We start from the raw sequence: 72,089 nt of genomic DNA, 5'->3' as shown, positions 1-72,089 counted from the left end.
CTCAAATCTTCTTTCCACCAAATCCAAATCCTATGAGACAGAGTTGAGTGTTGGGGAGACTATCATTTGAAGCACAAGAGCAAGGAGTTCATTACCTACACACCATTTGTTACTTCTTGGAGAGTGGTGTCTCCTAGATTGGCTAGGTGTCACTTGGGAGCCTCCGACAAGATTGTGGAGTGAACCAAGGAGTTTGTAAGGGCAAGGAGATCGCCTACTTCGTGAAGATCTACCGCTAGTGAGGCAAGTCCTTCGTGGGCGATGGCCATGGTGGGATAGACAAGGTTGCTACTTCGTGGACCCTTTGTGGGTGATTGCTTCTTCGTGGACCCTTCGTGGGTGGAGCCCTCCGTGGACTCGCGCAACCGTTGCCCTTGGGTGGAGCCCTGTGTGGACTCGCGCAACCGTTACCCTTCGTGGGTTGAAGTCTCCATCAACGTGGATGTAGGATAGCACCACCTATCCGAACCACGGGAAAAACATCCGTGTCTCCAATAGCGTTTGAAATCTCCAAACCCTTTCCTTTATATTCTTGCAAGTTGCATGCTTTACTTTCCGCTGCCAATATACTCTTTGCATGCTTGCTTGAATTGTGTGATGATTGCTTGACTTGTCCTAAAATAGCTAAAATCTGCCAAGAACTAAAATTGGGAAAAGGTTAAGTTTTTATTTGGTCAAGTAGTCTAATCACCCCCCCTCTAGACATACTTTCGATCCCACAAGTGGTATCAGAGCTTTGGTCTCCATTTGCTTGATCTCCATAGCTTTTGGTGTTCATAGCCTTGGTTTCACAACCTAGGAGAGTATGGCGTCTAGCGAGGGAAATTATCACCGTAGAGGTCCTTACTTTGATGGTACTAATTTGGCCAGTTGGAAGCATAAAATGAAAATGCATATTCTTGGACATAACCCCGCCGTTTGGGCTATTGTGTGTGTTGGCTTGCAAGGTGACTTCTTTAAAGGGAGAGAACCAAACCGTGAAGCTACCGCGGAAGAGTTGAAGATGTTGCAATACAATGCTCAAGCTTGTGATATTCTCTTCAACGGATTGTGCCCCGAAGAATTCAACAAAATCAGCCGCCTTGAGAATGCAAAGGAAATTTGGGATACTTTGATTGATATGCACGAAGGTACCGACTCCGTCAAGGAATCCAAGTTGGATGTGCTTCAAAGCCAACTTGACAAGTTCAAGATGAAGGATGGTGAAGGTGTCGCTGAAATGTACTCTAGGCTTGCTCTCATCACAAATGAGATTGCCGGCTTACGAAGTGAAGAGATGACCGATAAATTCATCATCAAGAAGATCCTAAGAGCCTTGGATGGAAAATATGATACCGTGTGCACATTGATCCAAATGATGCCCAATTACAAAGATCTCAAGCCAACGGAAGTGATTGGAAGAATTGTTGCTCATGAGATGTCACTTAAGGATAAAGAGGAACTTCACAACAAATCAAGTGGTGCCTACAAAGCCTCATGTGAAGTCCCTACATCATCAAGTGAGAAACAAGACTTCAATGAAGAATTGAGCTTAATGGTGAAGAACTTCAACAAGTTCTACAAGAATAGAAGCAAAGATAGAAACTCCAACTCAAGGTCCTACAATGACAAAAGATCTTCTAGTCGAGAGCGAAACTGTTACAATTGTGGAAGACCCGGACACTATTCCAACGAGTGTACGGCTCCCTACAAGAGAAGAGAGGATTCTCCAAAAAGAAGAAGCAAAGGATCACCACCAAGAGAGAGAAGGAGTAGAGATGATCATTATGAACGAAGATACTCTCGGAGAAGCAAGGACTCGGAAAGGAAGGAAAAATCATCAAGGAGCTACACAACACGAAGACATCAAGCTCATGTTGGTGAATGGGTATCCGGCTCCGACTCCGAAAGCCACTCCGAGAGAAGTTATCACTCCGACTCCGAAGATACTCAAGATGAAGGTGTTGCCGGTCTAGCACTTGTGTCAACCAACTCCTACGACATATTTGACTCACCAAATGAAGGAATTGGAAGATGCTTCATGACCAAAGGTCCTAAGGTAACACACCCCGAGTATGTTGATTTCAATAGTGATGAAGATGACTTGTTAGGTGATGATTTGATTGGTGACAACTCTAGTGATGAATATTATGATGAAAGACCAATTAACCATGCTAATAAAGATAAAACGAATGACAATGATAAGGAGAAGATTGAGGCCCTAACTAAAGAACTAAAAACTCTTAAGTTAGCTCATGACACTATCTTCGAAGATCATCGAGAACTTTTAAGAGCTCATGAGAAGCTACGCTTTGAAAAGCTCAATCTTGAGCAAGAGCATGAGTTCTTAAAAGCAATCAATGATGATCTCCGCAAGAAAAGTTCTTCTTACATTGCCAAGCGTTTACTCTTATCCACTTACATGCCTCAAGTCAAGTCTAACAAGAAAGATTCTTCCTCTAGTAGTAACAATGATCATGCTAAACCCAATATTGTTGCTTCTAGTAGTTCTCTTGATTCCACTAATGATTCTCTTAGCCAAGTTACACTTGAGCAAGAAAATAGCTTATTGAAGGGAATTATAGAGAAAGGAGTGTACAAAATCCTTGCCGGGAGTAAGCAATTCGAGGAAATTGTGCGCAAGCAAGGAATGCACCGGAAGAATCAAGGTGTTGGTTTTGAACGAAAGTTCAATGCCAATGGAGTTGAGTGGGAAGAAGATCAATACCCCAAGACAAAGTTTGTTCCTCAACAAGAGAAGTGTACTTCTTTCAAGGGGACACAAGCTCAAGATGATCTTCCACCACAAGACTACGAGCAAAAAGGCAAGGACAAGCTTCAAGAGGAAATTGATGCATTTGAAGAAGCTCCAAAGACCTTAGTCGAGTGGATTCCCAAGACTACTTCAAGCTCTACTTCATCAAGTACAACTACAACTCCAAGGATTCCCATCAAGATGATGTGGATCCAAAAGAAGAAGAACTAGAGAGTTCTTGAGGGTGACTCCGCCAACATACTTCACTCTTATCATTTTGGCAAGAACAAGTGCAATCAACTTCCACATCTTGCACTAGTTCAAGGAGTCACAAACCCTCTTGTTGGTAAGACAAGGGACAAGGTAACCTAAAGTTTTCATGGACATCATCTTTTGTGTGCATCACTCTATGTCTATGGATATCCTTGTTTGTTCCTTGTGGGACTAACCCATGTAGGTATTGAAAGTGCAATTCACTCAAAAGGATAGCTCCAAGAGATCTACATCAACATTGAGCATCCACATCTTCAATATCTACATGAAGTCATCATCGACAAAACCCAAGGTTAGTTCATCCCTCTTAGGGGGGATATCACATCTAGGGGGAGCTTTACTCTAAGACTTGAGCTAAAGCAACTCTAAAGATGTGAACAAAACAATGCTTTATGTAAAAGTGGTAACCCCACTTGAGCTTAAACGATGAGTATGACCTACGATCAAGTGTTCTCACTTGACTCCTAAGTCAATATACTCATATATAGATGACCTAGTCATCGCAAATTGCTTGATAGTTGCTAGAATTGGTTGTGCATGCTTTGCCACATATTTCATTTGCCATCTTATTGTGTGAGCATGCTGATTGCATATTTTACTCATTCGAGGACATCCACTTGTTGCTTTGATTGTTTGGATTTATCTTCTTTTGCCAAGTGGATGGACAAGAATGCCTAAGAACCTCCTCTAGCTATCTATGCTTTTCTCGTCTCAAACTCTATTCATGCTGCATCACAAAATTTGATCAAGTCAGATTCGAACCACTCTGTGTGAGGAGCGCTCGGAGTCCCCGATTCGTCATAGACTTAAACTTCCAAAACCTCTTTATGAATCTCGGTCTGACCGATACTCCACTCTCGGTCCTACCGAGTTCATTAAGTTGATCTAGGTTTTCGATCTCGGTGCAACCGATTTGAACTTTTCGGTCACACCGAGTTGCAAAAACTGCACACAGTTTTGCATCTCGGTGCCACCGAGTCGTTCCACTCGGTCACACCGACAGGGTCGGGCTATATATAGTGACGGGCAGAATTTTGGAAATTTCTCCGAAACCTCCTCGCCCGCGCGATAGCCTGCTTTGCCCCCGAGGTCTCCGGATCGTCTCCTCGCCGCCAGCAGCCTCCAGTCGCTGGTCTTCGCCGCCGTCAACGGATTTCTTCCCCACCGTTGCCGCCGTAGCAAGTCCACACCGAACTAGGGTATGGACTTGATCTTTGTGCTATTCCTCAATTTGATTCCTAGCACATTGTGATCATGATGTTTCTTTCCACGTTTGATAAACTCCTATCCAGTCAAAATGCTCATAGATTAGGTTTGATTCAAAAATTCTAGGTTTAGGTTTCTGCCGAAACCATCTCAGACCCACCGAGTTGAAAAACTCGGTCCCACCGATCTGGCTTTTGCCATTGCACAAGTGAAACTCGGTCTGACCGAGAATAACTTATCAGTGCGACCGATTTTGGAATTCTGTGAAACCCTAGCAGTCTCGGTGCCACCGAACTGTGACTCGGTCTGACCGAGTTCACCAGTTCTGGTGCCAAAACTGCTTCGGTGTCACCGAGTTTGAAAATCGGTAGATCCGAGATGCTTTCTGTGGAAAACTAAAACTAAGTTTTTGAATCAATCTTTTGCAAAAATCTCTGTCTTTTTGTGATGCTCATCCACTCTATCTCTTCTATAATCTATTCACAGGGTCAGCAGTCAGTTTGCAACATGTCTGATCAAAGTGACAGCTTAAACCTCTTAGAGCAGCAAATTGTGATGAGTGAGGGCACTAGTCCCTCAAGTTCTTCTGATGATGGCAGCAGGAGCACACCCAGCAATATGCCTAAGGCTGCCACACGTCAAAGGAAGAAGAGAACGTCTGATTCTGAGGATGAAGACTATGTGGCAGAGGAAGAGGCCACTTCCAAAAGGGTTGAGCCAGCTCAAGGCTCAAAGCCAGGCCTGAAAATTAAGAGGCCAGCAGGGAGGCAGCCAATGTCAAAGGCTAGAGCCTCAACTGAAAAGCCTGCACCTGCTCCCATTGAGCCTGTTGCAGCTGAGGGCAAAAAGAGGAAGGAAAGAGTGAAGAAGACAGTAGCCAAAGTGCTTGGGAGAGCCTCCATCATGGTAGAGGAGGAGGAGGAAGAAGAGGCAGCTGCACCAGCGCCCAAGGCACCCAAACTCATGGGAGATGCCATAAGATCAGGAACAGCTGCATCCAAGCCCAAGGAAGCTCCTAAGGCTGCATCTAAGCCTAAGATAGCTCCAAAGAGAAACACAAGGAGTATACCTGCTGCAGAAAAGAACAAGGCCCCAATGCCTGAAGCTATCGAAGAAGAGGAAGAGAGTGTCCTTCGGAAGCTCAAGCCCAAGATCCCAGACCACAACGATGCTCATCCTGTGGCTGAGGACATGAAGCTCAGGAGAGACTCAGGGCTGAGAAAATGGAGAGAAGCAGACCCGTATGCTTCTAGGAGAAGGACTGTCGTGGACTATATATTTCACACCAAGGAGCAACAAGACTTTTATGAGACTGTTTTTCTTGACAAGAAGCCAATCGTCTGTGACATGAGATGGGTCGACTGGACCTACACAAGGAGAATGAGGAGTACTTCCCAGGAGTTCAGGACAGCTTTAGAGCGTGTGGAGTAGAGGACTTTGTTGGGCAGAAGCTCACAAAGTGGAACGAGGAACTCATCATGCAGTTCTACTCCACAGCTCACTTTTATCCGGATGGAAGGATTATGTGGATGTCTGAGGGTACAAGGTACCAATCTATAGTGGCTGAGTGGGCACAGATCATCAATGCCCCAGAAGAGCAAGATGAGGACTTGGACATCTATGCCAAGAAAAAGATGGACCATAACTCCATGTCCAACATGTACAAGGAAATTCCCAATGAAGCTCTTAACACATTCAAGTTTGGCTCAGTGCACTATCTGCTCTCAGGATTGCCTACTATCAATTGGATACTAAGGCACACTCTGTTGCCTAAGTCTGGAGATCACAAGATGATCAGAGGTCACGCGATCAACCTGCTTCATGTCTTTGACGTGCCTCAGAAATTCAAGGTCATGAGTCTCATTGTGGAAACCATTAAGAGGACAGCTGCAGATCAGAAGAGGAGCTGTGGATATGCCCCTCAGATTCAGGAGCTCATCAACTCCAAGATGGGCACGGGCATATATCTATTGGATAAGGAATACCTGCCCATCCGTCCAGATTTCAAGGACAATGAAGTTGTGATGATAGAGAATGAGCCCTCATCTGCCCATGCATTTGCAAAGAAGGAGAAGGCGAAGAAGGAAAAAGCTGCCAGGATGCCTACTCAAGAGGAGGCATCTGACTATTTCTTGAAGACCAAACAAGAGCAGCTCAGTTACTTGATTGCATCCTCGCTGAGAATTGAGCAAAGTCTAGCCAACCTCACAAAAAATCAGCAGAGCCTAGAGAGGATCATGGAACAGAAGTTCTATGACTTGGATGTCAAGGTAACAGAAGTTCAGTCTGTAGTGGAGTAGCTCCAGGAGGACATGAATGAGAGGAGAGGCAGGACCACAACTCATGCTTTTTCTAGAGTGCCACGAGGCCCGAGGTCGTCTGCACTGCCAGTCGCTGACACCAGAGCCACCACCTCAGCACCAGCTACAGCCTCAGCTCCAGCGTCTACCTCAGCTCCAACTCCTGCAACTACTTCAGCATCTACAGAAGCCTTCGTCCTTGGAGTGATTCGGACTCCACCACCACCTGAAGATCAAGCCTGAGCGTCGATCTAGTGCTATGCATTTTCTAGGAACTTTTTGGTAACTTGTTGCCAAAGGGGAGAAGATGTATAGATCATAGGCTTCGAGAGAGAGAGAGTGTTGCTTTTCTCTCTTGTTTTTATTTGGTGGTTTCTTCGAACTTTGTTTGCTTTTGAGTGCTTGATACTACGTCCTTATGTTTGTGAGACATCGATGATCATGTGTTTGATCATAAGCTACACTTAATGTTTGCTTAATGCTTGCTTAAATATTATCATTCTATCTATCATTTGTGATCATTCACTATTCTTGGTGATGAGTGCATGTATTTCAATCTTATCATTTTGAGCGCTCCACCAAGATGTATGTGACATGGAAGAGTAACCCATGACTCTAACTCATTGTGCATTTGCAGTCCAAAGCAAATCTTAAATATGCACAAATTTAGGGGGAGCTCTTACTTATCACATACTTCTCAAAGCGACGATATATTTCATGCTTATTATCATTTGTCGAAGCTTTGATCTATATGTTGTCATCAATTACCAAAAAGGGGGAGATCGAAAGTGCAACTATCCCTAGGTGGTTTTGGTAATTCATAACAACATATAGCTCATTGAGCTAATGCTATTCCAAGATGATTATTTCAGGAAAGCTCAATGATTGGCATGGCATGGATATGAAAGTGGAACCCTCAAAATGCTAAGGACAATGGATTGGCTCAAGCTCAAAAGCTCAAGACTCTTCATTTCATATTTTAGTGATCCAAGATCACATTGAGTCCATAGGAAAAGCCAATACTATTAAGGAGGGATGAGGTGTTTCTTAATGAGCCTCTTGCTTCATGTGCTTAATGATATGCTCCAAAACCCTCAACTACTTTCCCATATCCACATATGACCTAAACTCTAAGCCAAACTCGGTCCTACCGATTTTTCCTATCCGGCGCCACCGAGTTTCACTTGTCATTAGCCACTGCCAAACCCTAGCAATTCGGTCCTACCGATAAGGATCTCGGTCCCACCGAGATGGGGTTGCAAACTCTCTGTTTCCCTTTCGTAACTTGTCGGTCCCACCGAAAGAGCGAATCGGTCCCACTGAGATTGCAACGTAAACTCAGTGTTTCCCCTTTGTAACTTTTCGGTCTCACCGAGTTCCACTCGGTCCCACCGAAAGAGCAAATCGGTCCCACCGAGTTTGCCTGACCAACTCTCTGGTTAGCTAATTACCAAACTCGGTCCCACTGAGTTTGTGTAATCGGTCTCACCGAGATTACGTTATGCCCAAACCCTAACCGAATCGATCCTACCGAGTTGCATGTCAGTCCCACCGAAATTCCTAATGGTCACTAGGTTTACATTTTCGGTCCGACCGAGTTTATTGATTCGGTCCCACCGAGATTGGAAAACTGTGTAACAGTTGGATTTTGTGTGGAGGCTATATATACCCCTCCACCTCCTTCTCATTCGAAGAGAGAGCCAACAGAACACACACATCATTCCAACTCATTTGTTCTGAGAGAGAACCACCTACTCATGTGTTGAGATCAAGACATTCCATTCCTACCATATGAATCTTGATCTCTAGCCTTCCCAAGTTGCTTTCCACTCAAATCTTCTTTCCACCAAATCCAAATCCTATGAGAGAGAGTTGAGTGTTGGGGAGACTATCATTCGAAGCACAAGAGCAAGGAGTTCATTACCTACACACCATTTGTTACTTCTTGGAGAGTGGTGTCTCCTAGATTGGCTAGATGTCACTTGGGAGCCTCCGACAAGATTGTGGAGTGAACCAAGGAGTTTGTAAGGGCAAGGAGATCGCCTACTTCGTGAAGATATACCGCTAGTGAGGCAAGTCCTTCGTGGGCGATGGCCATGGTGGGATAGACAAGGTTGCTACTTCGTGGACCCTTTGTGGGTGGTTGCTTCTTCGTGGACCCTTCGTGGGTGGAGCCCTCCGTGGACTCGCGCAACCGTTGCCCTTGGGTGGAGCCCTGTGTGGACTCGTGCAACCGTTACCCTTCGTGGGTTGAAGTCTCCATCAACGTGGATGTAGGATAGCACCACCTATCCGAACCACGGGAAAAACATCCGTGTCTCCAATAGCGTTTGAAATCTCCAAACCATTTCCTTTATATTCTTGCAAGTTGCATGCTTTACTTTCCGCTACCAATATACTCTTTGCATGCTTGCTTGAGTTGTGTGATGATTGCTTGACTTGTCCTAAAATAGCTAAAATCTGCCAAGAACTAAAATTGGGAAAAGGTTAAGTTTTTATTTGGTCAAGTAGTCTAATCACCCCCCCCCCTCTAGACATACTTTCGATCCCACAGGATGTCTCCTCCGTCATGGAGGGACACATCAAAAAATTGAGGAAGGCCGGATACTTGTCTAACGACATTGCGCACCGTATTCCCAAAGAGGGGCAGCTCATCCCCACCCCTAGGCCCCATGAGAGGGTGGTGTTCCTCCCCCATTTCCTCCGCGGACTGGGCTTCCCTCTCCACCCATTTGTCCGGGGGCTCATGTTCTACTATGGCCTGGATTTCCACGATCTGGCCCCGAACTTTGTCCTCAACATCTCGGCGTTTATCGTCGTGTGCGAGTCTTTCCTCTGCATCCACCCCCATTTCGGCCTATGGCTCAAGACTTTCAATGTCAAGCCGAAGGTGGTGCGCGGCACCTAGGCAGAGTGCGGAGGCGCCATGGTGGGCAAGATGCCCAACGTCCTATGGCTCGAGAGCTCCTTCGTGGAGTCCCTTAAGGGGTGGCAATCAGGGTGGTTTTACATCACCGAGCCGCGCGACCCTGAATGGGTCGCAGCCCCCGAGTTTCGATCCGGACCCCCTACGCGGCTCACCTCCTGGAAAGAGACGGGCCTGTCGTGGGGTAAAAAAGGAGAGCTGACCGGACTCCAAACATGCGTCCAAACCCTGGTGGACAAGAAGCTCAAACTTGTCAACGTAGTCCAGGTTATGCTCATCTGCCGGATCCTCCCGTGTCAACAACGGGCTTTCAACCTGTGGGAGTTCGACCCGGCGCAGCACCAAACTCTGAGCAGGCTCTTCGACACGACGTACGAAGATGCCTGGAAGGTGCTTTTCAAGGGCGCCGAGGCCCCTGCATCCGCTACCGAGGATCGCGGATTCATCTCGCAGTGTCACGCTAGTGCAGTAAGCTGTTTTTACCTTTTACAGGGTATTAGTTTTTCATAGTTTGACTCCATGCGGGATCTAAGCTCCCTTACCTTTGACAGGATTGGTAGGAGACGTCCGGACAGATCAACTGTCCGGCTCCTTTGCCCGAAGGCCTAGCGGACGCTCGCATGGCAAAGCTGCTGGTTCCGGCACCCTATGTGGTGCCGGAGAAGAAGGCCAAGAAGAAGGCCACGGGGACTCGAAAGAGTGCCCGGCGCCTGGAGGTGCCGGATTCATCATCCGATGACTCCAAGACGCACTCCTCCCATGAAGACGAGGAGGAGGAAGAAGAGACCTCTCCCCCTCCAGCGGGGAGAGGGAAGAAAAGGAAGGCCGCCCCAACTGGGGAGGCTGAAGGGTCCAAGAAGGGGAAGACCCCTCCTTCGGACTACTCCACCAACGCCGACGACGGCGAAGAGGAGTGGCCGCATAGGTCCAAGCCCCTGGCGAGATTGTAAGTATTCGGACACCAGAGCAATTCATAGTGTTCCTTTCTTGCATAGCTCCTCCTTACGCCGAATATGACTATGCAGTCCGCCCAAGGCCAGGCTCGACGAGTCGTCGAGCGGCTCCCTGGATTCGTCGGATGTGAATTCGCTTCCGACGGCTACCTCCCCCCACCCTACGGACGACGCCGAGGTGGCGTCCCAACAGGTTCCAAGCCAGGAGGAGGTGGTCCTGGAGGCGCCGCAAGGCGACCTCCCGTACTCCAGGCGTAAAGGGGATAGAACCCCCAAGGGCTCCAAGTCCGGCCTTGAGCCGGACACCACGCCGGAACCTTCGACGGTTCCGGACTCCGGTAGGCAGCCTCCTTCCAAGAGGAGCAAGCCTATCGAGCCGGTGACCTCCGTCCAACCGGAGGCACCGGACAATTTGCTGGAGGTGCTTAACGGCGCCTCCATCGACGAGGAGCACCGCACTATTATGAGTGCGGTGATCCAGAAGGTTCAGTCCGCCAAGAGTGGACTGACTGAAGCCTGTGTCAGCCTTCTAATAGGCTTTGAGTTAAGTAAAGAATATGTAAAAATATTATCGCATAGACAGTAGCCCCTGATGCTCTGTTCGGTGTTCGGAAAGAAAAGCCGAATAGAGGATCTAATAACATTCGCAGGAGTCTAACATAATCAAGTCAATATGCGTATGCAGGCTTCGCTGCTGGCCTCCGCCGCACTGACTGTGGAGGTGGATACGCTGAAGAAAAACCTCGCGCGGTCCGAGAATGAGCTTGGACATGCCAAGAGGCAACTCGAGGAGAAGGAAGGTAAGTAATACCTTGCGCAAGTATATAGAGAAGATGTGGTTGCAAAAAATGACAGGATCAACGTGCTATTATAGGGGCCATGACCGAGGTGGCAACCCTTAAGAAAGCGCTATCCGAGGCCGAAAACAGAGCGGCCGCGGAGCGCACAGAGAGAGGGAAGCAGGAGGCGCGGGTGGAGGAGTTGCAGAAAGAGCTCCAGGCTCTCGTGAAAAAACAGGAGAGTTTGGAGCTTGACTCAAAGACGCAAGCGTCCGAGCTTGCGGCAGCCCTCGAAAACGCGAAGTCTGCCAAGGCTGAAGCCCAGAAAGCCCTCCAAGAAATTGAAGCGATGAAGAAGATAGCGGCGGGTAAGGCATTCATTATGCAAAGCAAGCACGTGAAATTGAATTACTTGTTACTTACCTGAGTCTGGAGCTCTCCAGGAGCATTCGCAGAATTGCCCCGCAGCGCGTCTGATGCCGCCGCCTACTACCGATCCAAGGAGGGGAGCTCGACGGAGAAGGTGTTCTGGTCTCAGTATGCTGAGGCCGGACACCTCGTGCCTTTGAGCGACCAGCTGAAGTAAATGGTCGAGCTCCACAAGGTGGTCGAACAGGCGATAAAGGGCCTCATAGTTTGGCTTTGGCCTGGAGAGGCTTTGCCTGGGAGCTACTTTGGGCTGGTGAGGCGGCTGGTGGATGCCTGTCCACGGCTTGAAGTAATCAAGCGCTTCGTCTGCATCGAAGGTGCCCGTAGGGCGCTTGCCCGTGCTAAAGTGCACTGGGGCAAGATGGATCCGGAGAAGCTGGTGAAGGATGGGCCGCCGCTGGGCAAGGAGCATCGCATCCGGAAGCATATTATGAGGGCGTCCTGAAGGGCGCCCGCCTTATAGCGGATGAATGCTCCAAAGATGTAATTTTTGAGTAAACTCGCATTTGTGATCCTGTACGCAAAAACTTGTTCATATGCGCTAAGCAACGCTTTTGAATTTAAAATATTACCTTCTGTGTGGCCGTTTATCAAATTTGAGAGATGGCGAGTCGTCGGCTTCTGCCCCCATGCCACGAGTGCTGGGGTGTTCGGGATAAACATGAGCGCTCTTTTTCACATTCTCGGGTCCTTCGAGGGAGGCGCTCAACACAACGAACAAGGCAATCGGACAATAATGCTTGAACACTCTCACTTAGCCATAGAATTCTATAATTTTAAATTTCGGCAAAGCCCCTAGTGTTCAGAAGACCGAGTTCGGGGCGCTATCCACGCCTAGGCCGGATAAAGCCGACTCCTCGCTCTAAGCGGCATAAGTCTTTAGGGACTCGAAAACCTCTCGAACAGCGACCAGCTCTCGCCTCATCATGACGGTCAGTTTTAGCTTTCTCTACTGAGGTGCTTAGCCCAGCTCAACTGGGGCACAATCGCAGTAGTTCTCCTAGTGCTACCTTAGCCGATATAACGGAACGTAAGGTACCAAAACATAGGAGCCGGGCAAACCCAACTATTAACCCAAGACATGATTCGGAGCCGATGCATATAATGCTATAAGTTCGGGGTGCCGCACTCGTGAAAGTGTTCGGACTTCTCACACCGTATTGTGGGGTACTTAAGCCCCTGGCGTATTGGCCGTACCAAAGTGTACGGGTGCAACATGTCATTAATGAACATATATTCGTAAAAAAGAGTAATGCAATAATAGACGGAAGCTATGCATTGTTTATTTAAAAAAGCTGCGATCAAAGCAGAACGATACAAATAGTGCAATAAGCAAAAGATGAGACTATTTAACATGTCCTTTCCAGGGGCGGGCTGCGGAATGGTATGTGAAACAGGTATACTGCTCGTTATAGAGACCACCTTAGAGTTCCATAGTGTGGCGTAGCTTTCTGCTCCCCTAGTTGTTGTATCGTTTGTGCGGCAATTGTACTGCCGGACAGGCCTTCCGAAGAGTGGAGTCCTGAAAGTAAGATAAAATGAAGAAGTCGGCAGCCCCTAGTGCGGTTTAAGCCGCGTTTCGGGCATGCCGTGATGGTGCCCCTCCCCCTGTGCCCATGGTATTTCCAGGGCGTAGTTATGTACGCGCAACGCTGGTTTCGCAAGTTCGCGAGGGCTGGGGTTGGGGCCGCATTGCTACGCTTGCTCGGAACGTGCCAGGCGGTCTTGTTGTAGGTTACTCCGGGCGCGCTTGACGGTGTCCAAACGTTTAATGGCCGGACTAGAGAATTGCCTTGAGAGGCTGTTTTCTACTTCCGCTACGATAGCCGCCGTATGCTCCTCCGTTCGGAGAGAGCGTTCGGTGTTTCCATTGACCTGATGACTCCTCGAGGGCCTGGCATTTTGAGCTTGAGGTATGCGTAGTACGGCACCGTATTGAACTTGGCAAATGTGGTTTGCCCAAGTAGTGCATGATAGCCACTACAAAACGGGACTATGTCGAAGATTAACTCCTCGCTTCAGAAATTATCCGGAGATCCGAAGACAACTTCAAGTGTAACTGAGCCTGTACAGTTGGCCTCTACACCTGGTATGACGCCTTTAAAGGTCATTTTAGTGGGTTTAATCCTCGAGGGATCGATACCCATTTTACGCACTGTATCCTGGTAAAGCAGGTTCAGGCTGCTGCCGCCGTCCATAAGGACTCTAGTGAGGTGAAATCCGTCAATAATTGGGTCTAGAACCAATGCGGCGAATCCGCCATGACGGATGCTAGTGGGGTGGTCCCTTCGATCAAAAGTGATCGGGTAGGAAGACCATGGGTTGAACTTTGGGGCGACTGGCTCCATCGTGTATACGTCCCTTAGCGCACGCTTCTGCTCCCTCTTGGGGATGTGGGTTGCGTATATCATGTTCACCGTCCGCACTTGTGGGGGAAAACCTTTCTGTCCACTGTTGTTCGGCGGCCGGGGCTCCTCCTTGTCATCGCTATGCAGCCCTTTGTCTCTGCTTTCTGCATTTAACTTGCCTGCCTGCTTGAACACCCAACAATCCTTGTTGGTGTGATTGGTTGGTTTTTCGGGGGTGCCATGTATCTGGCATGAGCGGTCGAGTATTCGGTCCAAACTGGACGGGCCCGGAGTATTTCTTTTGAATGGCTTTTTCCGCTGACCGGGTTTAGAGCCTCTGAATCTGGCATTAACTGTCGTATCCTCGGCATTGTCGCCGTTAATGCGGCGCTTTTACTTGTTGCGACGCGACCTGCCACTGCTGTCCTTGGTATCCGAATTACCAGGGCTCTTGGTCATGTTATTGCTACGAGCTAGCCAGCTATCTTCTCCCGCGCAAAAGCGGGTCATAAGTGTCATGAGGGCTGCCATAGATTTCGGCTTTTCCTGTCCTAGGTGTCGTGCAAGCCACTCATCGCGGATGTTATGCTTGAAGGCTGCTAGGGCCTCTGCGTCCGGACAGTCGACGATTTGATTTTTCTTGGTTAGGAACCGTGTCCAGAATTGTCTGGCCGATTCCTCTGGCTGCTGAATTATGTGGCTAAGGTCATCGGCGTCTGGTAGTCGCACATAAGTGCCCTGGAAATTGTCGAGGAATGCGGTTTCCAGGTCCTCCAAACAACCAATTGATTCTACTGGCAAGCTGTTAAGCCAATGTCGAGCTGGTCCTTTAAGCTTGAGTGGGAGGTATTTGATGGCGTGTAGGTCATCACCGCGGGCCATGTGGCTATGAAGGAGATAGTCATCGATCCATACCGGAGGATCTGTTGTGCCATCGTATGATTCGATGTTCACGGGTTTGAAACCCTCGGGGATTTGATGATCCATTACTTCATCTGTGAAGCATAGTGGGTGTGCGGCGCCTCTGTATTGGGCCATATCACGACGCATCTCAAACGAGCTTTGTCTACTGTGTTCGGCCCGGCCGGATTGACTGTATACGGAGTGACGATTACCGTCTCGTGCCGTGGGGCGCCCACGCGATCCGTAGATCGATCTTGTTTGCCTTGCCTTGTCCTCCAATATATCTCGCAGGTCTGGCGCATTTTCCCGTGCCTTGGTATTGTTTGAGCGGCACCGGGGTGCGGCTTGAGTGGAGGGCCGAGAGGCCTCTCTGTCGCGGCCACGGGTGTGACGCCCCAAGACCGATGTGCCAGGTGTCCTCCGCTTATTTGCTGTTGTTGGCTTGTCATTTTCTTGCGTGTTGCATCCTGTCATTTCATCATCCGCATTGCATCATCATGTTTTTCAAAACATGCATCCGTCCCGGCCTCCCTATTTCTTCCGTTGTCCGTTCTGAGCCCAGACACACTTGCACGCGCCCGCAGCATGTCCGAAATATTATTTTATAAGTGGCCGGTAAATGTTCTCGGAATGGGATGAAATTTGATAGGCGGTCTTATTACGCCCCGAGACCGTTGTGCCAGGTGTCTACCAGTTATTCGCTGTCTTTGCCATGTCATTCGCTTGCGTGTTGCATCTTGTCATGTCATCATGTGCATTGCATCATCATGTTTTCAAACTTGCATCCGTTCGGGTTCCCCAGTTCCGTCCGTTGTCCGTTCTGAGCCCACACACACTTGCACGCGCCCGCGGCACCTCCGAAATATTATTTTATAAGTGGCCGGAAAATGTTCTCGGATTGGGTTGAAAGTTGTCATGCGGTGTTGTTTTATTGTCAGTAGACCGCCTGTCAAGTTTCATCACATTCGGAGTCCGTTTGATGCCCAACGATTAAATATAGCGGCAATATAGTCGGTCTAACGTCAGACGTTTTCGGTCTCCGGAAACAGTCGCCGGGCCTCCCTCTCTTCTCTTCTCTCAGCTCGAGACCGTCTACACAGCCCACTACCTACCGCTAGATCCAACCTAACCTCTCTCGTCAGCCCGCAGCCCCCCTCACGTGCGCGTCCGAAATTGTCCCGGACCCGACCCGGGCAGTCATCACCGTTGGATCCGGATCATCCCCAAACATTTACAAAACGTCTCCGTTTTGTTAATTGGACTTCCTAATATAGTTATTCGCGACCGTCCGATTACGATCGAAGGGACCGGATAGCCCCAACTTAATCCACCTGCCATATAAATACACAAGGTCCAACCCTAAAAATCAGGTACCTTCTCCCATCCTACCTAGCGCCGCCGCCACTCCCTCGGGATCCTCCCTGATCCAAAAATTCCCCCTTGTTTTCTTCACCGGATCAACCAGCTCCCCCCCCCCCCGATCCATCCAGCCTCCTCTCCCTCCTCCCCTCTGTTTTTCCTCGTGCTCCCCGGCTCTCTCTCATGATCTCCCTCTCCCTCTGTTTTTCATCAGCTGCAGGTCGCCGTCGCCTTGGTCAACCCTCGCTAGAGCTCCGTCGACGCCCCGTTGGCCGGATCCGGCCCGGAAACAAGCAGATCCCTTCATCCTCGGTGAGCTCCGCCTCCCGTTCCCGTCGCTCCACCGTGCGCCAAGTTCCCTGTCGTCGTGCCCTGCTTCTGCATCCTCCCGCTCGTCTCTGTGCGCGCTGAAAACGAGTGAGCTGCCGCCTGCGTTGACCCGCTGCTTCGAGGACGAGGACGCCCAGTGACCAGCGCCCGAGAGCCTCCTCCTGCTCAACCCCGCCGCCTCGCTGTGGGCCTCCTCCAGCGTGGACCCCGTAGGAGCTCCGCAGGTCACCGACCCCTCCTCTCCTTCCTTCGGTCCGCCTCTGTGCTCTCTCGCTCACGTCTCTCTCGACTGCTCTCTCTGTCTTCGCTGCAGCTAGCCGCCATGACCACCGTGGGAGATGCCTCCCCGGCCTTGCTTGCGTCCGGATCCAGTCGCCTAGCTGGCCTGCGCCTCCCCGCCATGCTCCCCGTCCTCCGCCCAAGTCCCTGCCGCTGCGCCGCCGTTGGTCAGGCCTCACCTCTGCTATGCCCGAACAGGGAGGAGAATGCCTCTGCCTCCAGTCGATTGATGTGACCGCATTGACCCTTCCTCGAGCGCCAAGGCCCAGCGTGCCAGCCGCCGCTGCATCCCGATCGAGTGCCTGGGCCGGCCTCGACTTGTGCTTCTTCGCGGCCCAGCAAGACATTGAGACCCAACCTCTCCACCAGCCGGTCTCCTCTCCGAACGGGCCGAGGCCCAATGTGAGCAGCTCCCCAGCTTTATTCCAGATCCAGCCCGTTACGTGTTTTTTTTCGTCCGCGATTTTCCTAATTTTCCAGGGTTCTGCCAGTTTTGCAGAAACACCCTTGCACTTCATGCATTTAATAACTTCACAATCGTGCATCGGATTAAAATGTTTTATATATGAAACTTGCTTAGAATTTTGTCTAGATTCATAATATCCAACTTTCATCTATGTTTGAAATGTTTAAAATGATGTTTTATTAAATTTTCTCCTATGTCATGTTAAAATTCTTTATTTCATAACTAAATAACCGTAACTCTAAATTTAATAAACTTTATATGTAAATGGGGTAGAAAAATGCCTAGTTTAACATGGTGGCATCACTTTGCATGTTTAACAACTCTAAAATTGTGTTTAGGACAGATCAGTACCAAACCTAATATATGCATATGGGGATTTACCGGAATTGTTGTTCGTTGCTTCCGGCATCATTTAAACTTGACTAGATAGGTAGTTTTACTTTGCTTCACCCTCTTGTCATGTTTAACAACATTTAATATTGTTGGGTACATAAACAAGATCGAACTAAATAAGTCACGTGGTGTTTCATCACTATGCAACGGAGTTGCATATTGAGCTCCACTTAATTTGTAGTATTGCTTGTGCACTTTGCCATGCCATGCCTCATTAAACCGGACATGCATCATACTTGTTTGCGCATCTTGCCATGCTTATGTGGTGGTTGTTTACTATGTTGTTTGCTTCTTTTTCCGGTGTACTTCTTCTAGGTAATCCGGTAACGTCGTGTGGTGAGGATTCGTTCGACTACGTCCGTTTGTCTTCTTCATGGACTCGTTCTTCTTCCTTGCGGGATCGCAGGCAAGATGACCATACCCTCGAAATCACTTCTATCTTTGCTTGCTAGATGCTCGCTCTTTTGCTATGCCTATGCTGCGATACCTACCACTTGCTTATCATGCCTCCCATATTGTGAACCAAGCCTCTAACCCACCTTGTCCTAGCAAACCGTTGTCTGGCTATGTTACCGCTTTGCTCAGCCCCTCTTATAGCGTTGTTAGTTGCAGGTGAAGATTCAAGTTTGTTCCTTGTTGGAACATGGAGGTGGTGTTCCTTGTTGGAACATATTTACTTGTTGGGATATCACAATATCTCTTATTTAATTAATGCATCTATATACTTAGTAAAGGGTGGAAGGCTCGTCCTTATGCCTGGTGTTTTGTTCCACTCTTGCCGCCCTAGTTTCCGTCGTATCCGTGTTATGTTTCCGGATTTTGCCTTCCTTACGCGGTTGGGCTATTATGGGAACCCCTTGACAGCTCGCCTTGAATAAAACTCCTCCAGCAATGCCCAACATTGGTTTTACCATTCGCCACCTAGCCTCTTTTTCCCTTGGGTTCCGCAGACTCAAGGGTCATCTTATTTTAAACCCCCCTGGGCTAGTGCTCCTCTCAATGTTGGTCCGACTGACCTGCCTGCGGGGCCACCTCGGGGCTACTTGATGTTTGGTTTTACTCGTAGCTAGTCTCATCTGAGTCTGCCCTAAGAACGAGAGATGTGCAGCTCCTATCGGGATTTGTCGGCACATTCGGGCGGTGTTGCTGGATTTGTTTTAACTTTTCGAAGTTGTCTTGTAGAACCGGGATGCCGAGTCTGATCGGAATGTCTCGGGAGAAGGTTTATCCTTCATTGACCGTGAGAGCTTGTGATGGGCTAAGTTGGGACACCCCTGCAGGGTTATGAACTTTCGAAAGCCGTGCCCGCGGTTATGGGCAGATGGGAATTTTTTAATGTCCGGTTGTAGAAAACCTGAAGTTGATCTTAATTAAAATACATCAACCGCGTGTGTAGCCGTGATGGTCTCTTCTCGGCGGGGTCCGGGAAGTGAACACGGTGTTGGAGTTATGCTTGACGTAAGTTATTCTAGGGTCACTTCTTGATCATAGTTTTCTCGATCGTGCTTTGCCTTATCTTCTCGCTCTCATTTGCGTATGTTAGCCACCATATATGCTAGTCACTTGCTGCAGCTCCACATCATACCTTTTACCCTTCCTATAATCTTAAATAGTCTTGATCGCGAGGGTGCGAGATTGCTGAGTCCCCATGACTCACAGATACTTCCAAAACCAGTTTGCAGGTGCCGATGTTGCCGAGAAGGTGACGCAACCAAGCTCAAGGAGGAGCTCGATGAAGATCTTGTCCTTTGTATTGCTTCGTTCTAGTTGATCAGTAGTGGAGCCCAGTCGGGACGATCGGGGATCTGTGTAGTATTTGGGGTAGTCTTCTTTTATTTTGGTTCCGTAGTCGGACCTTGATTGTATCTGGATGATGTAATGCTTTATTCATGTATTTGTGTGAAGTGGCGATTGTAAGCCAACTATGTATCTCTTTCCCTTATGTATTACATGGGTTGTGTGCTTCTAGTTCATCATTCTTCGTTCTCTTTCTTCTCCGGTGGTTTCAATTCAAGATTTCAGTGTTGATCATATTCTTTTCCGTATTTCAATGCTTTCTCATGCCAGTGCAATTCTTAATCGTTCACCTCTCGCTATTCTATTGTCCCGGAGTGCTCAAGATATCTCAGAAGGCTCGTTTTTTTCATTCAAGATCAGTTCAATCTATTTCGAGGTTGTTATCTCATTCAAGCCATTTAACTCAACCGGTGCATTCCCTCTTTTAAATTTTTCAACGGTGTTTCTTTTGAGTGGGCCCTAACCCACGGGTCTTTTCCCAGGATCTTACCTGACTCTTCTTATTTTCCCAGAGCTATCCTCAAATTCTTTTAAAGTTTGACGTAAGAATGATTCATCATCTGTCATATTTTTTCTCCAAGATCTTTCAAATTCTTTTCATCTTTGGCTCAACCTCTCCTCTTTTAATCATTCCGGAGTGTCTCAACGATTCATGGTGGTGTTTCTCGTCGTCATTCTCAGATTTTGAAGACCGAAGAAGAGTTTCTCTTAAATCTTGCTCCATTCTCTTCAAGATTCACGATTCTAGCTTGTTGCCATCCTCTCATAATTATTTGCGATTGTGGAAATTCTTTTCACCTATCCGGAGCAATTCAAGAGTCTTCTCAGTTTGCTTATCCGGAGTCCATCAATTCAGGTTTATTCATGCTCAGCTGTCAGTTATCATTCTCCAATCTTACCGGTGCATCATTCAAGTGATCTCTAATCAGTTCGTGATCCCTTCGTTCTCTTGTATCTAAATTCTCTCAAGTATCTTCGTTCATTTGCAAATTCTTACCCGGTGATTCATCCCTTTACTTCGTTCTTTGTCAACGCTTACGGTGGTTCGTTCAAGATCTCTCTTCCTTGGCTATCATATCAATTCTTTCGTTCTTTCAAATCCTACCAGTGATTCGTTGAAGACCTTCTTAAGTTTGCACTATATCTATCTTAATCCTTTCTACAAGAATAAGTAATATGTCAAATCCGTTGATTGTCATCAATTTAATTGGTGAAGGATAAGCATAACATAATTCTTATTCTTGTTCATCCAAGTGATTAATTCCTTATTCCGGAGGCTCACCAAATTCTTGGTTTCAATAGCTCATCTTTCTTTTCCGTAGTTCCAAGCTCTCGCAATTATATCGTCTCGGAGATACATCTAAAGCATTACAAGGTTTCACCTTGTGTTTTTCGACTTCTCTTTCCTTCCATTTGATCATTCTTTTGCTTAACGGAATTCTTCATGAAGGTTCTGCATGATGGTTCATCAAGGATTTAATTCCTTCTCGAAGTGTTCATCAAGATTCTTTTCAGAGGAGCTCAAGTTTTTCTTCATCTTGCTATCCGGTGTGCAATTCTTTCTTCTGTATCATTGGAGGTGGTATTATGTCATTCTTGATAATTTGAGTTCATGTTTCATGATTCACACGTTGTTAAGAATGAGGTATTTTAAATCCATCAATCTCTTCATTGGAATTATCTTGGGTTATATTTCACCTAAAACTTTCCCTAAGGATTTTTGCTAATTATGGTGCTTATAAATGATCCAATTTCTTCATCTATCCTCCCGGTGTAATAGCTTTCTCGTCTCCTTGTTCATACCAATCCAATTCTTTTCCCGTGAGTGGAAGGTTGTCACCTCATAATTTGCGATGTATTCCATAAGACCATATCAAGCGTATTCTTTTCGTTGTTGGTGTTCCAACAAATCCGTTCAACCCTTCTCCTAAAGATGCCTTTTCAAGCTCTTTTGTCGCAGAAGTTGACATTTTCTTCTCCATTCTCCTATTTCAATTATCTATCTTCTATTCTTTCTTCCGGAGGATTTGTGATGTTGCTCTTTTCAGTCATCATCTTGATTTATGAAGATCATGATCTTTTCTTTGCTTATCCTTTTAATCGGAGTGTTGTGCCCTTTTGCTCAAGTTCTTTTCGCCTTATCAACCATTGCATCTCTTTTCTACCGGAGTGCTGTCAAAATTTGTTCTTTCTTATTACTCTTCCCTACCGAAGTGCGTTCTACCTTATTCTTCTTTGTTGCATCCTTTCCTAACGGAGTGTTTTCAACTTCGTTCGTCTTCGGTGTATTCTTTTCTCAGAATGGCTTAACTGTTGCAAGGTTCTTTGGTCTCACTCGTTTGTCAAAGAAGCAACTTAGTTTTACCTCTTCTCTTTCTCTTCCGTTTTCCCTCCGGTGCCATTCTAGATCTCGGGACGAGATCCTCTCGTAGTGGTGGAGTGTTGTGACGCCCCGAGACCGATGTGCCGGGTGTCCTCCGCTTATTTGCTGTTGTTGGCTTGTCATTTGCTTGCGTGTTGCATCCTGTCATGTCATCATCCGCATTGCATCATCATGTTTTTCAAAACGTGCATCCGTCCCGGCCTCCCTGTTTCTTCTGTTCTCCGTTCTGAGCCCAGACACACTTGCACGCGCCCGCGGCATGTCCGAAATATTATTTTATAAGTGGCCGGTAAATGTTCTCGGAATGGGATGAGAGTTGACGTATGGTCTTATTATAGTGTAGATAGACCGCCTGTCAAATTTCATCGCGTTCGGAGTCCGTTTGATAGCCCAACCGTTAACTATAGTGGCATTTTAGCCGGTCTTTTCGTCGGACGTTTTCGGTCTTCGGAAACAGTCGCCGGGCCTTCCTCTCTTCTCTTCTCTCAGCTCGAGACTGTCTACACAGCTCACTACCTACCGCCAGGCCTAACCTAGGCTCTCTAGTCAGTCCGCTATCAACCACCAGGCCCCGAAACCCTCTCTGCACAGTGCATCGAATCTCTCACGCGCGTCCGAAAATTGTCCCGAACCCGACCCGGACAGTCGTTACCGCTGGGTCCGGAACATCCCCAAACATCTACAAAATATCATCGTTTTATTTATTGGACCCCCTAGACTATTTATTCTCGTCCGTGTGTTTTCGATCAGAAGGTCCAAACTCTCTTCTTTCCCTATATAAATAGTCCACCCACATGTCTATTTGGACAAACCCTAGACCAACTCCCTAAAATCCCTCCACCCCGCCGCCAGACCAGATCCACCTCGGGATCCCCCTCCTTGTTTTTCCTCCACCCACCAACCAGCCACTCCCTCCTCCCGATCTGCCTCCGTGCCTCCTCTCCCTCCTCGGCACGATCCCGAATGGAACACGAGCACCTCGCGCGCACCCCCTGCATCGTCCTCGCCACCAAGCTCCGTGCATCGGCTTCCCCGTGCACCGCAGGAGACCAGCGCCACCGCAGGTCACCGACCCCTCCTCTCCTTCCTTCGGTCTGCCTCCGTGCTCTCTCGCTCACCTCTCTCTCGACTGCTCTCTCTGTCTTCGCTGCAGCTAGCCGCCATGACCAACGTGGGAGATGCCTCCCCTGCCTTGCTTGCGTCCGGATCCAGTCGCCTAGCTGGCCTGCGCCTCCCCGCCATGCTCCCGGTCCTCCGCCCAAGTCCCTGCCGCTGCGCCGCCGTTGGTCAGGCCTCACCTCTGCTATGCTCGAACAGGGAGGAGAATGCCTCTGCCTCCAGTCGATCGATGCGACCGCGTTGACCCTTCCCCGAGCACCAAGGCCCAGTGTGCCAGCCGCCGTTGCATCCCGATCGAGTGCCTGGGCCGGCCTCGACTTGTGCTTCTTCGCGGCCCAGCAAGACGTTGAGACCCAGCCTCTCCACCAGCCGGTCTCCTCTCCGAATGGGCCGAGGCCCAATATGAGCAACTCCCCAGCTCTGTTCTAGATCCAGCCCGTTACGTGTTTTTTTTCGTCCAGCGATTTTCCTAATTTTCCAGGGTTCTGCCAGTTTTGCAGAAACACCCTTGCACTTCATGCATTTAATAACTTCACAACCGTGCATCGGATTAAAATTTTCCAGGGTTCTGCCAGTTTTGCAGAAACACCCTTGCACTTCATGCATTTAATAACTTCACAGTCATTACCGCTGGGTCCGGAACATCCCCAAATATCTACAAAATATCATCGTTTTATTTATTGGACCCCCTAGACTATTTATTCTCGTCCGTGTGTTTTCGATGAGAAGGTCCAAACTCTATTCTTTCCCTATATAAATGGTCCACCAACATGTCTATTTGGACAAACCCTAGACCAACTCCCTAAAATCCCTCCACCCCGCCACGAGACCAGATCCACCTTGGGATCCCCCTCCTTGTTTTTCCTCCACCCACCAACCAGCCACTCCCTCCTCCCGATCTGCCTCCGTGCCTCCTCTCCCTCCTCGGCACGATCCTGAATGGAACACGAGCACCTCGCACGCACCCCCTGCATCGTCCTCGCCACCAAGCTCCATGCATCGGCTTCCCCGTGCACCGCAGGAGACCAGCGCCACCGCCAGGCCGTTGCCCTCTCCCTGCTCCCCGTGCTCCCTCCTTTCTCTTCTTCCCCATCCTCACTCCTCACCATCTACTCCCTCTCGCCTCTCTCTACAGGAAGCCACCAGGTCACCGCCGCCATGGATGGGTGAGCCCCACGCCGAGCCGCAAGCCCCTGCACCGCCCGGATCACCTGCGATCTCGGGACTCCCCTGCTTCGTCCTCGCCGCCGTTGGTGCTCCAGTCGCTGCCGCCATGGCCTCCAGCTCCGCCTGTGCGCCTGCCTCGCGAACTGCAGCGCCGCCGCGCCGAGCCACCTAGCGCCTCCACAGCTAGACCCCGCCGGATCCACCTCGGGTGGCCGCTGCTGGGCCTCCTTGCGCCAAGTCCCTGCGTCGCTCCCGCCTGCTTCGTTCACACGAGGGAGACGAGCTCCTCGCTGGACCCGTTGACCACGTCGCTCCCCTGCTTCCTCTTCGCGTTCCAGGCCCAGCGCCCTCCTCTGTTTTGCCGTCGTCATGGGCCACCAGATCTGCCGGCCTGTTCCACTGACTGGGCCGAGCCCATGGTGAGGCCACCCCGCCGAAGCCCCTCTATTTTTTTCCTGTTGTTGGGCCAACAGATTTGGCCTGAGGTGTCTTTTTTTCCCCGTTGCGAATTTGTCTAATTTCCAGAGTTTGCCTGTTTTGCAGAAAAACCCTCAGCATTCATGCATTTAATAACTAATTAACTGTGCATCGGAATTAATCAAACTTAATATGAAAGTTACTTAGAATTTTGTCTAGTTTCATAATATGCAACTTTCATCTATGTTTAAAATGTTTAAAATGCTGCTTGTTTAAATTTTCTCCTATGTCATGTTAAAATGATTTAATTCATAACTAAATAACCGTAGCTCGGTTTTTAATAAACTTTATATGTAAATGGGGTGGAAAAATGCCTAGTTTAACATGATGCACTCATCTAGCATGTTTAACAACTCTAAAATTATGTTTAGGGCAGAACGGTACCAAACCTAATATATGCATATGAGGATTTTACCGGAATTGTTGTTTGTTGTTTCCGGCCTAATTTAAACTTGACTAGATAGGTAGTTTTCTTTGCTTCACCCTCTTGCCATGTTTAACAACATTTAATATTGTTGGGTACATAAAAAAGATCAAAGTAAATAAGTCATGTGGTGTTTTGCCAATATGCAACGGAGTTGCATATTGAGCTCCACTTAATATGTAGTGTTGTTTGTTGCACTTTGCCATGCCATGCCCTCTTTAAACCGGACATGCATCATACTTGTTGTGCATCATGCCATGTTGTTGTGTTGGTTGTTTACTATGTTGTTTGCTTCTTTCCGGTGTACTTCTTCTCGGTAATCTGGTAACGTCGTGTTTGTGAGGATCCATTCGACTACGTCCGTTTGTCTTCTTCATGGACTCATTCTTCTTCCTTGCGGGATCTCGGGCAAGATGACCATATCCTCGAAATCACTTCTATCTTTGCTTGCTAGTTGCTCGCTCTATTGCTATGCCTATGCCGCGATACCTATCACTTGCTTATCATGCCCCCTATATTGTTGAACCAAGCCTCTAACCCACCTTGTCCTAGCAAACCATTGTTTGGCTATGTTACCGCTTTGCTCAGCCCCTCTTATAGCGTTGTTAGTTGCAGGTGAAGATTGAAGTTTGTTCCTTGTTGGAACATGGAGATGTTGTTCCTTGTTGGAACATGTTTACTTGTTGGGATATCACAATATATCTTATTTAATTTAATGCATCTATATACTTGGTAAAGGGTGGAAGGCTCGGCCTTATGCCTGGTGTTTTCTTCCACTCTTGCCGCCCTAGTTTCCGTCATATCGGTGTTATGTTCCCGGATTTTGCGTTCCTTACGCGGTTGGGTAATAATGGGAACCCCTTGACAGTTCGCCTTGAATAAAACTCCTCCAGCAATGCCCAACCTTGGTTTTACCATTTGCCTCACCACCACCTACTTTTCCCGTGGGAGTCGCTCTCTCGAGGGTCATCTTTATTTTAACCCCCCCGGGCCAGTGCTCCTCTGAGTGTTGGTCCGAACCGAGCTGCCTGTGGGGCCACCTCGGGGCAACTTGAGGTTTGGTTTTACTCGTAGCTAGTCTCATCTGAGTGTGCCCTGAGAACGAGATATGTGCAGCTCCTATCGGGATTTGTCGGCACATTCGGGCGGTGTTGCTGGACTTGTTTTGTCTTTGTCGAAATGTCTTGTAGAACCGGGATGCTGAGTCTGATCGGAATGTCTCAGGAGAAGGTTTATCCTTCGTTGACCGTGAGAGCTTGTGATGGGCTAAGTTGGGACACCCCTGCAGGGATTTGAACTTTAGAAAGCCATGCCCGCGGTTATGTGGCAGATGGGAATTTGTTAAAGTCCGGTTGTAGAAAACCTGAAGTTGACCTTAATTAAAATGCATCAACCGCGTGTGTAACCGTGATGGTCTCTTTCCGGCGGAGTCCGGGAAGTGAACACGGTGTTGGAGTTATGCTTGACGTAGGTTGTTCTAGGATCACTTCTTGATCATAGTTTCTCGATCGTGCTTTGCCTTCTCTTCTCGCTCTCTTTGCGAATAGGTTAGCCACCATATATGCTAGTCACTTGCTGCAACTCCACCTCATACCTTTTACCCTTCCTATAAGCTTAAATAGTCTTGATCGCGAGGGTGCGAGATTGTTGAGTCCCCGTGACTCACAGATACTTCCAAAACCAGTTTGCAGGTGCCGATGAGTCCGTGCAGATGACGCAACCAAGCTCAGGAGGAGCTCGATGAAGATCTTGTCCATTGTGTTGTTTCGTTCTAGTTGATCAGTAGTGGAGCCCAGTTGGTGTCGATCGGGGACCTTGTCGCATTTGGGGTATTCTTTTATTTTGGTTCCGTAGTCGGACCTTGATTGAATTTGGATGTTATAATGCTTTATTCATGTAATTGTGTGAAGTGGCAATTGTAAGACAACTATGTATCTCTTTCCCTTATGTATTACATGGGTTGTGTGAAGATTACCTCACTTGCGACATTGCTTTCAATGCGGTTATACCTCTAAGTCGTGCTTCGACACGTGGGAGATATAGCCGCATCGAGGGCGTTACAACGGGGTGGCCGGTCGGCCACATCATGCGCTGGTGATGTAGGTTTAGGTGCTTCCTCCTCTAATCGGGGTAGCAACCTACGCTTTGGGTAGCTCTTGGAGGGGCGTTCGAGTTCATACTCTTCGGCCACAAGGACTTCAGTCCATCTGTCGGCTAGCAAATCTTGATCAGCTCTAAGTTGTTGCTGTTTTTTTCTTGAGGCTGCTCGCCATGGCCATAAGCCTACATTTGAAATGCTCTTGTTCGACGGGATCCTCCGGCATGACAAATTCGTCGTCGTCGAGTGTCAGTGTCAAAACTGGCGGATCTCGGGTAGGGGGTCCCGAACTGTGCGTCTAGGCCGGATGGTAACATGAGGCAGGTGACACGAAGTTTTACCCAGGTTCGGGCCCTCTCGATGGAGGTAAAACCCTATGTCCTGCTTGATTAATATTGATGATATGGGTATTACAAGAGTTGATCTACCACGAGATCAGAGAGGCTAAACCCTAGAAGCTAGCCTATGGTATGATTGTTGATGTGTATGTTGTCCTACGGACTAGAACCCTCCAGTTTATATAGACACCGGAGAGGGTTAGGGTTACATAAAGTCGGTTACAATGGTAGGAGATCCGATCATCCGTATCGCCAAGCTTGCCTTCCACGCCAAGGAAAGTCCCTTCCGGACGCGGGACGGAGTCTTCAATCTTGTATCTTCATAGTCCAGGAGTCTGGCTGAAGGTATAGTTCGGCTATCCGAACACCCCCTAATCCAGGACTCCCTTAGTAGCCCCCGAACCAGGCTTCAATGACGATGAGTCCGGCGCGCAGATTGTCTTCGGCATTGCAAGGCGGGTTCTCCTCCAAATTCCGTGTACCTATTTGAATAAAGTCCGGTTTCTTGTAGATGTTGCGCTCCTTGGCTTCTACGCCCAATAATGGTCGTTTTCCACGTGTCAAACGAATATGAAAAGTCTGAGTGTTTTTACGTTCACACCCCTAGCTGTGTAAATGAGTTGCCCCTTTTTAAGGGGACGAGGATTTAGATCCAATCCACACCTTCTCCCCTCCACGAGTGTTCATCAGAGTGCATCCGACAAAGGTCCATTCCACCATGGCCAGCCGCCGCAACTCCTCCTCTCGCCCTTCTAGCCCTAAGGCTGGATATTGGGAGAGATGTTCCACTCTGCATAGCGAGCTAGTGACGCTTCAGACCAAGGGATTTCTCCCCCCGGCCTATATGGTCCCGGTCCGAGTCGGTCTTACCGTCTACAACGGCGGAGAGCAAGCAGAGAATGCCCCTAATTCATCCAAAGGAGAGCGGGTGTGCCTTGTTCCTTACTTAATAAGGGGGCTCGGATTTCCCATCCACCCGTTTCTACGGGGGCTACTGGAGTTCTACGGCCTCCAGCTACATCATCTCACGCCTGCCTCAGTATTGCATATCGCGGGCTTTGTAGCCCTCTGTGAGCTGTTCTTGGGTATTGAAGCTCATTTCGGACTGTGGAAGGAGCTATTTTGCCTCGTGCTCCGTTCCAAGAAAGGGTCAATGTATCAAGTGGGTGGAGCCAAAGTATGGCGCATCGCCGGGACCGGATATCTGTCCAGAACCCCAAAGAAGGCATCCGAAGACTGGCCCTCGGAATGGTTCTATATAGAAGACGTCCCGCTGCCGGATCCTGTCCGGATCGGCCTCCCAGAGTTTGATAGTGCTCCTTTAAAGAAACGCCTAGCTGGCGTCCACGGAGCCCTCAAAGGGAAAGTGACAGGGACATCGTTTATCTCATGGGCCGAATAAGATTGTTGGCCCATTCCGGACTAACCATGATCGGAGTTATGGTCGAACGCATCATGCGGGGGGTGCAACCGCTTCAGTACAGAAGCCACCCCATGTGGGATTTCAACGGGGAGGACGACGCCACCCGCTACGGCTGTAAAGGGCCAGATTCAGTTGCCGCTCTATTAAAGATCTTGTCCACTTTGTACAAGGGAGAAGAGGAGAAATTTCTCCGTGTCAACCCACAGGGTGGATTCTCTATGCACAATCCCCCAAGTTGGGTAAGTGGTCGCATTTACTTGCTCATCCGTTTAGTGTTCCCATTGTTAAATACTTAGTCTGATGACTTCAACGCAGGAACTGCGCCGGGCCGTTAAGGACATAAGCAGCCCACCTCCACAACCCGAGGACTCAGGACAGTCTCTCGACCCGGCCTCTCAAGAGGATCCGAACATATCTGTGGAGCTGATTGATGGAGTGTTCCATCAATTGAGCGAGGACAACGCCTTGGTGGCCATTACGGCTGATTACCCAGGGCTAATCCGAACACCCCAGGTACCTGAGACCGAAGTCCCTGTACCCCGGACAGGGGTCCGTCCACGCGTGTTTAATTTCCTAATTGCAACCGAACTTTATAGGGGAGGTTTTTGAGGCAGAAGGCCGAACCTGCGGCGACAAACCAACCAGGGGCCGCAGGGCCCCATGGGCAGAAAAGAGGTGCAGTCCGGACCGAGGCATCAGCGCGAAGGTATGGCGCGCCCCTTTATCCCAGTTGATATACCTTCGAGGCACATTTGACACTCGTGCCCTTTTCAGGACAAAGAGACCTCGCCGGACTATATCCAGAGAGGCTGCTAATCGCGCCTCCACCAGCCAGGCTCCAAAGCCTGGTCCGGTGGCAGAAGCGAACGCAAGGCGTGTGCCAGACGTTCCTCCGACGGAGGATGCGGACGGGTTATCTGCCACCAACTCAGAGATGGAAAGTTCCATGAACCACAGGTGTCGCCGGAAAATTCTTCGCGACGCTTGCTTCTCCCAAGAGGCATTAGATGCCTTCAATTTGGGAGATGCGCACCTCCGTGCCGCTCAAAATGGTCTAGCCAGAGCCACGGAGCAATATTTAAAAGACATACGGGTAAGAAAATTTTGGTAAATATATATGTAGCAGTAGCCCCCGAGACTGAAAACAGTTAGAATAACTAGTTTAAGGATCATTTGAAATGCAGGTTCTTACAGAAAAGAATTCCCTACTGACCCAGGAGCTGGAAGAGTGTAAAGCCCAACTGGAGGCCGCACTAGCCACGGCAGGGGAGCCTAAGGAGACCCCCTCTGGTAATATACATTTTGAAAGATAAGTATGTGGCGAAGCACGACTTTGGTGCGAATCTGACAAATAAAATTGCAGATGGCGCCGGATTGAATCCGGAAAGGCAACACCTCGAACGCCAACTAAAGGCTGGTGAGAGGGTGCTGTTAAAGGTGATGGGGGAGAAGAACGTTCTCCAAGATGCCAACACCCGGCTGGGCGTCGAGCTAAAAGATGTTCGTGCCCAGCTGTCAGACTCCGTGAAGGAGAATCAGCGGCTTCGGCGCGGCATATTTAGTTAAGTGCTTGAACGAACCTTTTAAAAGAAAGTTCGGCGGTGCCGTCGATTAACAGAGCAATATCCGTAGGTATGTTAACAGGTCGTCCTGCAGAGGAGATGCCCGGTTCTTCGGGTGACCTCCTTCCCGAGCTCTTGCAATTGCTCGATCGAGTTCGACAGGCGATGCGAGGCATTGCCCAGGTCCTGTGGCCATCCGTCTCCACACCCGAAGGTCTTGGAGAGCTTGCGGAGAAGCTGAGGGGAGCACGGCGACGCTTCCAGTTGTGGAAGATATCAGCCTACCATCAAGGCGCTAGGGAGGCCTGGGCCATGGTGAAGACGCGGTATTCACAGGCCGACCCCAACCATATGGCCGAGGTTGGTCCTGTAGGGCCCGATGGGAAGGAGATCCCTGTGAGCTTAGTATACGGCCAAGTAGAGTTGGCCGCAAAGTATTCCCAGTAGGACTGTAAATTAGACAGCCTGTTAGATGGTATTGAAGAGGAGTACAATCAGTCAAAATGACTATGTAATTTAATTGACATTTATAATGCCTTCTAGCCGGATTGTAGATCATTTGTCATGGCCGACCTTTTCGCTTCAGCCTCGGGACCTGACGGTCCGGAGTGTGTCCGAATTCCCATGTGGTTATATAGGAACCGGGGAATGCGTGGAGACCAGGCGTAGGGGTCATTATGGCGTGAACAGACAAGTGCCCGACTAGTTATGTTATATTACATGGTTAGTAAGAAACATCTTCCAGGGAGAATAGTTCCGTTAGGGGTTCCTTTCCCTGGGAAGCATGCCCTAAAGTGCATGTCCATGCTGCGAAGAGAAACGCAGGAAAAACATCTGGGGGCACGTGGAAAAAATAAAAAAGATCGTCTTTAGTTCATCGACCGAATATTCCCTTAAGAACGCTAGCTTTTGGCTTCACCCAGTCTGAGGTACACGTCCGGCTGACCCAGCAGTAACAATCGTAGAGGTGCTCCCTTTACCGCCTAGCCGAACAATCGAGAACGTAGGGGTAAGCACAGGAGCTAGGCAACCCAGCTTGGCCAAAACTTAAGTCATATCGATGCATATAGTGGTGAATAAAAGGTACATGTGGAAGTTTGACACATGTGTTGGGCGTGAAGCCCGTAGAAATAAGCTTCTGTTGAAAGAAGCCCCCGGGTTTGCTGAGCGCGGATAGCGCGTCACTTTGTGAGCCTCTAAAGGCTATAAGAGGGAAAGAGAGAGAGAAGGAGAGAAATGTAAGACAGAAGGTATATATAAAAAATGGACAGAGTAAGGAGACGAACACAGGATCCGGCGCTAGGCATAGAATCTTCGGAGGTGGGCTGCGTTCCATGGGTTCGGCTCGAGTCGGTTATCCGATGCACTTCGCAGGCGGTACGCACCACCAGTCAGGACTTGGTCGATGATGAAGGGACCTTCCCACTTGGGCTTGAGTTTGTCCTTTTTCTTGTCCGGCAGGCGTAGAACTAATTCCCAACGTTGTAATTTTTGGCCCGTACTTCTCTGCTTTGGTATCTTCGAACCTGCTGTTGATAAAATGCGGAACGGGCTTTTGCCACGTCACGCTCCTCCTCTAATGTGTCCAAACTGTCCTGCCGATCGATCTCAGCTTCTCTTTCTTCGTACATGCGCACTCGAGGTGAGTCATGAATTATGTCGCAAGGCAAAACTGCCTCAGCGCCGTACACCATGAAGAATGGTGTATATCCGGTGGTGCGATTCGGTGTGGTCCGCAGCCCCCAGAGTACAGAGTCGAGCTCCTCTACCCAGTGTGTGTTAGATTCCTTGAGGGATCGTACTAATCTGGGTTTAATGCCGCTCATGATAAGACCGTTTGCACATTCGACCTGGCCGTTAGTCTGTGGGTGATAGACAGAAGCGTAATCGAGCTTGATGCCCAAGTTTTTGCACCAGAGTTTTACCTCGTCAGCCGTAAAGTTCATGCCATTATCAGTGATGATGTTGTGGGGGATGCCGTAACGGCGTACAACCCCGGATATGAAGTCTATCACAGGCCCGGATTCAGCCGTCTTAACAGGCTTGGCTTCTATCCATTTGGTGAACTTATCCACCATGACGAGTAGGTATTTGTGCTTGTGGGTTCCGCCTTTAAGGGGTCCAACCATATCAAGCCCCCAGACCGCAAAGGGCCAAGTGATGGGGGTAGTTTGGAGGGCGGTGGGTGGCATATGGCTTTGGTTTGCAAAGAGCTGGCAACCGGTGCATCGCTGGACTAAGTCCTGAGCATCTGCCCGGGCCGTCGGCCAATAAAAACATGTACGGAAGGCCTTGCTTACCAGAGATCGGGCTGCAGCGTGATGACCGCCGAGTCCGGCATGGATTTCAGCTAGGATATTCCGCCCCTCCTCTTCGGAGATGCACCTTTGAAGGACTCCGGTAGTGCTTTTCTTATAAAGCTCCCCCTCGTGGACTCTGTAGGCTTTGGATCGCCGCACTATGCAGCGTGCCTCATTCTGGTCCTCGGGGAGCACCTGCCTAGTAAGGTAGGCGAGGAATGGTTCCGTCCATGGGGCAATGACGGCCATTATTATGTGGGTTGAAGGTGTTACTTCAATGGCAGAGCAATCAATTGTGTCAGAATGTTCGGAGTCGGGCGGTGCGGTTGGGTCCGGGCTGTTATTGTTCGGCTCCCCTTCCCATGCCACGGATGGCTTAAAAAGCCTTTCCAAGAAGATGTTGGGGGGACTACATCGCGTTTTGCGCCGATGCGTGCCAGGACATCTGCCGCCTGATTATTTTCCCGGGCTATATGGTGAAATTCAAGCCCCTCGAACCAAGCTGACATTTTTAGGATGGCATTGCGGTAAGCTACCATTTTCGGATCCTTGGCATCGAAGTCTCTGTTTATTTGGGATATTGCAAGGTTCGAGTCCCCGCGCACCTCTAGGCGTTGGATGCCCATGGATACTTCCATCCGGAGACCATGTAGAAGGGCCTCATATTCGGCTGTGTTGTTGGAGTCCGTGTACAGAATCTGTAGTACGTATTGAACTATGTCTCCTATGGGGGACGTCAAAACGACACCAGCCCCCAGTCCGGCCAACATTTTTGAGCCGTCGAAATGCATGATCCAATTTGAATATGTGTCGTACTCTTTAGGGAGTTCGGCCTCCGTCCATTCTACGACGAAATCGGCCAAAACTTGTGACTTGATGGCTCGTCGTGGCTTATAAGTTATGTCGAACGGGAGGAGCTCGATGGCCCATTTCGCAATCCGGCCCGTTGTGTCACGGTTGTTGATAATGTCGTTAAGTGGCACTTCCGAGGCTACTGTTATCGAACACTCTTGAAAGTAGTGTCATAGCTTCCGGGATGCCATGAATACCGCGTACGCAATCTTTTGATAATGCGGGTACCGTGATTTGCAGGGAGTGAGGACAGTGGACACATAATAGACAGGCCTTTGAAGGGGGAATTTGTGTCCGTTCGCTTCTCATTCGACGACGAGCACTGCGCTTACAACCTGATGTGTTGCTGCAATGTACAATAGCATTGGTTCGCCGATGTTAGGCGCGGCCAGGACTGGGTTTGTTGCCAGTATGGCTTTTATTTCGTCGAGTCCGGCCGTGGCTGCGTCCGTCCATTTGAAGTGTTCGGTGCGCCGAAGGAGGCGGTAAAGGGGAAGGGCATTTTCTCCCAGGCGGGAGATAAAGCGGCTTAGAGCCGCCACACATCCGGTTAACTTTTGTATTTGTTTGAGGTCCTCTGGGATATCCAATTGTGACAGAGCTCGAATCTTGGCTGGATTTGCTTCAATTCCTCTATTGGATACAATGAAGCCCAAGAGCTTTCCGGCTGGAACGCCGAAAACGCATTTTTCCGGGTTGAGCTTGATGTCGTATGTTCGGAGATTATCAAATGTGAGCCTCAAGTCGTCTACTAGAGATTCAACATGTCTTGTTTTGACGACCACATCATCTACGTATGCCTCCACTATTTTACCGATCTGGCTTGCCAGACATGTCTGAATCATGCGTTGATATGTTGCGCCGGCGTTTTTTAGCCCGAAGGGCATCGTGTTGAAGCAGAATGGCCCGTATGGTGTGATAAATGCCGTTGCGGCTTGGTCTGATTCTGCCATCTTGATTTGATGGTAGCTAGAATATGCGTCAAGGAAACACAACAAATCATGTCCTGCGGTGGCATCGATAATTTGATCGATGCGGGGGAGAGGGAAGGGATCCTTTGGGCAAGCCTTGTTGAGGTCTTTAAAATCGACACACAGGCGCCAGGATTTGTCCTTCTTTGGTACCATCACCAGGTTTGCTAGCCAGTCCGGATGTTTTATATCTCTAATGAATCCGGCCTCCAATAGCTTTGCTAGCTCCTCTCCCATAGCCTGTCTCTTAGGTTCGGAAAAACACCGAAGAGCCTGTTTGACAAGTTTGAATCCTGTTTGGATATTTAAGCTGTGCTCGGCCAGCCTGCGTGGGATTCCTGGCATGTCTGAAGGATGCCAGGCGAAAATGTCCCAGTTCTCCCGTAGGAACTCTCGCCATGCGGCGTCGACATCAGGGTTTAACTCTGCCCCGATGGAAGCTGTTTTGTTGGGGTCCGTTGGATGGACTTGGAATTTGACTATTTCGTCCGCTGGTTTAAAGGAGGTGGACTTGGATCTTTTGTCGAGTACCACATCATCACTATTCACGGTAGAGCGCAGCACCGTCAGTTCCTCGGCCGCTAGGGCTTCGGATAGTGCCTCGAGGGCCAGTGCGGCTGTCTTGTTTTCGGCGCGGAGTGCTACATCCGGATCACTAGCGAGAGTGATGATCCTGTTAGGCCCGGGCATCTTGAGCTTCATGTACCTGTAATGGGGTATTGCTTGGAAGATTGTGAATGCTTCCCGCCCTAGCAAAGCGTGATAACCACTGCAGAACGGGGCCACGTGGAACGTGACTTCTTCGGACATGTAATTGTCCGGCGTGCCGAACACCACATCTCGTGTTTTTTCCTGTACAACGCGCTTCCCGACTGGGGATTATTCCTCTAAAGGTTGTGCTGCTTCGCGTGATGCGGTTCCAGTCTATATCCATTTTTTGGAGAGTTTCCTCATAGATGAGGTTCAATCCGCTGCCGCCGTCCATGAGTACCTTGGTGAGACGAAAGCCGTCCACTATTGGACTGAGGACCAATGCGGCTGGTGCTCGGGTTGTTCGGAATTTAGGTTCATTGATGTCTACTACGCAACCTTCTTCTTGTAGACGTTGTTGGGCCTGCAAGTGCACAGGTTTGTAGGACAGTAGCAAATTTCCCTCAAGTGGATGACCTAAGGTTTATCAATCCGTAGGAGGCGTAGGATGAAGTTGGTCTCTCTCAAGCAACCCTGCAACCAAATAACAAAGAGTCTCTTGTGTCCCCAACACACCCAATACAATGGTAAGTTGTATAGGTGCACTAGTTCGGCGAAGAGATGGTGATACAAGTGCAAAATAGATAGTAGATATAGGTTTTTGTAAACTGAAAATATAAAAACAGCAAGGTAGCGAGTGGTAAAAGTGAGCGTAAACGGTATTGCAATGATAGGAAACAAGCCCTAGGGTTCATACTTTCACTAGTGCAAGTTCTCTCAACAATAATAACATAGATAGATCATATAACGAGCCCTCAACATGCAACAAAGAGTCACTCTGAAGCCACTAATAGTGGAGAACAAACGTAGAGATTATGGTAGGGTACGAAACCACCTCAAAGTTATTCTTTCAAATCAATCCGTTGGGCTATTCCTATAAGTGTCACAAACAACCCTGGAGTTTTTACTACAATAACACCTTAAGATACAAATCAACCAAAACCCTAATGTCACCTAGATACTCCATTGTCACCTCAAGTATCCGTGGGCATGATTATACGATATGCATCACACAATCTCAGATTTATCCAACCAACATAAAAGTACTTCAAATAGTGCCCCAAAGTTTCTACCGGAGAATCAAGAACGTGTGCCAACCCCTATGCATAGGTTCATGGGCGGAACCCGCAAGTTGGTCACCAAAACATACATCAAGTGGCACGTGATATCCCATTGTCACCACAGATAAGCACGGCAAGACATACATCAAGTGTTCATAAAAGACTCAATCCGATAAGATAACTTCAAAGGGGAAACTCAATTCATCACAAGAGAGTAGAGGGGGAGAAGAAACATAAGATCCAACTACAATATCAAAGCTCGGGATACATCAAGATCGTGCCATAGATGGAACACGAGAGAGAACACGAGAGAGAGAGAGAGAGAGAGAGAGAGATCAAACACATAGCTACTGGTACATACCCTCAGCCCCGAACTCCCTCCTCGTCATGGATAGCACCGGGATGATGAAGATGGCCACCGGAGATGGATCCCCCCTCCGGCAGGGTACCGGAAAGGGGTTCCGATTGGTTTTTCGTGGTTCTGGAGGCTTGCGGCGGCGGAACTCCCGATCTATCTTCTGTTCTGGAAGTTTTAGGGTACGTAGGTATATATGGGTGGAGGGAGAACGTCGGTGGAGCTACGGGGGCCCCACGAGGCAAGGGGGCGCGCCCAGGGGGGAGGGCGCGCCCCCCACCCTCGTGAGAACCTCCCGTATCTTCTGACGTGGGGTCCAAGTCCATCAGGTGGGTTTCCTTCCAAAAATAACTTCTCCAGTTGATTTCGTTCCGTTTTGACTCCGTCTGATATTCCTTTTCCTCGAAACACTGAAATAGGCATAAAACAACAAATCTAGGCTGGGCCTCCGGTTAATAGGTTAGTCCCAAAAGTAATATAAAAGTGGATAATAAAGCCCAATATTGCCTAAAACAGTAGATAAAGTAGCATGGAGCAATCAAAAATTATAGATACGTTGGAGACGTATCAAGCATCCCCAAGCTTAATTCCTGCTCGTCCTCGAGTAGGTAAATGATAAAAAGAGAATTTTTGATGCGGAGTGATACTTTGGCATAATTTCAATGTAAATCTTCTTAATCATGGTATGAATATTCAGATCCGAAAGGTTCAAGACAAAAGTTCATATTGACATAAAAATGATAATACTTCAATCATACTAATCAAACAATTATGTCATCTCAAAATAACATGGCCAATGGAAGTTCATCCCTACAAAATCATATAGTTAGGCTATGCTTCATTTTCGTCACACAAAGATGTTCCCAACTTCTATACCCCCGATGACAAGCCAAGCAATTGTTTCATACTCAAATAATCTCAAACTTTTTCAACCTTCACGCAATACATGAGCGCGAGCCATGGACATAGCACTATGGGTGGTATAGAATATGATGATGGGGATTGTGTGGAGAAGACAAAAAAGGAGAAAGTCTCACATCAACGAGGCTAATCAATGAGCTATGGAGATGCCCATCAATTGATGTTAATGCAAGGAGTAGGGATTGCCATGCAACGGATGCACTAGAGCTAAGAATGCTCAACAAAAGAAAACTAGTGGGTGTGCATCCAACTTGCTTGCTAATGAAGACCTAGGGCATTTTGAGGAAGCCCATCGTTGGAATACACAAGCCAAGTTCTATAATGAAAAATTCCCACTAGTATGAACAAGACAACTTATGAGACTCACTATATGAAAATCATGCTGCTACTTTGAAGCACAATATATGAGACTCACTACATGAAAAACAAGGTGCTACTTTGAAGCACAAGTGTGGAAAAAGAGATAGTAGCATTGCCCATTTTATTTTCTCCTTCTTTTTTTGGGCCTTTCTTTTTTTTGGCCTTTCTCTCTCTTTTTTTGATTGGGCAATGCTCTAATAATGATGATCATCACACTTCTATTGATTACAACATAATGATTACAACTCGATACTAGAACAAGATATGACTCTATATGAATGCCTCCGGCGGTGTACCGGGATGGTGCAATGAATCAAGAGTGACATGTATGAAAAATAATGCATGGTGGCTTTGCCACAAATACGATGTCAACTACAAGATCATGCAATGGCAATATGACAAAAGTAAAGCATGTCCTGATGATGATGATGATGATGATGATGATGATGATGATGGAAGTTGCATGGCAATATATCTCGGAATGGCTATGGAAATGCCATGATAGGTAGGTATGGTGGCTGTTTTGAGGAAGATATAGGGAGGTTTATGTGTGAAAGAGCGTATCATATCACGGGGTTTGGATGCACCGGCGAAGTTTGCACCAACTCTCAATGTGAGAAAGGGCAATGCACGGTACCGAAGAGGCTAGCAAATGGCGGAAAGGTAAAAGTGCGTATAATCCATGGACTCAACATTAGTCAAAAGAACTCATATACTTATTGCAAAAATTTAGAAGTCATCAAAAATCAAGTACTACGCGCATGCTCCTAGGGGGATAGATTGGTAGGAAAAGACCATCGCTCGTCCCCGACCGCCACTCATAAGGATGCACAAGCCAGGTACACTTCATGCTTCAAATTTGTTACACAACTTTAACCATACGTGCATGCTACGGGACTTGCTAACTTCAACACAAGTATTTCTCAAATTCACAACTACTCAACTAGCACGACTATGATATTATCACCTCCATATCTCAAAACAATTATCAAGCATCAAACTTATCTTAGTATTCAACCCACTAAAAAGAAAGTTTCACATATCTTGAATACCAAGTATATTAACATTAAGCAAATTACCATGCTATTAACGACTCTCAAAATAATATAAGTGAAGCATGAGAGATCAAGTTTCTTTAAAACAAACCACCACCGTGCTCTAAAAGATCTAAGTGAAGCACTAGAGCAAAAATTATCACGCTCAAAAAGATATAAGTGAAGCACATAGAGTAAACTATCAAGCTCAAAAGATATAAGTGAAGCACATAGAGTATTCTAACAAATTTCAATTCATACATGGCTCTCTCAAAAGTGTGTACAGCAAGGATGATTGTGGTAGACTAACAAGCAAAGACACAAATAATACAAGACGCTCCAAGCAAAACACATATCATGTGGTAAATAAAAATATAGCTCCAAGTAAATTACCGATGGAAGTGGACAAAAGAGGGGATGCCTTCCGGGGCATCCCCAAGCTTTGACTTTTTGGTGTCCTTGGATTATCTTGGGGGTGCCATGGGCATCCCCAAGCTTAGGCTCTTGCCACTCCTTTTTCCATAATCCATCAAAAGAATTCACCCACAACTTGAAAACTTCACAACACAAAACTCAAAAGAAATCTCGTGTGCTCCGTTAGAGAAAGAAAACAAAAGACTACTTTAAGGTACTGTAGTGAACTTGTTCTTTATTTGTATTGGTGTTAAACCTACTGTATTACAACTTCTCTATGGTTTATAAACTATTTTACTAGCCATAGATTCATCAAAATAAGCAAACAACACACGCAAAACAGAATCTGTCAAAAACAGAACAGTCTGTAGTAATCTGTTACTAGCCAAACTTCTGGAACCCAAAAAATTCTACCAAAATTATACGACCTGGGAAATTTGTTTATTGATCATCAGCAATTGGAATCACTATTTTATCACGTTCTGGTGATTTTTGACAATTCGGGCACTGAGCGCAAAGATTCTGGAAATTACAGCAAGATCAACTAACTATCTTCCAAGAAGATCTAATAGGTTTAACTTGGCACAAACACTAATTAAAAGATAAAACCACATATAAACAGAATCTAGATGGATTATTTATTACTAAACAGGAACAAAAGTCAAGGAACAAAAATAAAATTGGGTTGCCTCCCAACAAGCGCTATCGTTTAACGCCCCTAGCTAGGCATGATGATTTCAATGATGCTCACATAAAAGATAAGAATTGTAACATAAAGAGAGCATCATGAAGAATATGACTAGCACATTTAAGTCTAACCCACTTCCTATGCATAGGTATTTTGTGAGAAAACAACTTGTGGGGACAAGAATCAACTTGCATAGGAAGGTAAAACAAGCATAGCTTCAAAAATTTAAGCACATAGAGAGGAAACTTGATATTATTGCAATTCCTACAAGCATATATTCCTCCCTCATAATAATTTTCAGTAGCATCATGAATGAATTCAAAAATATAACCAGCACCTAAAGCATTATTTTCATGATCTACAAGCATAGAAAATTTACTACTCTCCACATAAGCAAAATTCTTCTCATGAATAATAGTGGGAGCAATCTCAACAAAATAGCTATCATGTGATTAAAAGTTAAGATCAAGATGACAAGTTTCATGGTTATCATTATTATTTATAGCATACGTGTCATCACAATAATCATCATAGATAGGACGCTTCTTTCATCATAGTAAATTTGCTCATCAAAGCATGGGGGACAAAAAATATCATCTTCATCAAACATAGCTTCCCCAAGCTTGTGGTTTTGCATATCATTAGCATCATGGATATTCAAGGAATTTATACTAACAACATTGCAATCATGCTCATCATTCACATATTTAGTGCCAAACAATTTAGAGATTTCTTCTTCTAGCACTTGAGCACAATTATCCTTTCCATGATACTCACGAAAGATATTAAAAAGGTGAAGTGTATGAGACAAACTCAATTCCATTTTTATATAGTTTTCTTTTATAAACTAAACTAGTGATAAAACAAGAAACTAAAAGACTCGATTGCAAGATCTAAAGATATACCTTCAAGCACTCACGTCCCCGGCAACAGCGCCAGAAAAGAGCTTGATGTCTACTACGCAACCTTCTTCTTGTAGACGTTGTTGGGCCTGCAAGTGCACAGGTTTGTAGGACAGTAGCAAATTTCCCTCAAGTGGATGACCTAAGGTTTATCAATCCGTAGGAGGCGTAGGATGAAGTTGGTCTCTCTCAAGCAACCCTGCAACCAAATAACAAAGAGTCTCTTGTGTCCCCAACACACCCAATACAATGGTAAGTTGTATAGGTGCACTAGTTCGGCGAAGAGATGGTGATACAAGTGCAAAATAGATAGTAGATATAGGTTTTTGTAAACTGAAAATATAAAAACAGCAAGGTAGCGAGTGGTAAAAGTGAGCGTAAACGGTATTGCAATGATAGGAAACAAGCCCTAGGGTTCATACTTTCACTAGTGCAAGTTCTCTCAACAATAATAACATAGATAGATCATATAACGAGCCCTCAACATGCAACAAAGAGTCACTCTGAAGCCACTAATAGTGGAGAACAAACGTAGAGATTATGGTAGGGTACGAAACCACCTCAAAGTTATTCTTTCAAATCAATCCGTTGGGCTATTCCTATAAGTGTCACAAACAACCCTGGAGTTTTTACTACAATAACACCTTAAGATACAAATCAACCAAAACCCTAATGTCACCTAGATACTCCATTGTCACCTCAAGTATCCGTGGGCATGATTATACGATATGCATCACACAATCTCAGATTTATCCAACCAACATAAAAGTACTTCAAATAGTGCCCCAAAGTTTCTACCGGAGAATCAAGAACGTGTGCCAACCCCTATGCATAGGTTCATGGGCGGAACCCGCAAGTTGGTCACCAAAACATACATCAAGTGGCACGTGATATCCCATTGTCACCACAGATAAGCACGGCAAGACATACATCAAGTGTTCATAAAAGACTCAATCCGATAAGATAACTTCAAAGGGGAAACTCAATTCATCACAAGAGAGTAGAGGGGGAGAAGAAACATAAGATCCAACTACAATATCAAAGCTCGGGATACATCAAGATCGTGCCATAGATGGAACACGAGAGAGAACACGAGAGAGAGAGAGAGAGAGAGAGAGAGAGAGATCAAACACATAGCTACTGGTACATACCCTCAGCCCCGAACTCCCTCCTCGTCATGGATAGCACCGGGATGATGAAGATGGCCACCGGAGATGGATCCCCCCTCCGGCAGGGTACCGGAAAGGGGTTCCGATTGGTTTTTCGTGGTTCTGGAGGCTTGCGGCGGCGGAACTCCCGATCTATCTTCTGTTCTGGAAGTTTTAGGGTACGTAGGTATATATGGGTGGAGGGAGAACGTCGGTGGAGCTACGGGGGCCCCACGAGGCAAGGGGGCGCGCCCAGGGGGGAGGGCGCGCCCCCCACCCTCGTGAGAACCTCCCGTATCTTCTGACGTGGGGTCCAAGTCCATCAGGTGGGTTTCCTTCCAAAAATAACTTCTCCAGTTGATTTCGTTCCGTTTTGACTCCGTCTGATATTCCTTTTCCTCGAAACACTGAAATAGGCATAAAACAACAAATCTAGGCTGGGCCTCCGGTTAATAGGTTAGTCCCAAAAGTAATATAAAAGTGGATAATAAAGCCCAATATTGCCTAAAACAGTAGATAAAGTAGCATGGAGCAATCAAAAATTATAGATACGTTGGAGACGTATCAAGCATCCCCAAGCTTAATTCCTGCTCGTCCTCGAGTAGGTAAATGATAAAAAGAGAATTTTTGATGCGGAGTGATACTTTGGCATAATTTCAATGTAAATCTTCTTAATCATGGTATGAATATTCAGATCCGAAAGGTTCAAGACAAAAGTTCATATTGACATAAAAATGATAATACTTCAATCATACTAATCAAACAATTATGTCATCTCAAAATAACATGGCCAATGGAAGTTCATCCCTACAAAATCATATAGTTAGGCTATGCTTCATTTTCGTCACACAAAGATGTTCCCAACTTCTATACCCCCGATGACAAGCCAAGCAATTGTTTCATACTCAAATAATCTCAAACTTTTTCAACCTTCACGCAATACATGAGCGCGAGCCATGGACATAGCACTATGGGTGGTATAGAATATGATGATGGGGATTGTGTGGAGAAGACAAAAAAGGAGAAAGTCTCACATCAACGAGGCTAATCAATGAGCTATGGAGATGCCCATCAATTGATGTTAATGCAAGGAGTAGGGATTGCCATGCAACGGATGCACTAGAGCTAAGAATGCTCAACAAAAGAAAACTAGTGGGTGTGCATCCAACTTGCTTGCTAATGAAGACCTAGGGCATTTTGAGGAAGCCCATCGTTGGAATACACAAGCCAAGTTCTATAATGAAAAATTCCCACTAGTATGAACAAGACAACTTATGAGACTCACTATATGAAAATCATGCTGCTACTTTGAAGCACAATATATGAGACTCACTACATGAAAAACAAGGTGCTACTTTGAAGCACAAGTGTGGAAAAAGAGATAGTAGCATTGCCCATTTTATTTTCTCCTTCTTTTTTTGGGCCTTTCTTTTTTTTGGCCTTTCTCTCTCTTTTTTTGATTGGGCAATGCTCTAATAATGATGATCATCACACTTCTATTGATTACAACATAATGATTACAACTCGATACTAGAACAAGATATGACTCTATATGAATGCCTCCGGCGGTGTACCGGGATGGTGCAATGAATCAAGAGTGACATGTATGAAAAATAATGCATGGTGGCTTTGCCACAAATACGATGTCAACTACAAGATCATGCAATGGCAATATGACAAAAGTAAAGCATGTCCTGATGATGATGATGATGATGATGATGATGATGATGATGGAAGTTGCATGGCAATATATCTCGGAATGGCTATGGAAATGCCATGATAGGTAGGTATGGTGGCTGTTTTGAGGAAGATATAGGGAGGTTTATGTGTGAAAGAGCGTATCATATCACGGGGTTTGGATGCACCGGCGAAGTTTGCACCAACTCTCAATGTGAGAAAGGGCAATGCACGGTACCGAAGAGGCTAGCAAATGGCGGAAAGGTAAAAGTGCGTATAATCCATGGACTCAACATTAGTCAAAAGAACTCATATACTTATTGCAAAAATTTAGAAGTCATCAAAAATCAAGTACTACGCGCATGCTCCTAGGGGGATAGATTGGTAGGAAAAGACCATCGCTCGTCCCCGACCGCCACTCATAAGGATGCACAAGCCAGGTACACTTCATGCTTCAAATTTGTTACACAACTTTAACCATACGTGCATGCTACGGGACTTGCTAACTTCAACACAAGTATTTCTCAAATTCACAACTACTCAACTAGCACGACTATGATATTATCACCTCCATATCTCAAAACAATTATCAAGCATCAAACTTATCTTAGTATTCAACCCACTAAAAAGAAAGTTTCACATATCTTGAATACCAAGTATATTAACATTAAGCAAATTACCATGCTATTAACGACTCTCAAAATAATATAAGTGAAGCATGAGAGATCAAGTTTCTTTAAAACAAACCACCACCGTGCTCTAAAAGATCTAAGTGAAGCACTAGAGCAAAAATTATCACGCTCAAAAAGATATAAGTGAAGCACATAGAGTAAACTATCAAGCTCAAAAGATATAAGTGAAGCACATAGAGTATTCTAACAAATTTCAATTCATACATGGCTCTCTCAAAAGTGTGTACAGCAAGGATGATTGTGGTAGACTAACAAGCAAAGACACAAATAATACAAGACGCTCCAAGCAAAACACATATCATGTGGTAAATAAAAATATAGCTCCAAGTAAATTACCGATGGAAGTGGACAAAAGAGGGGATGCCTTCCGGGGCATCCCCAAGCTTTGACTTTTTGGTGTCCTTGGATTATCTTGGGGGTGCCATGGGCATCCCCAAGCTTAGGCTCTTGCCACTCCTTTTTCCATAATCCATCAAAAGAATTCACCCACAACTTGAAAACTTCACAACACAAAACTCAAAAGAAATCTCGTGTGCTCCGTTAGAGAAAGAAAACAAAAGACTACTTTAAGGTACTGTAGTGAACTTGTTCTTTATTTGTATTGGTGTTAAACCTACTGTATTACAACTTCTCTATGGTTTATAAACTATTTTACTAGCCATAGATTCATCAAAATAAGCAAACAACACACGCAAAACAGAATCTGTCAAAAACAGAACAGTCTGTAGTAATCTGTTACTAGCCAAACTTCTGGAACCCAAAAAATTCTACCAAAATTATACGACCTGGGAAATTTGTTTATTGATCATCAGCAATTGGAATCACTATTTTATCACGTTCTGGTGATTTTTGACAATTCGGGCACTGAGCGCAAAGATTCTGGAAATTACAGCAAGATCAACTAACTATCTTCCAAGAAGATCTAATAGGTTTAACTTGGCACAAACACTAATTAAAAGATAAAACCACATATAAACAGAATCTAGATGGATTATTTATTACTAAACAGGAACAAAAGTCAAGGAACAAAAATAAAATTGGGTTGCCTCCCAACAAGCGCTATCGTTTAACGCCCCTAGCTAGGCATGATGATTTCAATGATGCTCACATAAAAGATAAGAATTGTAACATAAAGAGAGCATCATGAAGAATATGACTAGCACATTTAAGTCTAACCCACTTCCTATGCATAGGTATTTTGTGAGAAAACAACTTGTGGGGACAAGAATCAACTTGCATAGGAAGGTAAAACAAGCATAGCTTCAAAAATTTAAGCACATAGAGAGGAAACTTGATATTATTGCAATTCCTACAAGCATATATTCCTCCCTCATAATAATTTTCAGTAGCATCATGAATGAATTCAAAAATATAACCAGCACCTAAAGCATTATTTTCATGATCTACAAGCATAGAAAATTTACTACTCTCCACATAAGCAAAATTCTTCTCATGAATAATAGTGGGAGCAATCTCAACAAAATAGCTATCATGTGATTAAAAGTTAAGATCAAGATGACAAGTTTCATGGTTATCATTATTATTTATAGCATACGTGTCATCACAATAATCATCATAGATAGGACGCTTCTTTCATCATAGTAAATTTGCTCATCAAAGCATGGGGGACAAAAAATATCATCTTCATCAAACATAGCTTCCCCAAGCTTGTGGTTTTGCATATCATTAGCATCATGGATATTCAAGGAATTTATACTAACAACATTGCAATCATGCTCATCATTCACATATTTAGTGCCAAACAATTTAGAGATTTCTTCTTCTAGCACTTGAGCACAATTATCCTTTCCATGATACTCACGAAAGATATTAAAAAGGTGAAGTGTATGAGACAAACTCAATTCCATTTTTATATAGTTTTCTTTTATAAACTAAACTAGTGATAAAACAAGAAACTAAAAGACTCGATTGCAAGATCTAAAGATATACCTTCAAGCACTCACGTCCCCGGCAACAGCGCCAGAAAAGAGCTTGATGTCTACTACGCAACCTTCTTCTTGTAGACGTTGTTGGGCCTGCAAGTGCACAGGTTTGTAGGACAGTAGCAAATTTCCCTCAAGTGGATGACCTAAGGTTTATCAATCCGTAGGAGGCGTAGGATGAAGTTGGTCTCTCTCAAGCAACCCTGCAACCAAATAACAAAGAGTCTCTTGTGTCCCCAACACACCCAATACAATGGTAAGTTGTATAGGTGCACTAGTTCGGCGAAGAGATGGTGATACAAGTGCAAAATAGATAGTAGATATAGGTTTTTGTAAACTGAAAATATAAAAACAGCAAGGTAGCGAGTGGTAAAAGTGAGCGTAAACGGTATTGCAATGATAGGAAACAAGCCCTAGGGTTCATACTTTCACTAGTGCAAGTTCTCTCAACAATAATAACATAGATAGATCATATAACGAGCCCTCAACATGCAACAAAGAGTCACTCTGAAGCCACTAATAGTGGAGAACAAACGTAGAGATTATGGTAGGGTACGAAACCACCTCAAAGTTATTCTTTCAAATCAATCCGTTGGGCTATTCCTATAAGTGTCACAAACAACCCTGGAGTTTTTACTAGAATAACACCTTAAGATACAAATCAACCAAAACCCTAATTTCACCTAGATACTCCATTGTCACCTCAAGTATCCGTGGGCATGATTATACGATATGCATCACATAATCTCAGATTTATCCAACCAACATAAAAGTACTTCAAATAGTGCCACAAAGTTTCTACCGGAGAATCAAGAACGTGTGCCAACCCCTATGCATAGGTTCATGGGCGGAACCCGCAAGTTGGTCACCAAAACATACATCAAGTGGCACGTGATATCCCATTGTCACCACAGATAAGCACGGCAAGACATACATCAAGTGTTCATAAAAGACTCAATCCGATAAGATAACTTCAAAGGGGAAACTCAATTCATCACAAGAGAGTAGAGGGGGAGAAGAAACATAAGATCCAACTACAATATCAAAGCTCGGGATACATCAAGATCGTGCCATAGATGGAACACGAGAGAGAACACGAGAGAGAGAGAGAGATCAAACACATAGCTACTGGTACATACCCTCAGCCCCGAGGGTGAACTACTCCCTCCTCGTCATGGATAGCGCCGGGATGATGAAGATGGCCACCGGAGATGGATTCCCCCTCCGGCAGGGTACCGGAAAGGGGTCCCAATTGGTTTTTCGTGGTTCTGGAGGCTTGCGGCGGCGGAACTCCTGATCTATCTTCTGTTCTGGAAGTTTTAGGGTACGTAGGTATATATGGGTGGAGGGAGAACGTCGGTGGAGCTACGGGGGCCCCACGAGGCAGGGGGCGCGCCCAGGGGGGAGGGCGCGCCCCCCACCCTCATGAGCACCTCCCGTATCTTCTGACGTGGGGTCCAAGTCCATCAGGTGGGTTTCCTTCCAAAAGTAACTTCTCCAGTTGATTTCGTTCTGTTTTGACTCCGTCTGATATTCCTTTTCCTCAAAACACTGAAATGGGCATAAAACAACAAATCTGGGTTGGGCCTCCGGTTAATAGGTTAGTCCCAAAAGTAATATAAAAGTGGATAATAAAGCCCAATATTGCCTAAAACAGTAGATAAAGTAGCATGGATCAATCAAAAATTATAGATACGTTGGAGACGTATCATTCATCACTGGCGTTGAAGGTAATGGCCGTGTCACTCCATGGGTTTATTGTTGCTACTTGGTAGACTTCGGCAAGGCTGCGGAGTGTCCTTTTTCGCATATTATTTGATGCGAAGGTCTCGAAGACTGTTAATACCGTATTGGTGTCTCTGGGGTGGCTTTCTATGGCCTCCGGGATTAGGAGGTTTTTGCCAATTTTGGCCACCTGCCGGAGTATCCAACGTGCTCTAAGGTTGTGAGTTGGTGTGGCGTCCTCTGTACTATGAATTTTACAGGGTCCATTAAGCCATCCTTCCAGTACGGTTCCATGCCCTGTAGAGGGTTTTTGCCTTTTGGTGTTTGACCCGGGTGTCTGGCGATGATGCACCCTTTTATTTTGGACTAGGCTTGCATTAAGGGCCGGATTGTCCCAAAATTTTGTTTTGGTTTTCCGGGCGCTTTCCATTGCACAGTACTTTCGTACTATGGACGCTAAGTCAACGAAGCGTGTAATATCACGGCGACTTATGGTGTTGAGTATTCCCTTGTCCGTGCAATTATTGCAGAAGGATGAAATTGCGTCTTCCTCGCGGCAGCCCTTTATCCTGTGCATAACCAGGAGGAATCTGGCCCAGTAATGATGTACTGTTTCTTTGGGCTCTTGCCTGATTTGGGATAGATCGCTAATGTTCGGGTGGGTGGGTGGAATTGAATCCGAAGCCTTACCCCTTCTGAGGCTCAGAGGCCGAGGAATTTGCGAGCTCGAAAGTTTGGATTCCTGGATGTCGTCCAATGAATCCAGTCCGTCGCCTGATTCTAGGTTCAGGTCTTGAGTGATATCCTCCCCTCCGCGGACATCCGGCTTGGAGGGATCGGGAATCCGGACGTAGCGAGTCCTTAGGATAGATGAAGGGTCGCCGCACTGTCCCTCTACCACGATAACGTGATGGGTGGCTTGGGGAGAGTTAATCTCTCTCAGATCGGTTTTAGGCCCAATCTGGTCATAATCCGTAGCGACTCCCAGGGCAGCGAAGCGATCCAAGAGCTCGTTTATGGAGGAAAGCTCTATTGGATTTAACTACTCGGCAAGTTCCGAGTTGACATGAAGATTGTTTTCGATGGCTCGAGAGGTCATCGTCGGCGTAGAAGCCGAACAGGTGGTCATAAGAAAACCACCTAGCCGGAGGGTTTGGCCGACAGCCAAAGCTCCCTTAGCAATGGTGCCGTCTTTAAAGACGGGGCGAGGCATCCTTCCTGATGGTGACGACACAGAGGAACTCTCAATGAAAGCACCAATGTCGGTGTCAAAACCGGCGGATCTTGAGTAGGGGGTCCCGAGCTGTGCGTCTAGGCCGGATGGTAACAGGAGGCAGGGGACACGAAGTTTTACCCAGGTTCGGGCCCTCTCGATGGAGGTAAAAACCTTACATCCTGCTTGATTAATATTCATGATATGGGTATTACAAGAGTTGATCTACCACGAGATCAAAGAGGCTAAACCCTAGAAGCTAGCCTATGGTATGATTGTTGATGTGTATGTTGTCCTACGGACTAGAACCCTCCGGTTTATATACACCAGAGAGGGTTAGGGTTACATAAAGTCGGTTACAATGGTAGGAGATCCGATCATCCGTATCGCCAAGCTTGCCTTCCACACCAAGGAAAGTCCCTTCCGGACACGGGACGGAGTCTTCAATCTTGTATCTTCATAGTCCAGGAGTCCGGCTGAAGGTATAGTTCGGCTATCCGAACACCTCCTAATCCAGGACTCCCTCATCGAGGCTTGCCTCGTCTTCGGAGGGAGGCATATAATTATCGTCCTCGATCTCTCTGTCTGCCGCTCTCTCATGAGGGCTGGCTTCTCCATCCTCCTGTGCTGAATCTTGCTGGAGGTGGTTGTCTTCGGCACTGTCCGGGGTGTTATTATCTCCCGTGCCGGAATCACCGTTTTGCTTTGGCGGGATTTAGAGCGGCGCCGCTGACGCCGGCGCTTAGGCTGCTTCTTGGAGGGGTCATCCTTCGCTGTTCCATCGCCATTGCCTTCTTTTGGGGTGTCCACCATGTATATATCATACGACGAGGTGGCTTTCCAGTGCCCTATAGGCGCTGGTTCTTGATCGTCTCCTGCATCGGCGTCCATACCGTCGATGTCTTCGAAGTCGAAGTCGAGCATGTCGGCTAAATCATCGACGGTGGCTATGAAGTGGGTGGTGGGTGGGCTTTGAATTTCTTCATCATCCGCATCCCAACCTTGCTGACCATAGTCCGGCCAGGGCTCTCCTGATAAAGAGAGAGACTTTAGTGAATTCAGAATATCGTCGAAGGGCGAGTGCTGAAAGATGTCCGCGGCGGTGAACTCCATGATCGGCGCCCAATCGGGTTCGATCGGTAGGGGTGCGGAGGGCTCGGAGTCTGGAGAGGAGTCCGGCTCCTTGGAGTCATGGGCTTCGCAGAGAATAGGGTTGGTGTTCGGCTCGATCCTCGATTGGTGCAGTTGGCTCCGAATTAAGGGTCGGAGCTGATGCGGGTGCGGCCTCCAGGGCACTGTTCGGCGGCAGAGGTAGATCATGCCCATCGTGATAGTGCGGCGCGCTCGGCTGCGGCTCGAATCCGTTGAAGATCAAGTCTCCGCAGAGGTCAGCGGTGTAGCTCAAACTTCCAAATCTGACCTGATGGCCAGGGGCGTAGCTTTCGATCTGCTCCAGATGACCAAGCGAATTGGCCCGCGGTGCAAAGCCGCCGAATACGAAGATCTGTCCGGGGAGAAAGGTCTCACCCTGGATCGCATCGCTGTTGATGATCGGAGAAGCCATCGGGCCTAAAAGTGATGACACATAGGAACTCTCAATGAAAGCACCAATGTCGGTGTCAAAACCGGCGGATCTCGGGTAGGGGGTCCCGAACTGTGTGTCTAGGCGGATGGTAATAGGAGACAAGGGACACGATGTTTTTACCCAGGTTCGGGCCCTCTCGATGGAGGTAAAACCCTACTCATGATCGATTAATATTGATGATATGGGTAGTACAAGAGTAGATCTACCACGAGATCAAGGAGGCTAAACCCTAGAAGCTAGCCTATGGTATGATTGTTGTTCGTCCTACGGACTAAAACCCTCCGGTTTATATAGATACCGGAGAGGGCTAGGGTTACACAGAGTCGGTTACAATGGTAGGAGATCTACATATCCGTGTCACCAAGCTTGCCTTCCACGCCAAGGAAAGTCCCTTTCGGACACGGGACGAAGTCTTCAATCTTGTATCTTCATAGTCCAGGAGTCCGGCCGAAGGTATAGTCCGGCTATCCGGACACCCCCTAATCCAGGACTCCCTCACAAACCTTGGCACATTACTTTTATAATACAATGGAATTGTATAAGGGGATAATTATTTTTATTGAAAAGTTTATGTAATCAAGATTCACAAAGTTTTCGTGAGCATGAACAAAGTTCAAGGCTAGCTCCCACTTCAACAATGCTTGTCTTTCTCACTTTCGCTTTCCTTTTTGAAAAAGTTTTGGGTTCCCCTATTTATTTTTGTTGTTTTTTAAACTATATAAAAGCACTAAACAGAAATAAATGACTCTCTAAAACTTCCGGGTTGTCTCCCTGGCAGCGCTTTCTTTAAAGCCATTAAGCTAGGCATATAGTGCTCAAGTAATGGATCCACCCGGATCCCAAGGTATATCAAAGCCAATTTTAATTGACAATGATTTGTAATTTAGTGGTGAGCACAAGGTAACACATATCATGTAATGACGAAGTCTAACTCTCTTCCTATGCATCGGCATGTCATAAAAGAACAATTCATGCACACAAAGTAAAGGCCAATGCTTAGTATAAACAGTTTCTTGGAATTTTATCATATTGGAAACGTAGAGAGGTGGAGATATAGTTCCTCTCTCATAATAATTGTAAGTAGGAGCAGCAAGCACATGCATATTATATTCATCAAAATCATCATGTGCAATAGTAAAAGGCAACCCATCAATATAATCCTTAATAAGTGCAAACTTCTCCGATATAATGTAATTGGGAGAATTCAAAAAGATAATAGGACTATCATGCATGGATGCAATAGCAACAATTTCATGTTTAACATAAGGAACTATAGCAAGTTCATCTCCATAAGCATAATTCATATTGTCATCTTGTCCACAAGCATAGCAAGCATCATCAAAAAGGGATATTCCAAAAGAATCAACGGGATCATAACAATCATCATAGCAATCATCCTCCGGTAAGCACGAAGGGAAATTAAACAATGTATGAGTTGAAGAGTTACTCTCATCAGAAGGTGGACATGGGTAGCTAATCCGCTCTCCCTCCTTTTGTTCTTCGCTCTCCTCCTCATCTTTTTCATCCAATGAGCTCACAGTTTCATCAATTTCTTCTTCCATAGACTCCTGCAAAATATTAGTCTCTTCTTGGACAGCGGAGTAGTACTCAATATATTGTTCAACATAGGCATTAGAAGCATAATTATCATAGCAATATTTAAGTATGGCAAAATTTTCAGATTTGTAAAGAGTAGCATCATACTTTTCAATCAAAGAAGCAATTTCGTAAGCACCCTTAAAAGCAACAAATTCTTCAATTTGTTGAACATCATAGTAATTATAAACACCTTAGCATATGAAGATACGATTCCATTATCACTAAACTCACATTGATAGGGAAGGTCTTTCTTAGGGTTTTCAAAACAACAAGTAAAATCATATATTTCACATAAATTCCAAGCATAGCATTGCAAACGATGAATTTGATCCAGTAAAAGTTTCCCTTTTTCAGATATTCGGTGTCGCACAAAACAAGCATGCTCATCTAAAGATTTGCTCTCAACTAAGCTAGTTGGGGTTTCAGCACGAGCACATAGGGATCGAAGATGATCCAAGTAATAAGCTTCAGCAGTGTGATAGATTTTGAGTGGTTCTTCAACCATTGGTTTAGTAGGTACAACTAATTTTTTTGGTATTTTGCGTTTCCTACCCATAACTAAAGATAGAAAACAACTAAGAACAGCAAATAAAAATTACTTAGTGATAAAGCAAACAAGCACACACGAGAATATTCACCCCACGCTATTGCTCCCTGCCAACGGCGCCAGAAAAAGGTCTTGATAACCCACAAGTATAGGGGATCGCAACAGTTTTCGATAAGTAAGAGTGTCGAACCCAACGAGGAGCTAAAGATAGAACAAATATTCCCTCAAGTTCTATCGACCACTGAGGGAGTCCTGGATTAGGGGGTCTCCGGACAGCCAGACTATATCCTTTGGCCGGACTGTTAGACTATGAAGATACAAGATTGAAGACTTCGTCTCGTGTCCGGATGGGACTCTAATTGGCGTGGAAGGCAAGCTAGGCAGTACGGATATGGATATCTCCTCCTTTGTAACCGACCTTGTGTAACCCTAACCCTCTCCGGTGTCTATATAAACCGGAGGGTTTTAGTCCGTAGGACAACATACAATCATACCATAGGCTAGCTTCTAGGGTTTAGCCTCTCTGATCTCGTGGTAGATCTACTCTTGTACTACCCATATCATCAATATTAATCAAGCAGGACGTAGGGTTTTACCTCCATCAAGAGGGCCCAAACCTGGGTAAAACATTGTGTCCCCTACCTCCTGTTACCATCTGCCTTAGACGCACAGTTCGGGACCCCCTACCCGAGATCTGCCGGTTTTGACACCAACATTGGTGCTTTCATTGAGAGTTCCTCTGTGTCATCGCCGTTAGGCTTGATGGCTCCTTCTATCATCGATAGCGATGCAGTCCAGGGTGAGACTTTTCTCCCCGGGCAGATCTTTGTGTTCGGCAGCTTTGCACTGCGGGCCAACTCGCTTGGCCATCTGGAGCAGATCGAAAGTTACGTCCCTGGCCACCAGGTCAGGTTTGGAAGCTTAAACTACACGGCCGATATCCGCGGAGACTTGATCTTCGACGGATTCGAGCCTCTGCCTTGTGTGTCATGCGGTCACGATGAGTACGATTTAGCTCTGCCATCGGACAGTGTTCAAGAAATCACACCGGCAGCCACTCCGACCCTTAATTCGGAGCCAGTTGCACCTCCCATGGACGGGTGGATAGACCCCGCCACAGAGGCCGCATCCCCAATGGCGATCGAGCCGAATATCGATCTTACCCTTCACGAGAGTCGTGTTGTTAAACTGTTGGATACTTCTCCGGCCACGGACTCCGAACCGCCTGTGCCCATTCCTATCGAATCCGGTCGGGCACCGATCATGGAGTTTACCTCCGCGGATATCTTTCAGCACTCGCCCTTCGGCGACATAGTGAATTCATTAAAGTCTCTCTCCTTGTCAGGAGAGTCCTGGCCGAACTATGTCCGGTAGGATTGGGATGCGTATGACGAACAAATTCGCTGATCATGGTACGGGCTCATTGTACGGGCTCCCTACTACTAGAGGTTATATTCGGCTTCCCGGTTAACTTCTGTAGCGAAAATTTAACCTTCCACATTGCTCTGTTCCAAAGTGGCTATCAAGCACTACTTGGACGCGAAGCTTTCGCTCGCTTTAATGCAATACCTCATTACGCTTCCCTCACGCTTAAGATGCCCGGTCCACGCAGCATCATTACAGTAAATGGAAATATTGAGCGAGCCCTGCGCGCCGAAGATAGGGCGGCTGCCTTGGCAGCCGCACACTAAAACGACCTCACCAGCTAAAGCATTCGATAGGTCATCAAGACCACGGACACGGTTAGACGAGTTTGGCGCAGCCTTATGTAATTCATACAGGTTTGATGGCCATAGCCCTATTACAATTACAAGGGGCTCAACGCGCGCAGACAAGTGGCAATTTTTACTCATCTTGAATTATACATGGTTTCTTTAAACCTACCTTTTTGCACGACAACTTTTCACCTAAATTCCTCTCTTTTACAGATGACCATCGTGCTACACCCGTCCAGAATACGGCACAACAGAGACACAGGCGCATACGTGCAGCAGGGACTCGTTCCAAGGATTCTTTTTAGATTAAGACCCTGCGTAAACCTTTCTTACTGTCTCTTGTTGATACACATCCCTCAGATTCTCAGTGCTATTGAGAAGGATGCTGACGTCTTGGCATGTGGCCACGTCAGAATAATGCACGTACCTGGACACCAGGGGCTTCTTACAAAGGGCACTGTTTAGGCCCGGTTTATACCATAAAGACCAAATACCTTAGGGAGTGTTCGGCGTCGCGAGTTTGGCCTTATATGCATCAGCTCTGAATCATGTCTTTAGTCAAATGTTGGGTTTGCCCGGCTCCTATGTTTTGCTGCCTTATGTTCCGCTCTATCGGCTAACGCGGCACCAGGAGAACTACTGCGATTGTGCCCCGGTTCATCCGGACGAGCACCTCAGTAAAGAAAGCCGAAAACTGACTGTCATGATATAGCGTGAGACTGGTCAACCACTCGATGACCTATCGGAATGTTAGAATTCCTTCGCCTTAACGAAGGGCCGTTTCCCGGCCAGGCATGTACGCACCCCGAATCCGGGAGAGTGCGGAGCCACCAGGGGCTATATAGTAGCCCCACTGTCAAACTCCTATGGCTAAGTGAAAGTGTTAAAGCATTATAGTCTGGTTGCCTCGTTCGCTGCGCTATCACCTCCTTAATCAGACCAAGACGTTGGATTAAGTGTTAACACGCGTCTTCTACGAACACCTCCGCATTATATGCGTGGGGGTTGAAGCCGACGACTGCAATCTTTCAGGTTATATACATATATACATAAATGGCCGCACAGGAGGCATCATATTACTTTCAGGCAAAAGTATAAATACAGCCTTAATAAATTTCATAAACTTTGTTGTTACAATGGGAATACATGTCACTCAAACACAATATTCTTCGAGCACTGGGCCTCTATCAAACGAGCACCCTCAAGAACTTCTTCAAAATAGTGCTCGACAGCCACTCGGCCTATGGCCGAACCCTGTGCCGCAACAGTGGCAGCATCCATCTCCGCCCAGTATGCTTTGACACGGGCAAAGGCCATTCACGAGCCTTCTATACACGCCGACCTTTTCATCGCATTGATGCACGGCACCGCACCAAGGAACTGCTGCACAAAGCTAAAATAGTTGTTCGGCTTCGGCTTTTCCGGCCATAGCTGATCCACGACAGACCTCATGGCGAGTCCGGACAACCTATTGAGTTCAGCCCATTCGGCTAGCTGATCAGTCAATGGAAGCGGACGCTCTGGAACGTTAAATTGTGACCAGAACAGCTTGTCCACTTCACGATCTGTTTGATCTCGGAAGTATTTGGCCGCATCGACAGCGCTCGCCGCCAAGTCCATATATGCGTCTGCCGAACTCCACAGTTGATCCAGAGGGGCATACCGCGGATCTCCGAACTTCCTCCGCAGCATAAAGGGCTTCCCAGCCGCAATATCCCCGGCTTCACGCAGTTCCTCCTTCTTCGCTCTCATGGCAAAGCGGGTGTCCTTGGCCGCCATCGTGGCCTTTTCGAGGTCTGTCGCCTTCGCTCGGTTCTCTTCTTCAAGGAACTGGCAACGGTCGGCAGTGTCTTTTAACTTTACAGCCATCTTGGCCATTTTGTCTTTGCTCTCGCAATGTGCAGCCTTTTCGGCTCTTAACTCTTCGGCCGCCTTTAAAGCGGCTGCATTACTAATTCTTGCTTGTTCCTTGGCTCGGGCAAGTTCCGCCCGAAGGGTCTCCACGGTGGCAGCTCCATCTACAGTCACAACATATTCAAGATAATGGCGTTACGCTGCTCTTACTATGTGACATTCACCCGAAAATGTCACTTACCCTGTGCCTCGTCAAGCCGCTTATTAACAAGCTCGATGTCGGCATCCGCCGCATCCAGTTGCCGCTTTAGTTTGGCAATCTCATGAGTCCGGCCAGCCACCGGAGCTCCAGCCACCTACACATAAAGGCGGTTTGGTTATTACCTGGGACTACGATCCTCTGTTCGCCGTCGTCGACGACAACTAGAGTCTCAAGGGCTACTATCTACACAGGGCACACCTACAAAATGTGCGGTACTATCAAAAAGTATATCATTTCACGTACCTCAAAGCCCGTCAGTAGACTCATAAAAGCTTCATGCAATCCGCTTTCGGCGGACGAAATTCTTTCCATCACCGTACTCATCAACGTACGGTGTTCTTCTGAGATGGCCGTTCGCTCCAACAGCTCCCTCAGTACGTCCGACCGCATACCAGACGGTGTCGGACTCTTTTGTTTGCTCTCTTCAAGAGCCGGATGCTGGGGACTTCGGGTGACTATAGGATTATCTTCTGGCCTCACCGGATCTGGAGAGGCCCTCCGTGACTACACTTCAAGGTCGCCCACGTCTTGAGCGGAGGAGTCCGGGGGAGACGTTTCGCTCTCCATCATCTCCGGAAGAAGATCCCCCGAAGACGAGCTCAGCTGAGAAGGGCTAAGATCCGAACTGCAAGATAAATGCTTCGGTTATTTTCCTCAGAGGTAAGGTAGTATATCTTCACTATTAAAGTACTTTTTGATTACTTACAGCTCGTTAGAGGGCTGATCCCCACGCGGACTTTGTGCGGCAAGAGCACCCTCCAAGGCAGGACCCTCCGGTGGAGATTTCTTCTCCCGTTTGGAAACCTTGGTTTCCGAATCTTCAGAGGTAGTCATCTTCCTTCCCCGGGGTGAGAGAATGTCAGATTCCTCCCCTTGGTTATCCTCCCTCACGGAGGCGCTCGTTCCCTCGGTCGGAATAGGTAGCGGTAGAGGCCCGCTTTCGCCCTCATTATTCCCCCCCTTTATCTTCCTTTGAGGGCTCCGGGCAAGGTGCTAGCTCGAGCATCTTTTCCAGTACAGGATTGTCCAAACCCTCGGGAAGGGGGGGGCGAACACCGAATCATCTTCTCCTTTGTTAGCCAGTCCTGGTCAAAGAGCGATTTCTCAGAATGACGTCATGATAAATAAAATACGGTGTGTTTGGCTAGTGGATTACTTACTTGGTTGGCGGTGTAGTTGCTGCTCAGGCCCACGTCCTTGGTAGTATCCGGATACTCTATTTGGGGGTCCGAAGAATGATGTATACATCTCGTGCGTCAGGCCGAGGAAATTCTGAATAGTGCGCGGTCCTTCTGGGTTGAACTCCCACATGCGAAGGGGCTGGCGTTTGCAAGGCTGGACTCGACGAACCAGCATAACTTGCATCACTGTAACCAGACTAAAATCTCCTTCGAAGAGATCTTGAATGCGGCTCTGCAATATAGGCATGTCCTTGGCTGGACCCCAGCTCAGCCCTCTGCTAATCCATGACATCAGTTGTGGTGGGGTCCGAGCGGAAAGCAGGGGCAGCCACCCACTTGGCACTTCTGGGAGTTGTGATGTAAAACCACTCCCGTTGCCATAATCCGGACACCTCTAGAAAGGAACCCTTTGGCCATGGAACTCCAGCGATCTTGCTTATTAATGCGCCCCCGCACGCTACATGCTGCCTCTCGATCATCTTCGGCTTCACGTCAAAGGTCTTGAGCCACAAGCCGAAGTGAGGGGTAATGCGGAGGAAGGCCTCACATACGACAATAAATGCCGAGATGTGGAGAAAGGAGTCCGGGGCTAGATCGTGGAAATCTATCCCGTAATAGAACATTAAAACCCTAAAGAAGGGATCCAGAGTGAGGCCTAGACCTCGGAGGAAGTGGGAGATGAACACAACGTTCTCGTTGGGTTCGGGAGTAGGTACGACCTTCCCTCGGGCAGGCAGCCGATGCGAAACCTCAGCGGTCAGGTATCTGGCCTCCCTCAACTTCTTGATATCCTCTTCCATAATGGAGGAGGGCATCCATCGGCCTTGAAGGCTGGATCCGAACATGATTGAAGGTCCGAAGCACCTGACCTGGGCTTTGGGTGTTAGAACTCGAGGCGGGGAAGGATTCGATTGAGCACGGGAGGAAAAAAAGTAAAAGCCTTGTCCCTTTATAAAGAGGGTGAATATCAAGCGTCCTCTCCCTGGCCGTTTGGGACTTGCCTATAATCTAGGAGTCCTAGACACGGTTGGGTTACCCACGTCCATATTGATGAGAATCCCGTAATTAGGGGAACATGATCTCTGCTTTGATAAGACGTGTCAAGAAACCGCCTCGCGTTATGTGTGGAGCTGGTTGAAAAAAAACAGTTCGAATAATCACTGGGCCTTGGCTTAATGTCATGTTGCCAAAACAAGTCAGCAGATTAGATTTGTGGAAATATTATTCTCTCTACGGTGGTATGTGGAACTTATTTTGCAGGGTCGGACACTATCCTTGTATTCAAATTCTTCTGTGGTGTATTCGGAGGAGGAACCCACCTTGCAATGCCGAAAACAATACTACGCGTCGAACTCATCGTCATTGAAGCCTGGTTCAGGTGCTACTGAGGGAGTCCTGGATTAGGGGGTCTCCGGGCAGCCGGACTATATCCTTTGGCCGGACTGTTAGACTATGAAGATACAAGATTGAAGACTTTGTCTCGTGTCCGGATGGGACTCTACTTGGCGTGGAAGGCAAGCTAGGCAGTACGGATATGGATATCTCCTCCTTTGTAACCGACCTTGTGTAACCCTAACCCTCTCCAGTGTCTATATAAACCGGAGGGTTTTAGTCCGTAGGACAACATACAATCATACCATAGGCTAGCTTCTAGGGTTTAGCCTCTCTGATCTCGTGGTAGATCTACTCTTGTACTACCCATATCATCAACATTAATCAAGCAGGACGTAGGGTTTTACCTCCATCAAGAGGGCCCTAACCTGGGTAAAACATCATGTCCCCTGCCTCCTGTTACCATCCACCTTAGACGCACAGTTCGGGACCCCCTACCCGAGATCCGCCGGTTTTGACACCGACAACCACCGATACAACTCTACGCATGCTTGACTTTCGCTTTACCTAGAACAAGTATGAAATTAGAAGTACTTTGTAGGTGTTGTTGGATAGGTTTGCAAGATAATAAAGAGTACATAAATAAAAAGTAGGGGCTGTTTAAGTAAAGACACAATAAAGTAAATATAGCGAGTGTGGAAAAGTGGTGGTAGGAGTTGTGAAATTTCCCCTAAGCAATTGACTACTTTACTAGACCGATAGCAAGTATTATGTGGGAGAGGCCACTGCTAGCATGTCATCCCTGACTTGGAATTCTATGCACTTATGATTGGAACTATTAGCAAGCATCCACAACTACTAATGTTCATTAAGGTAAAACCCAACCATAGCATTAAGATATATTGGTCCCCCTTCAATCCCGTATGCATCAATTTCTATGCTAGGTTGAAGCTTCTGTCACTCTTGCCCTCCAATACATAGTCCTATCAACATACAACTAACCCTAGGGTGTGATCCACGCGCGCAATCATATGATGGGCACCAAAGGACAGCAACATAACCACAAGCAAATTAAATCAATCATAGCAATTCATCAACCACCGATAGGACAATGAAAATCTACTCAGACATCATAGGATGGCAACACATCATTGGATAATAATATGAAGCATAAAGCACCATGTTCAAGTAGAGGGTACAGCGGGTTGCGGGAGAGTGGACCACTGTAGATAGAGGGGGGAAGGTGATGGAGATGTTTGTGAAGATGGCGGAGGTGTTGGTGTAGATCGCGGTGATGATGATGGCCCCCGGTGGCACTCCGGTGCCACCGGAAGCGAGGGGGAGAGAGCCCCCCTCCTTCTTCTTCTTCCTTGACCTTCTCCCTAGATGGGAGAAGGGTTTCCCCTCTGGTCCATGGCCTCCATGGCACGGGAGGGGCGAGAGCCCCTCCGAGATTGGATCTATCTCTCTGTCTCTCTCTGTTTTTGCGTTCCCAGATTCTTCCCTTTCACCGTTTGTTATATTCCCGGAGATCCATAACTCCGATTGGCTAAAATTTTGACACGATCTCTATCTGGAAATTAGCTTTCTTGCGGCGACAGAAGGGCACCAACCGCCTTACGGGTGGCCCACGAGGGTCAGGGGCGCGCCCCCTGCCTCGTGGCCACCTCGGGCACCGTCTCGCGTGGATTTTTCTTCCCAAAAATCATATATATTCCAAAAAAATCCCCATCAGTTTTTATCCCGTTTGGACTCCGTTTGATATGGATATTCTGCGAAACAAAAAACATGCAACAAACAGGAACTGGCACTAGGCACTGGATCAATATGTTAGACCCAAAAATAGTATAAAAAGTTGCCAAAAGTATATGAAAGTTGAATAATATTGGCATGGAACAATCAAAAATTATAGATACGACGGAGATGTATCACTCCTATTGATGTGGACGTCGCCGCCGAGGGAGCGACGTCGTGGAGGAAGTGGTCGGCGCCGCCGCCGTGGATGGAGCTGCGCCGTGTCGGCTCGGGACCGAGCGCCGGTAGCACCGTGAGATCGAATCAAGAAGAAAATGCGGCGATTAGTGTACAACCTCTTTGGTGGCGCCAATTAGGCCGCAGCTTCATCCGAGGAAACGGTGATGATGATGCTCTTCCGATGGTGCAGGTGAAGACGGCGGTGTGGGAATGGAGCTGGCGCGAAAGACGAGGAGAACGTCGGGGCGGGGTGGCTGAACCGGCGGGACGATGAGATCGACGATGGATCCTCATCCGGTACGGTGGATGAGGGACATTGAGGTGTTGTTGTGGACGACGTCGTCGGGGAAGAGGCTCCAGCTGGGTGGCGGACGGAGCAGGGTGTGGGGTTTCATCGTGGGTTTTTGCGGCCTCGGTGTAGGAATGGGTGGGCGGATAGGATGGCAGTGGGGAACCATGGCTTAGAGACGCACTTGTCCGAAATGTGGGGTAAGTTACGAAAGTACCCCACCGATTTGAGGCGGTTCTTTCGGTTCAGGGGTACCACGGGCATTTCGTGTGTCGGGATTTCACAGGAGGTGGGAGTTTTCGCGCGCGTTGTAATTTCATAATAGCAAGGCGCGGGTTGAGATGGAGGGAGTTGTCGGAGCACAACGAGACAAAGATATATCTTAAATATTTCGGGCTAACAAGGCGCGGGTTGAAGAGGCGGGAGTTTCGCAGCACGATAGAGAGAGACGCTAGCTTGAATTTTCGGCATAACAAGGCACGGCTTGAAATTTCGGAAGAACAAGCTTAACGTGTACCCAAAAAAGACAATTTGCACCTCAACACGCACAACACACACACAAATACCATTTAGACTAGAGAAAGGTACACGTGCATTGCACACATGAGATTTGGCAACCAAATTATGAATAAATACCACATTATAGCATGCAAGCTTTGAGTCATATATGCATGATGTAGATGTTCGTTTAATTCATATAGTTCATTTCATTCAAAATCATCTAGTTTTTATAAGAAAGCTAATCTATTTTAAGGTTCATGGAATTGTGCGTCGTAAGACATAAAGTAAAAACAAATAATAGCAAATCATGTTTAAAAACATTTGGGCAATTCTAATAAGGAAGATTCTAGAACAAATAAGAAGTGCTTGTGTTTTGACGTTTGTGCATTATGCTTAAGTTCAACCATGGAGTCTTCTAGATTATACATGTGGCGAAATCTGGTGGAATCTAGATGATATCCAACAGCTAGTAGTGCTCAAATTTGCCATCTTTGGACCATCGGATTCGCCTCATCCAACGACCATCTTTCAAAGTTAAAGTTACCCGCACACAATATAAAAATATATAAAATATATATATATAGGGGTATAGATATAGATATGTGATGCGAAAGCCGCCCATCATCTCCAATTAGAATAGTGTGTCCATGCACGGATGCGACGTGGCCAAATGATGTCTGCCATCGGTATCTCAAATTCAAATCAGTCTGACCTTGTTCAATGTGTATACATTACAACATGCTCGTTTCCAAACCACACCACGCAGATCTCTGTTATATTCATGCATGCATGGGTTTCAAACATCAGAATCTCTTATTCAAATATTTGAATTCAACTTTACATTGATTATGACCTCACCCATTCTTTTACACCCACACAGTAGTCTTCTCTTTATAATTGTACCACTAACTTTCTCTCGTGCATGCATGCACACACACTACCAGTCGGCATTATCCATCGCACACATGCAATCTTTTTGTTCAGGTCGGTCTCCCATGAAGGCACACACCCACACACATCCCCCTCTCCATCATATCGGGCATTCTTTATCTGTCATGCGTGCATGCGCAACGATCGATGTTCTTCTATGTATGTGTGTATATAGCTAGGTCTTTCATAGTTTTCCACACAAACAGATCAATCGATATATCCAGTGAGGTCTCACCCTCTTTCCCACGTCCACATCTATCAATCTACACCTCTCTATATAGGATTAACATATATAGCTAATACACCCACATTAATTATATATCCAACGTCCCCCTCTCATCATCCATGCCTTCCGCTTCATCCCTCCGACGCGTGCACAATGGCGAAGACAGGGGCAGTAAGGGCCCTGCCCCCCTCCCCCCCCCCTAACATCACTATATATCGAGGCTAATATGAATGTGATCATTAGACAATTGCTACTAAAAATGGTTTAAGTTCATGAATTGACCCTCCTCATAAAGGATTAGCAATGCTTGGCCCCCTAGCTCATTTATTTTTCATGGCTCCGCCACTGCGCGCAACAGCGCACGTGTTCGCCCCTCTCTCTAAATATCGATCTCGCACTTGTGCATTCCTTCATAGTCTCCCTCCACTCAGCCCCTCGCACCATCTTCTAGCCCCCCACCGGATTTTGCCACATGTACAATCTAGCAGACTACATGGTTGAACTTAAGCATAATGCACAAACCTCAAAACAGCAGTGGTTCTCTTTTGTTCTAGAATCTTCCGTATCATAACTGCCCAAACTTTTTTCCAAGTTGAATTGCCATTATTTTTTTTTACTTTATGCTTTACAACGCACAATTCCATGAATCATAAAATAGATTAAGGGCTTCTTTGATTCAAAGGATTCTCAAAGGAATTTTGGAGGATTCTAATCATTAGGAATTTTTCCTATCTTGATTGTTTGATTCGTAGGATTGTAAACCATAGGAATTTTTCCATATGATTCATTTGCACTAGATTTCATAGGAAACATCCCATCCACTCAAACCTCTTTGAAACAATTCTGCGTTTTTTCTATGCACAATCAAACACTCGTACAATCCTGTAGGATTCAAGACGACATTCCACTATAATCCCATGTTTTTCCTATTCCTGCGTTCTTAGATTTTTTATAAAAACTAATTGATTTTGAATGAGATGAACTATAAGAATTAAACGAAGGGCTACATCAGGCATATATGACTCAGAGCTTACATGCTATAGTGTGGTATTTATTCATAATTTGGTTGCAAAATCTGATGCGTGCAATGCATGTGTACCTTACTAGTACTTCGAGTATGTGCAAAACACGTAAATTAGAATACCAATGGCATGCTACACAGTGTCTCTCTTACAGTTCATGAAGCCACGTGGCACATGTGGAGGCGTTGTCGCGACCTCCTTGCATGGATTGATCATAGTGGTGTGCTGCTGGTTCCAGAAGAATGTACTCGTCCTCCCTGAGCCATACTGGCGGTACATGCACGAAGCGAAGATGTGCACGCACGCCACGCACGCACTCATTCCCTCGCACGCACACGCGGGTACACGGGCGAACGCAATTTTGTACCAAGATCCACCCCATGTGATAATTTGACGTGCGTGAAGTCGTTCACTTCATTGATGGTCAATTAGTACAGCACATGCAAATTGAGTGGACGTGAGGGCGGAAGAAAGTCATTATTACTCCACTGCGCGCATGCGAGTAGTTAAATCGTGGGTTGCTAGTAGTACTTCCATTGGTCTCCTTCGTACTTTGTGCCAATTTTTGACAATAACATAATATTTACGCATTTGAGCAGTGTAGTACTTGAAATTTATGTTCCGCTAAACTCATCAGGAGCCGTTTCGGGCCTCGAAACCAAAACCATCAATTAATCTTTACCTTGTTCCCATCACATTCGAAAGCCTGCTCACACCTACTAGTATGTACCAAACCTGAACGTGTTCCCACTATGCAGGTATTAGTACTAGTGCTAGTACTTAGGTTATAAAAAGGGGAACTACCTAACCGAAAATTACTCTACCTTTCCTCCTCATAAGTGCTTCTTCTTCGTCCGTCGTTGCCATGGCCAGGTCGAGAACTACTCGTTACAAGGGAGCGGCAACCAAGGCTGCGGAAAAAAAGAAAGGGCTCGCCGCCACGCAGAGACCTCGAAATATTGCTCATGGGCAGGCGATGGCTCCCAGGAGCGCCCTAGCCGCGGAGGCGAACATGCCGAGCCAGCGGAGCTGGAGTCGTTATCCCTCGATGGCATGCCCGATCAGCTCAATAAGCACCTCAATAAGCAGAAGGAGTTCATCCAAGGCTTGATGGAGTTGCTGAAGGAGAGCCTCGATGACATGCCCGCTGAGCTCAATCAGCAGGGGAAGTTGACCGCCGGCTTGGTGATGCTGCTGAAGAAGAGCATTGCCTCGGAGAAGAAGGCGACCGGCGAAATCCTGCAACTTCAGGAGGACAAGGCGAAGCTCTGCCACGAGATTGACCTGTTGAAGGAGAAGAATGCCGGCTGGAAGAAGCTGCATGAGAATAGTAGTTCCTTGATGAAGATGCTGTAGGCCCTCGTCGTGGAACAGAAGGAGGAGTTGGCAAAGCTCCACATCGAGCACCCGGCTGCTGTCAAGGTACGTAATGCGGCCGTGGAACAGATGATGAAGGCTCGCATCGAGAAATCCCGCGTCATGGACAGAATGAAGAAGATGGCGGAGGAGACGCGCAAGGAGATGGAGGTCGTGGAGGCGATGAAGAAGCAGTTATGACTCCGCGGCGAATTAGATCATTTGGGGTGATAATCTTCCTTCTTCTTTTGCTCCTGTGTTTCATCTTTTGCTTCGGGTGTTTCGCCGCACGTATCACGTTCTCTGTGAGGCATGAATAGAACAATAGTTTTTTAGGGAATGAATAGAACAATGCTAACAATGAGATGACTAGCAAATTATATCATTTTTATCGCCATATGGCACTGGGCTGTCGTGTTTCGTGCTCCTCCATCGCAGTACTACTCCAGTGGAAAACTTGAGTATACCGCACGGTTCTTTGCTCCTCCTCGATCAAGTCGTCGGCGCATTTATACAAGCAGTCAAATCACAAGGCCCTGCCTTCCAGCAGTAATGAGCCATCAAATCACAAAGTCCCTTGCCTCTCGTGAAACCGACCAAGCTAGACTGCCCCGCCCTCTAGCCTTTTAAAAAAATGTATACTTTTGTACAACAGTAGTATCGATGGATTGCGCCATGGAGCAAAACTTGAAATTAAAAAAAGGTGGTACATATAGAGAGCCCTCGTCGCCAAATTATGCATATAGTACTATTAAAAAGGCTAGTCACAATAATGGTGTCCAGCACAACCCACCCCTCAAATAAAACTAAGAGGATGCTTGGATACGTTTTAGTCCCATGACTAAAAGTAGTGGGACTAAAACATGCTAGCCTCACCCATGCTTGGATCCAAATACTAAAAAGGCTAAAATCAAGTTAATGAGCATTTATTATCCTCCAAAGCCTCCAATCCAGAACTCGCTTGTGTTAAAGGAGATGAGTTAAATGAGTAGAGAGAGGACTAATCCACATTTTAGTAGGGGTACCCCTAACTAAAAAAATTTAGTCTCAAGACTAGTTTTAGCCCCTCTTTAGTCAGGGGTGCTTGGAACTTTAGCCTCTTAAAGAGACTATTTTTAGTCAAACTAAAATAAGTCCCTTGGATCCAAGCACCCTCTAAGCATCCTAGAATTCTTTGACAAAACTAAGCACCCTGAAATTCTTTGACAACTAAACTGCTGGCTATATGATGTTGGCCATATATATTGTACGTATATAATGTGAAGAAATGAGTGGTAGTACTATACCAACTAAAAGATGAAATGTAAGAAATACTAGTATGTATGTACTGAAGAGTTAAAGTAACGAGAAGAAACATAACATAGTTCTGCTGGGGCCTCAGCACAACACACCCCTCAAATTAAATTAAGCACACCAGAAATTAAACTTTTCAACTATTCCGGTAGACATTGCATTAGAACCACCATGAGCAACGACACTGCCACCTTACTCGGAGTCCTCGTCCACGTCCTCGACTTCGTCCTTGTCCCTCTTCCTCTTTGCCGATACTTCTTTGCTTGAACCGCGCACTTGTTGCTCTTCATCCAACCCTTGTAGATATTGAAGCAAAGGTAGTCATCCATTGCAGTGTAGTGGATGTGGTCTATATCTAGTACATTCCACTACCATGCATGACGATGAAACGTGTATGGAGGTTTCTCCAGTTTACCATACGAAGGATGAACCATGGCTCCTGCCAGGGTCAGCATTGAAGGCTGACGAGAGGACACCAGCCGATTCTTCTGGAGGTCGAAGGGGTTGCCTACAACGAGACCTATCCGACGGAGGACATCCCTGTCGTTCTTAAAGTCTACAGTAACGAATTGCACTGTTTTGTCCTTGAAGTTCTTAAAATCCTGGCACTCAACGTCGGCATGGCATATGTGGTAGACCAAGCAAACGTTATGTACGCAAACCTGGATCACGGCGGGCTTCTTCCTCTCTTCATCCTTTAGATCCTTCTCTGGTCCCAGGACTGTGGTGTACTCAACATCTAGCCCAGCGACCCACTCATCATCTGAGTTTTCGAACATGCATCTGAACCGAGAAAGGCATCCTTTCACCATCACGGAAGAACGGGTGTAGAGGACGTCGAACTCATCGCCGGTGATGGTTCTAAACTTGTACTCACCGCCGATCTTGGAGAATTGGGACACCATGGATTTGGGAGGAGGGTTAGGATTAGTGGAACTGCCGTAATGTGAATGGACGGGACGACTAGGAGCGAACCGTCGTAGTATTGAAGGACGTGCGGGGATGAGTAGGAGCAAACTGCCAGCGTGCGAACGGCAGGGTGGTGGCTTTCCATTCTCCCATGATACAGGCTTCCGATAGCCCTTGGATCTGAGATCGAACGGTTGCATGGCGTGATTCTAGACCTATGGATGAATATCCTATCCTGGAGGGTTATTCTGCAAATTTTCAGCAACTTATCATGCGACCGCTTGATCTCAGATCCAAGGGCTGCCAGCAGCCCGTATCATGGTCGCGCCTACCACGACCGTCGCGTCGCTCGCGCGGTTGCGCCCTTGGAGATTTAACACGTTGCGTTAGGCTATCTGATGTTGGCATGTCATACGTAGCCATCACTTAGTCACTCATACTACAACAAGGTTGGCTATAAGGTTGGCTATAAGTGTGTTTTTTTTACTCCTCTCTATCTCTTTCTTCGTAATGGAGGTGGTCAGGAATCGGGAGACTCACGCCGGTCGTAGCGCCGCAGTTAAAATGATAATGGCAAGTCAAATCATGGGGCCCCACCTGTCCAGTGGTAACTCACTGTCAAATCACACAGCCCTACGTTTGCAGTACTCCCTCGTCTTCTTGCGTCTTTGTCGAACCGATTAGGCGGAACTGCCCCGCCGCCTACCGCGCAGGAAAAGCCCCGCCCTCGACTCTTAAATAGTACAGTATACTAATTTTGTATCCATGGATTGCGCCCGCACCATGGAGCAAAGCGTCTAGAAAACGGCGGTACACATGTACGGAGTATACAGCACGCCCGTCGCGTTCGCGTCGCACCCCAGACGGTCGGTCAGTCTGGCACACTGCTCTCCGAATGGAACATGCGTCATATAGGTAGGAGCCTCCGCGCTTGGTTGCTAGTGTTGCTCTCTTCACACTGTCTCGGCCTCTCCAGATCTAAACACGACAGCGGTGGCCACTCTCTCTCTCTCTCTCTCTTTGCTCATCGCTGGTCACAGATCCAGCCGGATCCTCTCCGCCGGGGAAGGCGAGAAGGTGCAACGTTCACGCGGTCGTCCTCGGTGATGGCTCTTACCCACTGCTGGGCGCGTCCCGATCAGCCTGCCTTGTCGTTCTCTCCCAAGCACCGCTGGCGAGGGAGGGCCTCCGACCCCTACTTCCTCGCTGCCGTAGTGTGGGCAGATCCGGCCTCCCGCCGCCCACCTAGCGACATCCCGGCGACCATCAGGTATAACTTCCTTTGAAACCGGCCTTGATCTACTTCCCGAGCTCGTGACGTCGCTGCATTTGTATCTTTTACTATTTCTTAGGCCCCCCCTCGTAGATAGGATCGATCGGCTGTTCGAAAACCACCTAATTTTTTTACGTTTAAGAGGTAAAACTAGTTCATCACTCGAATCTAGTACTACTTGGTTCAAACAAGGAATAAAGGGGTGGGGGTGGGGGAGGATTTGTTACCTGAATCTAGGACTTGGTCGAAAGAGGAAATAATGGGGGCGAAAAGTAGTAGAGACTGGCTATCCAACTGGTCTCTAGGTCTAGTAGGGAAATAAAGGGAAACGCAGTACAAACTCAATATAAACCCGATCTATTGGTTGAAAAAGGAAAGAAAGTGGGGACTGGGGGACAAGTCAACAGAGTAAGTCCAGCACTAGATTTGCTAGCCTCACACAGTATAAGGTGGCTATACCGAACAAAAATGGGACCAACCCAGATATCCTGTTCTGATGTAGCAGTCGCACTGTTAAAAGTAAGGACACGTTAAACCAATATTGTTTTCAATGTAATGCCTCCAGTAATATGAATCAATGGCACTTCTTTACATGTCCTGCTAAAATTTCCCATTAAGATAAGTTGGTTCTTTTCGTTAGAAATGCAACTGTCCTGGTCCACCTACTCTCTCGTGCCCAAAGTAATGTCGTATTTAACGGTTGTCATAGTTAATCCTAATGCCCACACTAATATATAGCAACGCCAGTGCTTTAGAAATTTCTATTGTCCTTGTAGGATTGCCATTCAAATAAGGAACATGCTTCTTTTCATTTGATGCATGTTTCATCACTTGTTAGTCACCCTCCTTTCCACCTTTTTGTGCAAATAGAGATATACATTTCACGCTCGATCTTAGTTGAACTACACAAATGATATCTAAATTATAGTTGAGCATTCCAGGAGCTTCACAACCAACCTTGATGTTGCTCAATTTTATTGCAACTAATGAAGAAGAAGCTCTGTGGGTTTCATTTTCTGATGGAAATGGAACCGGGGCTGGAGCCCTTTTCTTAAAAAAATTGAAGAAGAAGCTGCTAGCTCACGAGACATTGCTTCATTTTAGGCGAACTGCACCAAAAGGTCCCATGAATTGAATCATCCATGTTGGTGACTGAAAGAGCCAGCTTCAGCATCCCAGTCTAAGCACCCTCGGCCTCCATCCTTGCGACGCATGGTACACCTCATTTGCCACCTGCTCGACCCTAGTGTCACTGATAAAATGAAGTAATAATACAGTTAAAATAGAGTGAGTGTCATATCTACCATTTCATTTCCAATGTAGATAAAGAAAGTGCTTCTCTTTGTTAATGTATGTTTCATCAACTAGTCCCATTGTTAATATTTAAGCGTTTCTGCAAACTAGGGTGCTTAATTTTAGTTGATATGTACAAAAATAGAGATTTGAATGTCTCAAGGCGCCTCCTTGTACTACCGATGTACACTGATGTTCATCACTGGCAGAAGGTGTATCTGGGAGACTTGGGACGATGTCCAGTATGAGGCGTACCGTATGAGGCATCGCAGGGCCCATCTCGCCCTCGCAGCATGGCATACTATGATACTATCGCAATATTTTCTTCTATTTATTTTGTGTGTTTCATCAACTAGTGCCACTATAATGTAATCACGCTTTTTCATTATCTGTGCAAACAGGGTTATTCGGCTGCATTTTGGTGGAACTGCACAAATGTACGTATGGAACCGGCATATATGCAGAGTGCGAGGTGGTTTTGCAATGGAGAAGATCAGAAGAGGGAGAGGCGAGACGGTGGTTTTGGAATGGAGATGATGGAGAGGAGAGGAGGTGGTTTTGCAATGGAGAAGAGGGAGAGGAGCGTGCGGCAGCGATTTAGGATTGGACAAGAGGGCCGGCACGCTGTGACTGGATCAAAATCAAAATCAATTTACCCTTCAATTAAGAAAGCGACCCCACATTAACTAGTCTCCCTTTTATTCTGGGTCATAATTGACCATGATTTTCGCACATAAAATATATGTTATACGTTGCAAAAATAATATAATTTGAAAGTACATTCAGATACGAACCAAATGATACAATTTTTGGTGACATGCATTCACATTTTGCTTGTCAAATACAGTACGTGGTCAAACTTTGACCCAAAATACGCAAAACAACAAAAAAATACTTCCAAGACTAGCGCTGCGCTTCCGCTCTTCTCCTCTTAAACCACCGCCGCTCCTCTCCTGTTCCAATCTAAATGCAGCGCCGCTCCTCTCCTCTTCCATTTCAAAACCACCGCCCCTCCTCTCCTGTTCCAGTCCAAAACCAGCGCCGCTTCTCTCCCGTTCTAATCCAAAACCAGCGCTGCTCCTCTCCTCTTCCATTCAAAAACCACCGCCAGCAAGTGAAGGTGCTGTGGGGAAGTAGATCGATGGAGGAGTACAACCGATACGTGAGGATCGCAGACGGCGACCCTGTGAAGCTAGCTAGGATGTTGGAGATACAATCTTGGTTTGACAACAAGGACCAACTAGCGGCGGCGGCGACATCCATTGCCAAATATCTGCAACAGAGCGAAAAGGCGGCGATACTCTCGGAGGGAGTCGCGCCGGAGTACATAGAGCTGCTCCTCTGGGCCATGGAGCAAACAGATTCACCGAATCCGATCGTGAGGGAGCGATGGTGGGAGTATTGATCCCAGATGGAGCATCCACCAGAGATGGAAGGATCGAGCATCTACACGGTGCCGTTTGTGAGGGTGTCCTG

Source organism: Triticum urartu, chromosome 3A (genome assembly GCF_056163025.1).
Source record: "Triticum urartu cultivar PI428250 chromosome 3A, HENAU_Tu73, whole genome shotgun sequence".
Lineage (NCBI taxonomy): Eukaryota > Viridiplantae > Streptophyta > Magnoliopsida > Poales > Poaceae > Triticum > Triticum urartu.
This window is presented reverse-complemented; position numbering follows the sequence as displayed.